The sequence below is a fragment of the Calonectris borealis genome, chromosome 8, assembly GCF_964195595.1.
Source record: "Calonectris borealis chromosome 8, bCalBor7.hap1.2, whole genome shotgun sequence".
NCBI lineage: Eukaryota > Metazoa > Chordata > Aves > Procellariiformes > Procellariidae > Calonectris > Calonectris borealis.
Window position 1 is genome coordinate 35,129,424 of NC_134319.1, and position 67,231 is coordinate 35,196,654.

The 67,231-nt window shown below is 43.3% G+C and overlaps 1 protein-coding gene across 1 annotated transcript; it reads right to left on the reverse strand.

The window, feature by feature from the left end:
- Nucleotides 1-37,675: 37,675 nt before the first annotated feature.
- Nucleotides 37,676-42,764, reverse strand: PTGS2 (prostaglandin-endoperoxide synthase 2). Its single transcript, XM_075157084.1, has 9 exons — nt 42,656-42,764; nt 42,401-42,544; nt 41,792-41,935; nt 41,196-41,377; nt 40,271-40,354; nt 39,835-40,081; nt 38,547-38,833; nt 38,236-38,383; nt 37,676-38,082 (listed from the first exon to the last, which is right to left on the reverse strand). Exons 1-9 carry the CDS (start codon nt 42,726-42,728, stop codon nt 37,676-37,678), a joined length of 1,716 nt encoding a protein of 571 aa, XP_075013185.1. The 5' UTR covers nt 42,729-42,764.
- Nucleotides 42,765-67,231: the final 24,467 nt, after the last annotated feature.

Below are 67,231 nucleotides of genomic sequence, written 5' to 3' on the forward strand. Positions count from 1 at the left end.
GGAAAGATGGAGGGAAAGGGAGAAGGAACAAAAATACTTTGAAGAGGAACGGGTGGAGGCGTGGACACGAGTGTGCTTTGGTTTCGACAGGGTTGTAATTTGAGCAAAGAAACAGCAGAGCTGGGAAAGTCGGAGTAACCCTGACATTCAGCAGCGCAGCACCTTCCTATCACTGCTTATTATTGTCAAAGCTGACCCAAGATAAGTTTTCCGCAGATGATTTCCCTCAAAACTGGTTCCAGAACCAAGTTTTTCTGGCACTAGATAGTTTCTTTTTTTGGCCATTTGTATCATACTTAATTTTCCTTTTATTCCCCCAGAGAGGGAAGCAGTGAAAGGATGCGAAATACAATGTCTCTCATAGCTATATTGATGTTCCCAACATGGATTTTAATGATTCAAGCACTAGTAATTAATTTTATACAATTAACCCATTTCCTTAATTGCTCTGAGCAAAATTAGAATAAGATTTTGCTGTCTGTTCACTGAAACGATTTGCCAGTTACCAGCCAGATTCTTCTACGTGCTCAGATGAGAAATCGCAGTCATCGCCACCAGCCAGATTTTGGCTTGTGCGTACTGAGCGCCTGAGTCAGCAGAACTTCCAAAGGCTGAAATGCTAAATAGAGGTGATAACTTACCGACATGGATTTGATCTTTGCGTGATACGGTGCATTTGCCCCGACCGCACCCAGGCACGGCTGGGAGCAGCCGTGCGCTCTCCCTTCGGTGCTCAGCGTGATCCATCGCGGATTCGGTACGCAGCTCTGGTTCTTGGGATGTGTCATGACCTGGACTTGGCTTTTAACTGGGGGGGGGGGGGGGGAAGCTGCTTCCTAGTGGCACAGGTGCCCACAAATCCCAAAATACTGCCGGATAGCTTGGGAGGGAAGGGATAGGCGTAAGCCATGTCAGGAAGGGTTTTAATTCTGGTTTTCTGCACGTGGCACTGCAGTACCTACCCCCACCGTTGAGAATAAGTTTTTAATGTACCAGTGTACCTGGTACATTATAATAAGAATAACCTATAGAATAAGTTTTTAATGTACCTCCTTTTGTACCAGTGTGCAGGGAGCCTCTGCCCCACAGCCCCCGCTCTTCTCAGCGGCATTTCTTACCGTAATCGTCAGGCTTGGCAGGGGCTCCCAAAGCAACGGAAAGAAAGAAATGCTCTGTCGCTTCTTTTCACTGAAGACTTGCTTTCATCTCCTGGGAGGCCTCCTATAAAGTAGTCAGTGGTTAAAATAAATAATAAGCTCTGGTGTTTTCTTAGTGCTATATTAAATCAATTTATAATGAAGCAAAGGTGAAACCTCACATCCCCTCAAGCAACTCGCTGCAGGAGGAGTGCCTGGTTAGACTGGAGCTCCTCATCCACTTGCATGTCAAAGCATCCACGAGATTGGGTTAAAACTCAGCCATTTTCTTCCATGGAAACCTTGAGCCCTTTGAAAAAGACATCATTATTAATCAAATACAGACTAGAAAACAATAGAACTTCCTTCCCCCCTCCAAGCTGCTCCTCTTCTTTTTCATTTTGAAGAGGGTGAGCTTCGTGCTCAGTCGTGGAGCTTCACAGCCCTGAGGCTCCCTGTGCTGGGTCTGCTTTGAGGGCAGTTCACTGAAATGAACCATTTTCATGAAAGAGTTGGGTTCAATAAAAGGATATTTTGTTTACTGAGATAGTGAGAAGAATGCTGAACCCTTATCACTGTTGAGTGGGGCCAGGAATCTAGATGAAAATATTCACCCAGCCTTGGTCTTGAAAATGGCCTGCTCCTCCAGCAGTTTTTTTTTATCAGAGGAAAGCCATGGTGGGTCCTGGGTGATCCACTCGTTATTAGTGTTTTTAACATGTGTGCTAATTGCAGAATTGAACAAATTATATGCTTCCTAAAGATCTTAATCTAGAGTCATTAAGATAGTCAATATTCCTGGAAATCAAGTTCAGTTTGGTGCATGCTGGTGTAGAAAAGGGGAATTTGGTATTTGCCTCAGAAATCTTCAGGGTGACTAATTCACTAATGGTAAACGGCATGTGGCATGAATGGAATTAAGGCTGGATCTTGAACAGATTATTCAGTGATGATGAAATGCTAACATCTGAATATGAGCAAATCTCCTGCAGTCTTAATGTAAGAAGGGCAAGACTTCACAGGTTGGGGGTGAGATAATGGTTGGATAGAATTTAGGCTAAATTTAGCCATCTGAAAGAAACTCTTGTCTAAACGAGGCTCGTACCACCCATCTTGAACATCTGTCTCTGAGTGGGATGACTCATCCGCTGAACACATCCATCTCTTATCTATTGACCGTAGATGGAGCCTGGATGACCAAACTGTTTAACTTTTGCACTGATAAAGTTAGGTGAGCTGAATCCCACCCAACGTGTTTACTAACAGTGTATTTCTTCTACGTGTTTGGGTATCTTCCAGTGCGCACTGAGCACTGCAGCTTCTTCTGCTTGCCGGAGAGCTGCTCTGAGTTCTTTGCAAAGGGACCCTCTTAAAACTGTGGTTACCGAGCTGCATTTTTCTTACAATTTAAGGCAGCCTGTAATACCTAAACTTGGCTCACTGGAACAAAAACGTCTGTTTTGGGCTTGAACTTCACATCTTTCTCCATGCAGAAATCCATCTCACTGTCTGTGGGGCTCCTTCTGGCAAGAAGCTCAGTGCTTTTAATTCAAGACTGGTGGAAAGCATGGGTTTTTTGCCTCTCTGACCAGGAGACATTTCGGAAAGCAGATGGTTTGAGATGTTTCTGTTTGAAATTGGGGGAAGAAAGGAGAGAGGGACAGTAGGAAAAGTGCATGCTGAATATCTGTCATCTAGGGAGACGCTGGCCATGCATCTGGGCAACAGAGACACAAACTTTTCTCATTTTACGTGTGGGCTGAAACACTGGAGTCCGGCGTGGTAAAGCTTAACATCTCGCTGTTGAAGCTCTTTCTCTTTTGTGGGTTGAAGGCTGACTTTGTGGTGGGTTAAATTAACTGTCTTCATTCCTTACCATTTAAATTGCTTTTTAATTAACTTTCTCTCAGAAAAAAATACTGTTCGAGGCACGGAGCAAACCAAAGTTGCTATGTGTAGAATACTTTCTAGTGCAGATAAACTATCAGAGATGTTGCTAACCTTTAAAAAGCTTGCTTTCATATCATATACATTAAATGGGATATACCATATGCACCTGAATATAATGACACAGTAAATATAGCTTACCTAAATCTTAACAGAACTAAGACAAAGGGTCCTTGACCAGCCACCTTCCTCCTCCTGCCTGGCCTCACACCAAAAACCACAGCCCTTCCCTTCATACTTGTCTATAGGGCCAAGAGGCCCGAGGCTGACGCTGGAGGCACGGACCCAGCGAGCGGTCAGACCTTCGATGTATGACGAAGCTCACGTCTAATTATTTCCTGCTGCTCTGACAGCATCTTTTCTTCCCTCTCCTGCCACACGCAGGCCGATGGCTGGCGGAGAGGAGCCCTCCATCAGTTTGGGATGATGCTCCTGTGGAGCTCTGTAGGGAGCTTGGGAAGTCCTAGACGCAGCTTGTGCCACCAACTCTGTCCCATCCGATGGCATTGCGTTCCTGGCCTGTGGTGTCACCTCCTCTGATGTCCTCACCTACCACTGATTTGCGCTGTAGGTGGAGTCTGAAGTCCTGGGCTGGGAATAAAAATGTGACGAGCCTTCCTGGGGAAAAAAATGAAGTCTCAGCTACGTTATTTTTGGTGGGGCCATGGGAGCAAGGGAAGGTCGGTCTCTAACCTCACTGGCTAACAGTGATGCATGGTGTGCCTTGTGCGAAGCTGCAAGTCACACGTTCCCTTGGTAGTTGAGAAATTAGTGATCTAGTTATCCCTCTTCGGTAAATCTGAAATTTGTAAGGTTGTTACGGCTTGTATTTATATAGTGATTGTATTTTTTATTGGGTTTGGACAGGCTCTCAAGCAATACAGACCCTGGAAGCTGATCCGTGTTCCCAGACCCCCATTGCTTCTGGACCTGTCCAAGCAAAACAGCTTGTTTCTATGGCCCCGATCTAGATCACATTGAGGCAGCTTACGAAGCTCTGCTATTTGTGCTTTTTTAAAGTAGGGTTGGGTGAGTTGTATTTCTGTGTCCTAGTAGCTACACAAAATAAAATTAAAATCTATTTCTGGATCTACCAAAATCAGTTTGATTTGTCACAAGGTGCTTTTGGTCCATAATTATATTTAAATACTTGCTTTAAATGGAACCCGAAACCACAGATAAAGCAAACTCCATAACTTAGAATCATAGAATCACAGAATAGTTTGGGTTGGAAGGGCCCTTTAAAGGTCATCTAGTCCAACCCCCCTGCCGCGGGCAGGGACATCTTCAACTAGATCAGGTTGCTCAGAGCCCCGTCCAACCTGACCTTGAATGTTCCCAGGGATGAGGCATCTACCACCTCTCTGGGCAACCTGTGCCAGGGTTTCACCACCCTCAGCGTAAAAAACTTCTTCCTGCTATTAGTCTAAATCTCCCCTCTTTGAGTTTAAAACCATTCCCCCTTGTCCTGTCGCAACAGGCCCTGCTAAAAAGTCTGTCCCCATCTTTCTTATAAGCCCCCTTGAAGTACTGAAAGGCTGCAATAAGGTCTCCCTGGAGCCTTCTCTTCTCCAGGCTGAACAACCCCAACTCTCTCAGCCTTTCCCCACAGGAGAGGCGTTCCATCACCCTGATCATTTTCGTGGCCTCCTCTGGACCCGCTCCAACAGGTCCATGTCTGTCCTGTGCTGAGGACCCCAGAGCTGGAGGCAGCACTGCAGGGGGGGTCTCACCAGAGCAGAGCAGAGGGGCAGAATCCCCTCCCTCGACCTGCTGGCCACGCTGCTGGTGACGCAGCCCAGGACACAGTTGGCCGCCTGGGCTGCGAGCGCACGTTGCCGGGTCATGTCCAGCTTTTCGTCCACCTTCTAACTTCTACCCTCAGTTTGGGGCAAGGGGGGGAATCCCCGAAACCCAGTGACTCTGAAACAGAAACTTGAAGTATATCAGTTTGAAATACTAAAGTGCAATTTCAGCTCCCAAATTTCCTCTTCTGTGTATGTTATTAAGAGTAATGCTTAATTTGACGAGCATTGAAAAATAGTTTCCTCTTTCTGGATGCTGCATATTTTGATGAATTTCCTTTTTTTTCCCCTGAACTCTTATCCGTAAAGGTTAAGGTTGTCAGTACACTGCAAAATGGCAAATGATAACTTGACCTCAGATTTTTCTAGGAGAGGAAGTTGATTTGTTTATTTGAAGTTATTATCAGACTCGCTGGACTTATTCATGGTAGAATTGCGGCAGGGGATGATTTTTTTAAAAAATACTTTTCCAAGTATGTAAAATAATTGGAAATTTCAAGTGTTCCTTGTGCCTGTTTCAGCATCTGTCTTCCTCCTTTTTCCTCCATCATTTTACCCCTTAGTTTAATTGGCAAAATCACTTCCAGGAAACAGAAAATGCCACCAATATGGTAGGAAAAGGTGATTTCACTAAAAAAACCCAACAACTTCCTTTCAAAGGCCCCTTTCCTTTTTGTAACAGGCGGATCCTAAGACCATTGAGTGTAATGGAAACTTTCTAGAAGGATTTGACCTTTTGTCCGTCTTCCTGATCATAGTCAGTCATGTTATTCGTAGATCACCTGAAAGTACAATTAGCATAATTTCTAATTCTCCTCCCTGCTGCATTTTTATTAGCACTCTGAAATTGAATGAGACACCTGAAATCATTTGTACCTCATTTTATTATTATTTGTTTCCAGTGCACTCTAAAATCCCAGGAAGAAAAGAATAAGTTCTCCTCCAAGCAGATACAGCCCTGACCAGGCTGCAAATTTTGGTTTTGATGTTGCCTTCTGGTCATGATGCATGGTTTGGCTCTATTGGGTTGAAGCTATGCTTGGAGATGTAAAACGTAAAATCATCCATCCTTACAAAATATTTTTTGACCTAGGTTAAATTAGATTATTTGTCACGTTTGCATGCATTCATACTGCATGTTAAATATGTACAGATGAGAAGCTTAACCCTGCTCTGAACTGAATAAGGAAAGGTAACAGGTAGCAAACGAGGTTATGGTTCACATTGGTTTGCTCCTTCCCCATGACAAATTTGAGATAATGCTAGTCAAAGAGCATTTTAGCATCTGCAAGGTTATTTCACTGTGGTTGTTATTAAAGTAAGTGATGAACACTGAAGCAGACTTCTCTATTTCACTATTCGGAGGGCAGGCGTATCTTAATCCTCTGAGAAAGTTACGTGCCTCTGAGTCAGGCGTAGTCAGGGACAGATATGGTGGGAGTATTGCACGCAACTTGCTAATCAAACGTCTCATTAAGAAAAAAATTAATTTGTTTGTTTGTTTCCCTGGGGTTTCCCTTAGATTTCTCGGAGATTTTGGATGTTTTCCTTAGCGTAAGAGTTCTGGGTTTTGTTTTACAAAGTTTGTATCTTCTGAGAGCAAGTGAAGAGAAACCACATCCTGCCCAGGTTTATCTTCTTCCTTATCAGTCAGAAATACAAGCTGGGCTGTTACAAGCTGCTTTTTGGACTCTGCAAAGCTATTCAACGCAGATACCCTATTGCAGGTCATGCAGCTTCCTCCTCTGATTTTGGTTCTCATTCAGCACAAGGCAGTTGCGGAAACAATCTCTTTTATATGGCATATAAATATGGAATACGGGGATATCTTCAGAAACGGCATGTCCACTTTCAAGGGAAAAAATTTTGGAGGAAAAACTAGAACAATTTTGAAGACCTCTGTCGAAGAAAGAAGGAAGTCATCCATGATGCATCTCAACCGAAGAAATCCATAATGGAGAAGGGAGGCATGATGTTAAGCTCCTGGAAATAATTCAGGAAAAGATGTCATTCCTGAGGGACTCATGGCCAAAGCAGCCAGGGTTTTGGTATAAACCTGCCCGGTTGCCTGCCCTTGGGAGAGGGAGCCACTGGGAAGCCCAATGACCGGAGCCTGTGGTTTTGGGAAAGCTGTCATGGTGATGACTGGGAGGCTGGGAACCATCCTGCTTTCCAGTCTGACCAGTTAGGGTGTCCAATTCTCGGAAGAGAGTTAGTATTGGACCAATTAGGGGTGTCCAGTTCTCAGAAGAGAGCTGGAACTGGACCAGTTAGGGTGTCCAGTTCTCCGAAGAACTGGACCAGATAAGGTGTCCAGTTCTTGGAAGAGAGCTAGTATTGGTGGTTGAAAATTACTGGGTGGTCTTGTTCCTGTCTTGGAAAGCCATGGACAGGAACAAGAAAATTAGGCTGATATTGGACATTTTCCCCTGGGACCACACGGCGTAACTTCTATTTCAGAGCTCAGTCTCAGTGAATGTTTTAAAAGACCTTTCCTATAAAGGGACATTCTTCCTGTTGGAAAACATTTGCATGAACCACGGCAGTTCCCAACAATTATCCTCCACTCGCTAATAGTGGTTTTCCCCTTTTTCTTGGCAACATGTCAGCTAAGGTGTATTCGCTTCCCCACCAATGCATTTACAGTAAACTTCCAGAAGTTTTGGGTTTAGCTCGAGGTAAAGTGTAGGATTACGACATCAATATCTTATAGGATGTTTTGTGGTGACAGTCAACGCATGAGAACTTTTCTCATATGAAAATTGGGAAAAAAAAGGTGAAACTTCTTATCCCCAGGGAGGGCTGTTCCCACGGTGCCCGTGCAAGGAGATGAGCAGATGCCGTTTGGACTCTCCCCTTCCCAGTGGGAGAGAAAGGGGCTCGGCACATCCCTTCTTGATGACTTTTCTACTGAGCCGATGCAAAAGGTTTCATGTTGATTGACTGGCAAAAACCACCACTTCAGCTGCATCAGCCTTCAGGAGACAATTCTCCAAAGCATGGAAAATTTCCGCAGAGTGTATCTGGGGTCTCAGCACAACGGGTTCCACTGACTGCTGCTGGTCCGTACGGTGACTGGCTTGGTGGCAAATTGAGTAGTGCCAGAGGTGCCCGGCTTGCTGACAAGCACCTTCCCCTCCCCCTTCAGACATGCTCTGTCTTGGTCATCTCTCAAACACAAGGCTTAAATAAAAGGCATTTACTAGAGCCTTTTGGAAATAACCTTTGTAACATGGCTTGGTGTTCACTTTTCAAGGAAATATGCGAGGATTTCAACTTTGAGGGTCCTGTGGAGTCACCATCCCTGGAGGTATTTAAAAGACGTGTAGATGAGGCCCTTAGGGACATGGTGTAGTGGGCATGGGGGTGTTGGGTTGACGGTTGGACACGATGATCTTAGAGGTCTTTTCCAGCCTGTATGATTCTATGATTCTATGATCTGAGCTTCTGCGTCAAAACCAGCCTCTCCAGTTGGGTCTCCCAAGGCACGATGTTAGCCTGTGGCTTTTTCAGCCAGGATCAGTCCAGGATGCCCTCTTAGAGGCCTCTTTGTCTCTTAGACAAGGATGCTCTTTCAGAGCATGTCTATAACATAGACCATATGATAGCCCGAGGAGGCGGTTGGTGTCAGGGCCTGCGCTGCTCCCCCTTTGCTCGCCATCCCACGACGGTGCTTTCTGCCCAGCAAAGCCTCCGCTCGCTTCCCCTGCCCTGCGATCCCACAGGCAGCAGGTTAAAGGGCGAATGAAAGCAGCTATATTTCCTCTCCTCGCCAAGGGTAAGGAAGGCTTGCAAAACCCAGACGGCCCCGGCAAATGCCCCTGTGAGCGCGTGGGCACGTAGCAGTGCTTTGCATAGCAGAGTAATGGGGCGCTGGCAGCGCGCGTGATTCAGGCATCTTGCATCAGCCCCTCGGCTGGCGGAAAAAAAAAACCTTCTACGCCCGTAGGTCAAAGAAATTTAGGGGTTCCCCTTTTTCTAGTCACTGCTCACACGCTGTCAGTGTGTCCAGGAACTGTTTATATTTCCCCGAAATGGTCAAAATGTTAGCTTTATCTCCTGCTTGGTGAAAGCAGAGATGATGAATAGAGATTCAGCTCTCCTAAAATCCAGCTGAAATCTGCGTTAGCCAGTTGATTTCAGCAAACTTTCACCTGCCTGTTGATCACTGTCCTGCGGTCCCGGATACTGAAAACAGTCAGGTATTTGCTATTATTTCCCATAACCTGCTGAGTGGAGAGAAAAAGTTTGCTCTGTATAATGTCAAACTATAATATATAACGTATAGAGAGGGTTGGGGGTCTTTAAACCCCGTTAGTTATTCAGTGATTTCCATTTAAAGTACCGGTTGGCTCTTTTATATTCAGATTCACAGTGGAGTACATTCAAAAGCTGGTTCTAAATTGTATTAAGAGACAGTGAAGATTTTCATAATAAAACCAGCCTATTGTGATTCTTTCTATATAACATATGAGGAAAATTGAAGTGACACAGCCTTGGTCAAACATTAACGTAGTTGATTGTCAAGCAACAGCAAACACCCGGGTATAAAAATTGCTGAAAAGATCCGAATCACGTGCGTTGCTCTATATTGCTCTATACTGACTGCTGTGGTTAAGAACAGAGATAGGGGAAATGGTTTATTGCACTTTTATTTATGTGCAGAACTTGCTGTGCAAGTTCGACATTTGATGATACGAATAACTCGATTGAAATACAGATATTAGGGAAGGATCGCCTTTAAGGTCTCGTGCCTTGCCTCTAGGAACAAGCTTACCCACTAACTTCACTGAATAACACGAAGGACCTACTGAAAGATTTGGGTTTTGTGAAACACTTCTACGTATCTTATCAAAAACTCCGAAAAGCAAAATAAGTGCGATCGCAGGGTTCAGAACAGCGTGTTCATCAACAAGAAGATACTTCTAGCATTTTACTAGAAAGGATCTGAGAGGAAGGGCAGAGGGAGGGCTATGATGCAAACCAGCATAACTAAATAGCTTGTTCTCTTGAGTAACTTGAGCTTGATAACAACCCCGCGCGGGCTTGATACGACCGCTCGTGAGCCTCGCTGGGGCTGGAATCAAGTTGCATCAAGTCCTGTTGATCTGGTCTGGCTGTTTTAAGCCTACGATTTCCGTCAAGGGAGCTTTTCATAGCAAAGAAAAAGGATGCAAGAATTTCTGGGCCTCGGTGATACTTTTGGGTGTAGTGCGGGCACCCCCCTTTCCGAATGTGGTTGCAGTGGGTGGTGGAGCTCAGGGAGAGCAAACACTTCTTTCAGCTCAGGCTCCTCTCAGAAGAACTGCGCGTTGTCTTGTCAAAGCTTGCTTGTTGGTCCTATTTTCCTCTTTTCCCCCAAACCACAGCGCACCTGACCAGCCCTCTCCTAGCTGCCGTGTTCCCATCCAAACTTTTAAGCGGTCGTCTTTGTCCTGGTGCGCGAGGTGCGCGGGGGAGCTAAATACAGCTCTCTGTGGCACCGCGGCAAACCTCCCCCTCTGTTCTCGCGTCCGAGCCGTGCCTTAATGGCCTTGCTCTTCCCCTGAGCAGAGATGAGGGCTGACCATCACCACCACCACACGTGGAAGGAAAAACACAGCTGAGATGAAGCAGAGAGCGCTGCCTCCTTCCCACCGCCTGTCGGAGCCAACCTGCTGTCTCGGACACCCACAAATGTCACTCTTTGGGATAGATTTCTGCAGGTTTTTGTGTGCGTTAGCCAAAAACGCCTCCGGTGTTGGCTGCTGAGGTGGATCACATGAACATGCACACGCTTTCTGCACGGACGTGGGCTGCAGGAACCCAGAGACTGCAATTCCTCCCCTCTCGGGGACCCCCATGCACGTGCCAGCGTACAGCATGGTGTGCCACAAATCTTGATTTCTCAGCTATTGAATCAAAATGGTTTTTTCTATCCACGGATTTAGCTATTACAAAGCCAATGCCTATTACCAAATCATGAGGGCTAAGGGAATAGAGCGTCCTTGAAATTATAACAGGACTCAGTGAGAACAGGAAACCTCTAAGCTGTAAAATGCAGCAGATCATAAAATCAAAACAATTAAGCGTAGCTACCCTCAGCCAAAGCAAATGGGTCTGTTGTAATAGCGGCAAATCTAATCTTTTTTGTGGTGTGTACGCACGAACTCGAGTTCAAGCGGCGCACGTGTGAGCCAGAAGCTGCTGTCACTCAGCACCTCACCCCTGTTTCGGCGATCATTCTGCATAAGACATGTCGTGATTGTCTCTCCTCCGCTCACCTCTACCAGGGAGAATGAATTTGAGATTTGCAATGAAATAGTGAGCCTCACAGTGAGAAGGAATTTAATAATTTTGCAAGAATACCCACAGACCCCAGCAATAATGTTGAATACTGAGCGTTTCTGCGTGGGTTTAGGGCTGAGTGCTAACCCTGAGGTGGGTGAAGGAGCTCGCGCAGGTTTCACCACAGGGTTGCTCACGCGTGGTGCTGTCCCTGTCAAGGTAGATGGACATTGTGCAATGGTCAACGTGGGGCTTCTCCTTCTGCTCTCAGAGACCAGAGGAATTATTTGGGTTGCAATTTCAGGATTCCTTTTTCTCCATGATCTTTAAAGGCTTCCCCAGATCACATTCCTGTAAAAAACTAGTTATAACCATGGAAACAAGTGTCACTGGATCAGAGCTGGCGCCTGCTGCAAAAGAGGATCTGACCTTTATACAGCTATTTGTTTTTCTCAATGACAAGGAAAATGGATGGACAATTAACACAACGTTAATAACTGCATGGCCAACAGTAATGCACTTAGTATTGCAGCATAGGTTAACACATTTGAACAGTGACTACGTTTTGTCATGGGAAAAATACAGTAAATCCAAGAATACTGGTATTTCATTCACGAAGATGAAAGAATTTATAGTGCGCAATTCTTTGCTAAGTCACTGGTTGTGTAAGTGTGAGGAAACTGTTCATGTGGTCAGCTTGATGATCCTAATAGATCTCATAGATCATATCTCCTGCAGTGAAATATCTTCGCATAAGTGCAGGAAGTCTTAAAAATTGTGTCAAAGATCAGTGACTTCTTACTATGTTTGCTGACTGATGTATGCAGAAAGTACCATTTCGATGACATAGGATCACAGGATAACTCAGCCTGGAGGTGACCTCAGAAGGTCCCTGTCCAACCTCTCGCTCAAAGCAGGTCAGCTCTGGGGTCAGACCGGGCTGCTCAGGGCTTGAACCAGTTGGGTCTTGAAAACCTCCAAGGATGGAGACGGCACCACCTCTCTGGGCAATGTGAGCACGTCTGGCATGTTGTACCTTCCCCCTGCCCAGAATGGGCGGTGGGGGTCGGTCACTCCTGTCCAAATCGCCGTTGTAACATCCGTTTCTAAAATCAATTCCTTTGCCGATAATCCTTGCTCAGGTTGGGGATATGACATGTTTCGGCCCCAAATCCATTGTCGTTGCTCTGCTGGTCTCTTAAGGAGATTAAGTAGATTCTCAGGAAACTAAAACTATGTGCTGAAATGTTCTGTGATGTGTTTTGTACAGTAGTATGAAGAACCCCCCCCAAGGTAATCCCAGGTCCCGGTGAGGGCACAGATGGTTGGCAGGAGGAGAGTCTTCAAGCTAAAGTCTTCAAGGAAAACCACTTGAATTAAGTCTTTTTTTCTCCCTGTCCTAGGCAGGATGTAAAAGAAAAAAGATTCCCTAAGACCATGGAGATGATCAAAGTATTTTTATTCACTCTTTTTTACGGTCAGTTTTATTATCGTCAGTAACTGTCCAAGGAATAAACTGAAATCCATTTTCAATGCCATTTGTGGAATTATTATGTATGAAAAATGTTGGTTATGCACAGTATAAACAAAATTGAGGTGATTTACACTAGCTACTGTAACAGGAAGTGTTACAGAGTGAAACAATTGCGACATACCGCTCAAGGCAACGAAATCTAAGTAAAATTCATTTTTCTGATTGCAACTTTTTTTAATGCTGACATATTGCTTAAGCAAATTGTGAAAGAGTCAGTGAAGTTTCTGGTCTGTTTGAATCCTTTTTTAAAATCAACTAAAAGTCACTTGAACTACATATTTAAAATTGCACAGCCAAGAATAAGACTGTATTTTCTTTAAATTAGTTAGTCTATTTGAATTGGAGTAACATTTAGGAAAGGACTGCTGGGCAGCTTTGCTAATGTGGGTGTTTCAGAGTCCTCAGGATGTTGCCACCGGGAACGTGTTTATCAGCATAGCTGTAAGATGGATGGATTTCTTCAAAGTTGGAAAAAGTTTCAGGTCAACCTGAAAAGCATTTTTCAGGTTTAACGTCAGCGTGACTGAGTTTGATTGAAACACTTTGGACCTGAAATCTTTAATTTCAATCGTAGGACTTCTTGTTCTTTAAAATAAAAAGAAGTAACTTTTACAATGGCACACTCCACAACAAAACCCAGCACGTGTTGAGTGCTGAATGTAGGGACAAGTGGTTAATGTTCCCGAAGTATTTTGGCTGAAGCCATTTGACACGAATTCTGGACTTAGACTGCAACAACTTAAACATCGGTCAGTTTTAATTCACCTCTGAATTGCAATCTGAGCCTATTTTGGAGTCATGAGCAGCTAGGTTATTCATGGATGGATCCTTGACCTGTGCAAATCAGTTGACCTGTTCTGCAGCAGAAGATAGCTGGGGCTCAAGGGTTCCTTGTTTTGATCTCTCTTACTGTCTCCTGCTGCCACTTGAGGACAGGTATTCCCAAGATCAACCTGGGCAGGTTCAGTCTTCAGGGCCTTGAGTGAAATGTTTCTCCCATTCAAGGGTCGGGCTGCCCGTGCTGGGGCCAGCTCTGATACGGTGCAGCTATATCGACCAGACCATGGTGACAGCAGCTGTGGGAGAAAGCTGGGAGAAGTGGGAGGTTCCTCCACCTCTGCTAGGGAGCTTGACTTCAGCTCAGGCCCCCACCCTTGGTCCTACAAGGACCGCCCTGATCACCACCATGGGCTTGTCCCAGCCTTCCCCATCTCTACAGGCTTTTCTGGTGATCTCCAGGCTGTGCATGACCCTGGCCAGTAGACCTGCTCTGCTCAACCTGCGCAGGTGTGGTGGGACAGCACCCTCGTCAGTGGGGATGCTCTGCTGCCCTTGCTGCCACCCTTGAATGGAGTTTTTTGCTTGTCCAGACTCCCCGTAGCTGCCCCTAAATCTAGCTAGATTTTATATTTCAGATTTTTTTAGATATATGAGGTAGTCAGGCTTACTCTTGGGCTGTAAACTTTTTAAAATAAACTCGAGTAAGGAAGATGTCTTAGCTGGTACCATTTATTCTCCACCCAAAAGAATGAATTTCATTCCCAGCTGTAACTCAGCTAAAATAGCACACTTTTACAAAAGTGCAATAATGAACAAATAGCTCTCAAGCTGGCGTGTCGTTAGCCAAGTTGTCAATGACATTTCAATGCCACTTAAAGCTTCTTCAACGGCCCTCCAGAAAATTGGCCTTCTGCAAAGATTTCTGTTAGAATGACGGAAATACTGGAAATGACTTAAATCTTTTGTGCCTAATTATAGCGTATGTAAGCAAACAAAAATTCTCTTGAACACAATGGGTCTTCTGCTGGTCGAAGGGCTGGAGAGGCAGATCCATGGAAGTGAAATACTCTTTGCAGTGTACTGAACTGTTCACACTGTTTCTTCACCTTTGTACTGTCAGAGCTTTGGCCAGGGCTGCTGTGCACTGCAAAATGCTTTGCATTTTTTCTTTTCCTGCTTTTATCCCTCTTCTTTTTTTGTTTCAGCTATTATTGGCAGAACGGCCAACCTTTCTGCACTATTTTGAAATCAAGATTTTCCTAATAAAACTAATTAAATTACTGATTACAGCCCAACAAAATACTTCCTTTTACTAACTTCCAAAGCCTAAGGATGCTTCTCTTCTATCTGAACGCATTCCCACTTTATTTTTTTTTTAAATAAATCAATTCCAAGTAAGAGTGAGTTTTGCTTCTGCCGTTGGAACTTTACGAAAACCCAACAATTTCCTTATGAAAAATATTTAGCTAATACTGGCTGAAACCTGAAGTAAAATTGACTTTCAAAGAGTTGAGTAGTCTCTTCATGAAAATGAAGTCTAGAACTTCTTCTTTGATATTCACAGTAGTTTTTCTACCACAGTAGAAACCTTCATAGTTCAAGCACTGGAAAATCTTGCAGGTAAAATCTTTTGCTTGTTTTGGTCATAAATAATGTTGAATGCTCAGTAATTCATAGAACCACTCCAGGTGTAAGGGACTCGGGAGGTCTGTCTTGCTCACAGCAAGGGTCAACACTAAATTCAAAGCAGGTTACACAGAGAGTTAGCCATTGGGGTCTTGAAAACCTTCGAGGATGGAGGTGGCACAGCCACTCTGGGCAACTTGCACCCATACTTGTCTGTTCGTATGGTCAAAAAATTTCTCCTTAAATCCAGTCTGAATATCTCTTGTTTCGATTTATGCTGGTTGTCCTTCTTCCTCCTGCCATGCACCACTGTGAAGGGCTTGGCTCCATCTTCTCACCCACAGACTCTGTGAGCTGAATGCTCTGTCTCCTCTTTCAGGTCACTGAAACAGATACTAAAGAGGACAGGTCCCGGGACAGACCGCTGTGGTACCCCACCACAGGAGCCTTTAAGACGGAAGAACGTTCACAGCCCTCCCTGCATTCACAGGAGGAAGCATTTCACCATAGGAGGCAACCAGGCTGGAAAGGCATAACTCACCCTTGGTCAGGCCATGCTGTTCCCAGTCACTTTGTTCTCCCCTACACGTTCAGAAATGTGCTCCAAGAGGCTCACTCCATGTCTTTCCAGGGACTGAAGAGAGGATGACTGGCCTTTCCCCATCCTCCTTTCCCTTTTCTCAGATGGGTATAACATATACTGTTGCCTTTTCAGTCATCTGGGTCCTTCCCTGATCTCCACGATCTTTCAAAGATGACAGACTGGTCTTGCAAGGACACCAGCCAGCACTCTCAGCACCAGTGGATGCCACCCATCAGGTCCCATGGACTTGTATGGGCTCAGATTTCTCAAGAGACCCTGACTTGATTCTCTTCCACCACTGGTAGCTCCTCTCCTCCTTGAACCCTGTCTCTAAGCTCAGGAGCCTGGGAGACCTTCCTGGTGAACAGCGGGACAAAGGAGACCATTGAGTACCTCATCCCCATCTGCATCAACTGTCGCTAAATCATCTACCCCGCTCAGCAGCGGGCCCGCCTGTTCCATGTTCGGCCTTTTACTGCCCGTAGGTGTAGAAACTCTTCTCACTGCCCTTGACGTCCCTTGCTAGTCCCAGCCTGTGGTGAGCTGTGGCCTTGCTGGTGCCATCCCCGCGCGCCTGGGCCGTGTTTCCAAGTCCCTCCCTCGTAGCCTCTCCCTGCTCCCAGCTCCGCACGCTGCCTTCCCGGTTTGGGGCTCCATCTAGACGAGGCTGCCCATGGATTACCGCATCCCCAAACCACGCTTCCTAGTTTTGCTTTCAGTTTTGAAGAGAGAAAAAGTGTAAAGGCAGAGATTTCCTTCTGTGCTTAGACCTAAGAGCACATTGTGACTCCTGAATTGCTGTTTTCTCGTTGTCCTGGGAAAGCACAGTGTCTTCAGCTCCTCACCTGGCTATTAACCCTGTCAAATATTCAAGATGGTATTTGGATGAGTGTTCACTTGTAAGTAGTGTTACTGAATCATGAGTTGCCAGGAGAGAGTATTTATAGCTGCCATTAATGTTTATAGAAGTGGAGAAGCATAGGAAACTTTGCTTACACATAAAAAAAAAAAGTTTTAAAAAGTGTTTATTCTAGAAGGCAGAGTTTAACTCTGATATGATTACATGATGCTGTTGATATTCTGCAGGCCTGGGCAGATCCCTGGACATTTTTTCTGGGGCCATGGTGACCTTTACATGCTGTGTTTAATGGCAAATTAGAGGAAAAGAGACATTATTTGCATACACGCTAGTATAATGGATTAATCCATGTTTACATACATAGTTTGCGAGTCACTAGATAAGTGCCAAAAATCTGAGGAGAACAGAAGAGAATAGTTCGCAGCTTCGCAAAGTTCCTTTTCAAGGTACACAGTCCTGTGCTGCTACTTGGCGTGTGATGTTTTTATTTCCATTGTATGGAAAGAAGGTATATTTAAGAAGGATTAAAGGATTTTCTGTGCTCTGTTACCTTCCATCTCTTGGGGGAGGGAGTTCCTATAAACATTTTATTTCGGTTCCTAGAGTTTTTGAGTATGTGGTGCTCGGCCAGATAATTCATATGTTTTCATACGCTCCTAGGCACTTGTTTCTGTTAGTTGCTGAGATACAGAGAATTGAGTTCACTTCCATGTGCACAGTTAACCATGTAAATACTGGAAATTGGACATTTTTGTTTAGCCATTGACATCTGTTAGGGCAGGGGGCTATTGGAAGATGGCTCGGTATCTCTGAAAACCTGAAATATATTCTAATCAGGAGACCTGTGAGATACAGGTAATGTTAAACTGTATGTAAAAATATACAGTTTCTTGATCAATGTTAGAACAGCTTCCTAAATCTCGCTTTGTCCTTGTGAGTTGTAGGTGGACACATGAATGTGAATAAGAATTTAAATTAAGTAATTTTTTTGTAGCAAGTCTTGTTATGAGAGAGTGTAGAGTTGCATCATTACTGCATGACCATGGCAACAAGATGATGAAATACATCTTTCAACACCTACTGATCCCAGCCACTATTATTTCTTATATCATTCCTGAAAACACTTTTTACAGAATTTCTACTCTATGGGAAATCCTGAAAGCCTATTTTTCTTTGAATTGCAACAAAACCGAGTTGAACGCAAGTTGAAAGTGTTGAAATTCTCTGCAAGTTGGAAACGCTGCCGAATGCGGCAGTCTTTTCTCTCGCCATACAACAAGACTGAGTCAATAGCGTGGTTCTGTGACAACGACAGAAAAACAATAGTAAGTGATGCGAAAGATCTTATTTGGCTATTGGTGTGCGTGTGTGTGGCGGGGTGTTGGTCGTTTTTTCCATCCCAGAAACCAGTAATTCATTTCAAAGGCTTTCTCCATTTCATGACCTCGATGGAGATGACTCAGATGAGAATATTTCTGAAATTTCCCTTGGCAGGTTATTGCACAGTTTTATAGCCCGTCCCCATAAACAATACTTTTGTGAACACATTAAGCCCTTAAAAATACGTATTTCTTAAGTTTTGTGTGAGCTAATGCGTGAGCTAATGCGAGTTCTGTAATAACTTGGTGGCATGCAATGGATTTTCCTTGGGGTATGGCACTGGGGGCTGTTCTCATCCAGGGAGGGGTTGTTCCCAATCAAGCAGACAAGCATCCTACAAAACGAAACCTCTGCACAGCCTCTGCAGGCACGGTGATGCTGTTAGCCCTCGCCTCTCTGCCTTGAAAACAGCTTTTAGGAGATGAGAAGAGCTGATGTTGCAGACACTGCAATTTGTTGGTTCTTTATCTATGCCAGCAATTCTTTTTAGCAGGCTTTTTCTTTTGTTCACATCCCAGGGTTGATGTTTTGCTGTCATTTGTGTGGCTGGTTTTGCTGACGCATTGAGGGATACACTAGCAGAGCGCCATAGTATAAGGGTGACCATACTGACTTGCTTCTATTTACGGTTACTAATCAATGAACGACGCTTCTTCCATTAATCTGACTAATGATTAAATCTATTTATACTTCAGGCTTTGCCAATATACCGTGGCAAAATGTTGTGTAGTTTTATAAGTTGTATGGAAAAAGCCATCCTTTTGTTTTACAATTGCATCAGATAATTTGAATAGCTCTCAAGCTGGGTGGTGAGAAACTGTGACTACTGCAGTGCTAGTCACCTTCCAAATGCCAGCCGGTCATATCTGCGTCATGGATCGAGCCCTGGGCAACCTGGTCTGACCCCAGAGCTGACCTGCTTTGAGCTGGAGGTTGGACCAGAGACCTCCTGAGGTTCCCTCCAGCTTGAGTTTTCCTGTACGCCTGTTTCTTCCACCAGCCTGCTCTCTTCCAAACTATATTCCATCACATCACATCACATCACATCGTATTATATTATATTATGTTATGTTATGTTATATTATATTATATTATACCTCTCCTTTTGTAGCAACTGTTCTGTACTTTTTGTCATCCTTGTCTTTCTGACTTTCCTTTTTTTTTTTTTTTTTTCTCCCCCGATCCTTTTTATGATGGGAGGGGAACTGGTAAAAAATCCAAGGGTCTCAGTTGCTTATATTACTTTTTCCATGGCCTGTGTCTTCCACACAGATCTTTTGTCTACTCCTGCAGATTGGCTAGCAGCCAACGTTGAGATTGGGTCTCTTCAGGCGATATCCTGAGTTTTGCTGTCTATTTGTGTCAAGAGAGCATGGCAAAACTGTGCTTATGAAAATAAATTCAGTTGCCGAAACTTTGCTCTGAAGGATTGTCCTGTGCTAATAGCACTTGTTCACGTAGGCGCTGCTCACGTAGACAACTAACCCGGAGAGCTGCACAGAGACAGACTGTGTCATGGTGCCTGGAAGTAAATTACTTTAGGTGTCCAATGGCTTCTCCTGCATTTAAACTCATGATCTACCAAAGGAATTTTTTTTTTACTCTATCATCAGTTTCAAAAGTTAGCCAGACCTTGGTATTTCTTTTAAGGATTTAAGCTTACGAAGAAGCAGTTATAGATTATTCCATTTTGGCATGTGGGATGACTGCACAGATGCTGCATAAATACCAGTGAAATAGGGTTTCCCATCAGGAATGAGAGTAGGAATATTTGAATGGGTTTCAGACTTTAGATTCAGACTTGCCCTGTTCTGCTAAACTTGCTTACGCACACCTAAGCTGTCTGTTGGACAGGCCTGATGTCTGTTTCTGGTAAAAGAACGAGATTCAGGATTAGTGATTCACAGAAGACTGATGAATCAGTTGTGAAAGTTAAAATTTCTTTTAATTCGGACTATTAATGTATGCAATGCATAGAAATGAAATGGGTCAGGAACAGTGCATTACATTTACATATGTAATTTAATTACATGACATACGTAATCCACTACGCTACAGTCTTCAAAAACATTTCAGGTGTGATCGTTAGAAGACTTTTGGTGCTTGTTTGAATTTCAGTTTAGTCTATAACGTGTACGTACTCTTTATGATCTGTGCTGTAATACGGTACTTCTCATTTAGGAAAGACAGTATTTCAAATGGGGATGATAATGGGCCAAAGTATGATAGACAAATTACATAGTATGATAGACAAATTACATGAAGCCAGAGAGCTACAATTAGTTCAGGTTACTGAAGGCTTTCTTTTTTGTGGACTTGAAGGAAAAACACTGGTTTGTCCTACGCGAGGGCTTGCAGTCCCAGCCGGGTCTGGGTGCTGCTGCGCTAGCGCTGCGTCTCAACGAGCAGAGAAGCAACTGGAAAAACAATTAGTCGGTAGAGCCGCATTTTTCTGGAAGTCATACTTTTTTACCAACGATCGCCAGGCGATGTCAGAGTCCAGGAATTAAAAAAAGAAATCGTTGCTGCTGTTCCAAAGTGCTGGAACAAGTGTGGTGTTACCCAAGAGCTAGACAAAGAAAGACGGGGTTGCGAAAAGCTTTGCAAGCATCATAACACGACTCCTTGCTGTCTAAGCCAGCATACCTTTCACAGAGTCTTCCTAGCCTCCGCTTTGCGGCCTTTTGGCTGCAAACCAGAGGGATTTCACTTTATTAGAGTTCTCACAGTTCTTCTGGCTCGCGATGATGTGCTTACGCTCTTCTTATTATAAAATGCTTTACTCTGGGTAGTTTCTTCTTGCTTAAAGAGAGCGTTAATGCCTGAGAGGACAGAAACAGTTTCTGCCTTTACAATTTGTAGCCTTTTTGGTTATTCTGTACATTCAAATCCCTCTAAAAGCCAGGAAAGTTGCTATTCTGCATTATGTAAGGAGGAATCATGAAATTTGTGTCTTATTCTGTCACTACCAAGCGACCCAGTCCGTATTTCTCCCTCCTATGCTGTAGTGTAAGTCATAGATAATTTAGGCAGCCATAGGAAGCTTTACGATTTCAGACAATTTAGGAAGATTTTCCAAAAATCAAAGGGCTTTAGACATCCGAGATGCTCTGAATCATCCTTTGTAGATGCACAGCTCTGTCCACTGACTATATTGGGGAGAAAAGGTTCTTTTTTGGGTCTTCTGAGTCACAGCTCGGTCGGATTCCCAAAGCAGCAGGAGGAGGAGGATCGGACGGGAGGGGGGCCGTGGGTTCGCCTCCTTCCTCGGGGGGGGAAACTTTCTGGGGCTTGTCAAGAGGAGCCCCACTGGCCCTGAGGTCGTGGGGGAACTCAGCGGCCAGCAGCGCAAAGCAGCCCCAGGGCGCGTAACGCAAAAGCTTACGGGTGGTCTCTAACGATCAGTAGAGGCTCTCGCAACCCATCAGTATAACTCAAGGATGGACGTGCTGTTTCAGGCCGAGGGTCCTTCCAGCCCCGATCTCCTGCAGGGGTGCCTGGGGAAGGACAGCACAAGCCATGTCCCACCAGCCCGATGTGGTTTCCCACCAGTAACCCGTAATTAATTTTTCCATGTAGTTATGCAGCTCGCCCCATGTAACACTTCCAGCTTGTTCTAGAGCCCAGAAGGTGACAAACACCTCCTACCAACCTTTCCACAAACCTCTTCCTGATCCTCAGCGTCCCCTTATGCCCTATCTTGAAGCACAGTGACTCCAAAACCGTGGGTTTTCTTACAGCTCTCCTCGAGCACGCCTCACGCGGCTGTTTGCCGGAGAGCTGCAAAGAGAAGAGCTCCTGCTGACGGAGCTGGGAGCTCCCGGCCCCCAGCGGGACGGAGGTCTGGGCTCTTCCAGATGTTCCCCACAGCTGGAAAATCTGTTGCGCTTATAGGAAAGTGACTACAACGCTCGGGGCCCCTCACGTGATTTTAATCTGAAAAATATTTGGTTAATCCATGACAGAAATGCATCTGTTAAAAAGATGATTTGGCCTTTGCCTTCGAATCCTTTGGCAAGCTGGGTCGTGAGCTTGGAGCGGAGCGAGTCCCCGACGCTCAGCACTCCAACATGAAACTGCAGACACCTCCAGGTGGAGAGGATTCAAACACCCTTTAAAACACATAATCTGGGTTTTTTTTTTCCCCCACTGTTGGGAGAGGCATTTCTAAATTGTTTCCTCATGGCCTTCACGGTCCAGCTTTCCTGGTCAGAGCTGAGCTGTCACCTCCTGGGGAGAAACCTCTTGGGCAGAGGGACCAAAATGTGCTCTTCAGTAAACGGCAAAGAGAAAGGAAACAAAAAGCAGGGGAAGGGGCTGGAAAGCAGAGGCGGCGGAGGGAGGGCGGGACGCGTGGCCCCGCGGACGTGCCGGGGGAGCGGACGGAGGTCCACGACGTACCCGCCGCCCCTCCCTGCCCCGCAGGGCCCCGGCCCAGCGCCATGTCGGGCGCCTCGCAGAGCTGGCAGCCTGGACACCGGCTGTCCGGCCATGGCCGCTCGCGCTCCCTGCCTGTTGGCCCAACCTCACGCTACTCCTCCTCTCTTCCTCCCCTTCCTGCACCTTTCCCTGCCGTCCTTCCTTTGCTTTCTCCTCTTTTGCTTTTCTCCTCTTCCTCCCATTACCCCCCTTTGCTCCATCTTCGCCTCTGCCTCCTTGTGACGTTTCTTTTTCCTGCACAAGGAAAGTGATCCTTTGCTTCTCTGCTGTGTTGTGTCTCTCCGAAAAGGAAACCCTTCACACGAGGGTCTGCGTGGTTTCTTTTGTTCCTAGACCACAAAAGCTGCTCCCCGTGGAGGCCTCTGGGCACCACGACAATATAAATAGCAATAATTAACGGAGCACTGCACGTACAGAAGACGTAGGAGAACTGACGACATGGGGCTGACATTTGGGAACGTATACGGCCATTAACGAAAGGCCGCTGAGATGTTTCTCCTGCAATTGCGGAAGCATTTACCACTTCAGACTGCTGTTAACTCCCAGGAGTTACCCATTAACACACAAGCAAGGCACAGAGCTACGGGTATTTAAATATAGAAGAAATCTATGCATAAGTGAGTTTAATGAACGATAGCCACAGATGGAAGTTACACGTTAGGCCAGGTCCTTGCAAGCTCTGCCCAACTGCCGTTGGCCAAAGTAAACACCAGCCAAGACCTTAAGGACTCTAAATTGCTTTTCCATACAGCAATATGTCTATCAACGTATATCCGTTGGCAGTACGTGACGAACAAGGTCACAATGCAATTCACTTTCCTGTATCTTTCTTCCAAAATGTCCCCACCTGAAAAGAGGCATTTCTGGGTTTCCTCCGGCATATTGCGGCGACATGCATTGATGCCACCACCAAGCGTGCTTGTGGCACTCTTCAGAAGACACTGAGCTGAGCAGTGAAAGCTGTCCATGAAGACCAGTGTCTGCTCTGCACAGCCTTTACAGGAAACATCTCGAGGTCTTCGTGCCTGCAGAGAGCTCTGCTAGAGGAGAGGGGAGCGAGGAGATGCGGGGGAATGGGAGGAGGGAGCTCTTCCACCTGCACGTGGGAGCTGCCTCCCTTCTCCAGGCTCCTGGAGTAGAACCAATACATTTAATTTAGTCAAGAACCAATGCATTTAATTTAACTCTACACACGCTGCACAGTTGGGCTGTCAGTGCACTGCCTCGCTGCAAAGACACCCAAGATCAGCCCCGCTGCTATCAGGCTATTTCTGGTCCTCCCCATCTTCCCTGGTGCCCATGTGCCACTGCCTGACCCTTGGGTGATACCCTTAACTTGGTGTCCTGTATGGATGTCCTTTGAGAGGTGTATAGAAGGTGTCAAGGATTTCTTTACACTCTGGACATGCTGGGGTGACCGTCTCACGCGTGTTGTAACACCGTGCTGCTCCCACCACCCACACCGCAGCATCGCTGGCGGTCCGTGGCGGTAGCCCTAAGGACCACGGCATCACATAGGGGTTTTTTTTTTTTGTTTATATTCCCAACTTTCTCATAACTCTGAGATCATTTCCAACCACGCAGGCAGCCTGAGTCTCCATTTTCTGTCAAACAATAGGCTGTCCGGTTTCCTGCGCGGGGGCCGCTCTGCGGATGAACTTTGCTCGGTGACTGCACGGTTTGGGTCCAGGATCGGTCTGACCCCCCGGCACTTCAGCGTTCTGTTTCCCGCCAGCCTCTGGAAACGAGGGGGAGGAGGGAGACGTGATGGCATGCCAAACATTGTGCTCCTGCGACCTGCTCCTATGCGCCCTGAAGTGCGTCAGATACGCCACATACGGCTAAAATAGGTCTGGGATGAAGAGTTGACTGGTTGATTACTGTATCTTCCACGAGCCTACGTAAGAAAGGCTAGCATAAAGTCTAGAACAAACAAATAGGGGTTTTCTTTTTCCCTACCCAATTTAAATATATTTGTTTTGCTTCCCAGAGGCACTTCTGCTGTGCTGCCAGCGTGACTTTTTGTGCTTGACAATGACTCTATTTTGAATACAGGGTGAATTTTAAAAGCTTTCTCCTTGTCCCAATTCACTTGAGGGTGGTATAAAATATCTCGAGCCTTTCCTTAGGCTTCCATCCCCTGAACAACTTGTGCATACTACTACTTTAAACATCTTTTTTCTGTGACAATTTAAGAAACATCATTCAAGCAGTGCAATCGTATTTTGGCCAGGGTGCTTCTTTTTAGAGCATAATGGGCCTGGGAGTACGCTCTCCTGTCCAGATGATGCTATCTCAGCCAACTGGCCCCAATAACTCTATTACAAGCTTTCCTTGTATGACATTCATAGCCTCTTTTTTATTTTTTTTGGCCAAAATATTTCCCTGACCTCTTGCAAAACCTCAGCTCTTGGGCACTTCTCTTCGACAGGTGGGTTTCCCCACGGGAGGTGGGTGAGCTGGGTTTGGCAACCTGCCGAATTCCCCCGCTCCCTCCCACCCTCTTGCAAATGAGGAAGGGAGGGAAAGCCAGGGTACAGCCAGTGGGTCTGGAAGACCTACAAGATGGGGTAGTTCCCTCTAGGAAGGAAAGGCTCCTTCATATTTATTAATATTAAATACTGGCATGAGAAAGACAGTGGGTCACCAGAAGAATAAAGGCAATGTTTGGCTACTTGCCTGCTATCTTCTGGACCTGGTTAGCAAGTAACGGCATTATAATTTTGGGGATGGAGAGATTGTGAGAGGTTCACCAACAACCAGTGACTCTCCGGAGCATTTCAGCAAGGGACAACCGGTCAATCATTGCATCTTTTCTATAACTGTAATGTCTTGTTAACTTTCTGATTCAAAAATTGGCTTCGTGCTGAAGGTGGTTATCCTATCTTTTGCTTTTCCAGGAAAGCTGCTTTTGCAGACAAATTCCTTTCTGTGAAGTATGAGGCCGTTTATGAAGTGAGAAAACATTTGCATGGACTAGCGGTAGGCAGAAAAAGATTTGTCATCCTACAAAAATTCTCCCATTTTATGGTGGAAAAGAAATGGAAACTTAAAGTTGTATTTTTTTTAAATGAAAAACCAAGGAAGGAATCGGTGGGGAAAGAGTGATCCTGCAACAGTGAACTTATTGGTAGTAAATGTACTTACCTGGAGGATTAAGGCGTTGCAAAAGCTTATCCCGAGCGCTTGTCCAAAGGCCTCCATGAGAGGGTAAACCTCCGCGTTATCTGTCAAATGGAGGGGAGGGGGAAGTTCTCAGCTGTGTTTTGACCAAGAAATTCCTTGCTAGACCTGAGAAATATTTCCCAAGGACGGTTGAGTTGAACTTGGCTTGTTTCCATAAAAATATTACATTCAGACAAAAGACAGATTTGTCCAAAAATTTCCACCAGGCTCAAGCGGAGATGTTTCCTTGCTTCCCAGAATACGAAAGAGGTGAAAACAACCTCATATTTTCTCGGGGTGGGGGGGGGAAGCGTCTTCCAGTTCTCAATGAATGTGGCTCCACATGTCCACTCCTTACTCATCATGAGTCCACTCAATAGTCTTAATATTATTAAGCAAAATAAACTTCCCGTTAAAGATGCTTTTGTATGAGATCAGGAAAAGTCCAGGACCCAGCCTGAAAAAGGTTACGAGCAAGTTTGTGCAGCGCTGGCCGTGGCCCACGACGTCTGAAAAGAGCTTCTTTATTATCGTGTCTGCAAACAGCGCTTGTTTGTTTAAGGGCTATGTTGTTGGGGGGGTTAAAAATTGGCTAGTGATGTAGGGATTTTATAAGTAGATTGGAAATATGTTAAAAAAAATTTGAAAAAAACTGAGAGTAAAATTCGTCGTTGCTTATCTAAATGTTAAACTTAACCAAGGGAAATTAGCTCTGCCTTTTCCTGGATTTTTCCTACTGTAGGGGCCTACAGTATCATTAATGTTATCATTAATATATTTATTTTTAAATTGGTTTAATTTCACCTGTTTTAACTTCTGATATCATTGTGAAGTAGGGCTGAAGCCGTTTATTGCTTAATATGCATTTCTTTTTCTGAATAGGTTTATATTTCTTTTAAACATTAACTTTACTTTTATTCATTGCAACATTCCTATGTTATACTTTATTCAAAATTAAAATTGTTCTTTTTCTTATAATATATTCTTGTGTAAATCTTAAACAAGAAGCTTAAAAGAAATCTTATCATATGCTGCTCTGGGCTATTTTAAACTATGAAGATTAAAACTTGGAAGATGTTTATTATAACTTTTACAACCAGATTCAGAGATGCACACCAGTTTTTACCTCACAAAGCAATAAACACAAAACAGTTAAACTGGTTTTGCAACTGATTTTTGTTTTGGCAGGGCAATAAATAGCCCTAAATATAGCATAAAAATTAGACTGTTTCCTTCTGCCGCTTGCCCTTGGTGCGTTGCTGCATTCCCCGAACACGAGCGCACACTCCTGCCTGTGGGTAACATGTCTTTAGGATGCAGGCATGTACACGCACGCGTGCGTACGTGTACGCACGTTATCTTTGACATCGGCTGAGGAACTCTGGATCAATGGGCAGCTTGTACAGGGGTCGTTTTTGTAGTTCTGGTTTGAACCTTGAGGTTTCTCATCTGTGGTTGATTTGTCTTCTCCCTTTCCATTAGCAACGGTCATCATATTCATTCTTAAAAACAGGTCTGAAGATGGGAACTACCTTTAGGGCAGGGTAGCAGTTTTATAGTAGAAATGAAGGTCCGCATAATGCTGAGAAAACCAGAGACGTGCCTTGGTCAAACCTGGACTGAAGATCTGGTGTCTGACCCCAGAGCTGCCCCTGGTTTGCGCTGGAGGTGGGACCAGAGAGCTCCAAGGTCCCTTGGCCTGAGTTATCCTCTGATTCTACCGTTGCCAGTTGTGTTCATTGCTTATTGTATCGCGAATCACACATAAAGCATTTGCCCACGTCGCTGTTAGCTGCAATACCTGCGTACCGCAAAAATATCTGATAACATTTGCTGGTATATGAAATTTAAGCCGTTATTCTGGTAAGTGAACGTCAACATGAGATTTTTTTCAGTCAGGCACATGTAAAATTCATACCTTCTAAATAACAAGAATACGCCATATGCAAAGAAGGTGCTGCTCGGCTGTTAGCACTTCCAGCAAAAGTTGAGTTGCTAGACAGCTTTCCCTTACTCAGGAAGGATGTCTTCCCACTTTGCAGTAAAGAAAAGAAAAATCTTCATTTTTTTACTTTTCTATTACTGTGGGAAACCCATCCTGGTCCCTCTGCCCAACTGATACCAAGGTCTTCTGCACTGTGCTGTGAGATTTGGAGATTGAGGTAACAAGTCCAAAGTCTGAATCCCCAGAAGACTCCAGCTGATCACCTTCACCTTCTGATAATAAATGCGACTCGGACATCGTTAGACCAATCTAGATCCGCATTTCCACATTGCTTACAATCAAGCAGTAATTGTATCAGTGGGACAATGCTGAACAAAAATCTATGTTCAACCTTGGCTTCAGTCCTTGCCTGGTTGTCAAAGTTCTATAGATTGTCTCCTCCCAGTAGAGAACAGAAACTGGAACAGATATGGACTGCCGCTAAAAGCAAAAAATGCAGGCTTTTAGCTAGATTTAGACTGGTAAAAACAGGCTGAATAAAATAAGCTAAATAGCAAAATGTTCAGAAAAAATTGACTGTTATGCAACTTGTTTTTCAAGTAAATGCACTTTACTTCTTATCAGCTTAGGGCCTGTGCTCTAAGGGTTATGAGAAACAGGGAGTGCAGTAGGGAAGTGAAGGGGGGGGTTTTGTTAAGGAACCGAAAGCGTGCCCTTAATGATATGAACATGAGCCGGCAGTGTGCCCAGGTGGCCAAGGCGGCCAACGGCATCCTGGCCTGTATCAGAACTAGTGTGGCCAGCAGGAGCAGGGAGGTGATCGTGCCCCTGTACTCGGCACTGGTGAGGCCGCACCTCGACTACTGTGTTCAGTTTTGGGCCCCTCACTACAAGAAGGACATGGAGGTGCTGGAGCGTGTCCAGAGAAGGGCAACGAAGCTGGTGAAGGGCCTGGAGCACAAGTCTGATGAGGAGCGGCTGAGGGAACTGGGGGTGTTTAGCCTGGAGAGGAGGAGGCTGAGGGGAGACCTCATCGCGCTCTACAACTACCTGACAGGAGGTTGTAGTGAGGTGGGTGTTGGTCTCTTCTCCCAAGTAACAGCGATAAGACGAGAGGACATGGCCTCAAGTTGTGCCAGGGGAGGTTTAGACTGGACATTAGGAGAAATTTCCTCACCGAAAGGGTTCTCAAGCCTTGGAACAGGCTGCCCAGGGAAGTGGTTGCATCACCATCCCTGGAGGCATTTAAAAGATGTGTAGATGTGGTGCTTAGGGACATGGTTTAGTGGTGGACTTGGTAGCGTTAGGTTAACGGTTAGATTTGATGATTTTAAGGGTCTTTTCCAACCTAAATTATTCTATGATTCTATGATTAAATTCTTTTTGATTCAACATCAATAGTGGAGTAAGGAAAGCTTGACCCGATTTGAGAGGAACCAAGCGTGACTGTGAACTGGAAGGTGGGGCTGGCTTTGTTCAAGTCACGCAAATCTAGACCAGCCCAAAATCTGATGACGGACTGCTCTTTCAAAGCTTTAATCAAGTAGGCGCATTCATGGCCATTTAAGAATAAGGAATCTTATTCATAATCTCTCATGTTTCCTACCCATTCCTGTGCTGAATCGTAAGTAATGTAACTTATTTTCTAAAGGAAGGACCTTCTCATGAAAATGGAGCTAGAGGCAAATAAATAAAAATTTTATTAGTCACTCAAGATAATTGACATCTTTTTCTGACTTCCAGTTCTCCCAGTAAATTTTATAGTTATTGAGAATGAGCAAGCAGATTTAATGTGATGGGGAGTAGTACATCCTTCTCTCTAATTTTTTCTCAGACCAACCATTATGAAAGTGCTGAAGCAAACAGTTCCTCGGTCTATCTTCTGGTTCCTGGTATGTAAGTGAAGAAGAAAAAAAAAAAAAAAAAAAAAAGGATTCTGTATTAGAGGCTGGTCTTGTAGCATCTCACTATGACTGAAAGCAGAAGCGACACAAATCTCATGGGAAGCTTTTCTAGTGAGCTTCCCTGTCCATTTTGCAAAGTCAGGAGATGCAGATAAGCTCTTCGGGTTTTCAGAATTCACTTCTAAATCTGATACGCAGTTACAGAACAGTGTTTTTCAGATTGTTTCACACTACTAAGTGTCCCAGGGGGCTGTTTTATGTTTAGTGACGCCTGCAGATTTTTCAGTTCCCCAACAAATTATGTAGGAAAATGGCTTTATACCTGTCTTTCCATTGCATCCCACTGAAGATGGAGACTGGAAAGTACCGCTAAAATAGCTGCCCCTTGTTCCTAGGAAAGGACATAAACTTTGCGAATGATGTTTGCAGCAGAACAACGTTATTCAAATTATGTGCAACTTCACCAATGTCAAATTTGATGTGATAGCTGAAGTCATTGTAGACCTGACTATCAAATAATTTATTTTTTAATCAATTTATTTATTTTTTTTTTTCTTTAAGGACAGGGAAATGCTTGTAACAAATATTTAAGACGATGGTGGTAAACATTCACTTGTTTGCATAGAAGGTTTAAAGGGAGTTTTGAGAAATATTTGCAACCAAGGGTGACTGAGGAAGTGACTTTAAAGAGGAAATCATCCTCCTAAAAAATTAGGAATCTTGGGGATTTTAATTCTCTATTCACAAAGCCCTCATCTGAGAAATGGATGGTTTGGTTGATTTTATTTTTTGCTGTTGCTTTTAAAAATTAATCTGTGAAACACTATTGGTCTTGGCTCACTGGTAAACCATTGCCTGCTCTTATTTTTTCTATATGTTATTTAAAGTGATATCTTAACTGAAAAGCCTTACACATTTGGCACCCACTTACTAAGTGATATAGAGCTCTGGGGGAGCCCTGGACTTCAACGTCAAAGAGAAGATCTCTGGAGATGCTTTCAGATGTGCCAAAGAGCTGCAGAAACCAAAACCCCGGGCTCTGCTAAGGCAGAGTCATTTTTCAAAGTGTCACCTCTCGTTAAATGTTCTGATGTTTGTTTTGTAGTTATGGGAGATATACTAACTCAGTCTTCAAGGGGGGTGTTCATATGCTCCTTAAATATTCCTCAAAATGAGGCAAGCATCCTTCTTCCTTCTCCAGACTGAGGAAGAACGAGTGGAAACTTCAGTACAGTGTTTTATCCATCTCCATCTACTGAGTAGGAGAGCTTTCATAATCGAATGAAAAACATTTCTGATATAGAGTGAGGATTATTGAGAACATCCAAGCTTATTTACTATGCAGCAGTGCCAGCTTGCTTTTGGGATGATTTTATATATTTCGCTTGATCTGTAAAAGGACCTTCCATTTCATGGTCAGGTTGGGAAATCTTTTGCTTACCATTAAGACTGGGTCAGTTATGAAACATTTCACCCAGCAAACGGTGAGAAGAAGCTGGTTTTATTATTCTGGGGCCAGAAATACATCCTGAATTTGTCTGAAACTCTATCAATTTATTGGACACTGAGAAAATTCAGTCCATTTCTAATTTAGAAATGCATTTTTTTTTCTGCTTTCACTGAAATCCTCTGCGCTATAAAAATCTCAGCCCTAATTTACATGGAATGGTCTCTACTTCCCTGCCTCATTGGACATAATACCTTTTTAACTGCTTCTGTAAGATGGGATTGGATCATCTCGTGTTACATCCCAGCTTTATGTAAGAACTAGTATTTCACAGCTGAGCAAGCTCAACGCAGTTTCGTTTTAATTATTACCTATGACTGCCTCTTAGCAACTCTGCCATTATTTGTTAGGCAGGATTAATTAATATTGTCTAGGCAACAGGCTCGAAAGCCACAACTGAAAGGATATCAAGTTGTGTCAGTTCTCAGGGTAAGGTTTTGAAGGTGCTGGAGAACGTATCTGGAGTCACGGCTTTTAGCCGTGTTTCATCGCTCTGTCACGGTTCACTGAAGCTTTTCAGGGCTTAAAACCATACCGAACAATGGATGCTTTCGCAGCCCCGCGGAGCTGGGTTTTTACCCCAAAGCTGTGTGGCTTCTCAGGGTCTCGGTCTCACCTCCCGTCTCTGAAGACCTGCCAGCATAAATTCAGAAATATCCTTATTAGCAGCCGCACGTTATGGTGTTACGCTAAAGCCAGTATGACTTGCACAATGTTTCCTTGATGAATGCTTATGAAAACATTTTCTTTGGGTAGATCTACGGTAGAGGGGAAAGCACGATGAGATGACGTGCGGCTTGGGGAACATGCCTTCTCCCACTGCCACCCCTCTGCACCACGGCGCTCGGCGGGATGGGCATTGCTTTGTGCCCATTTCGGGGGGTGTGTGTTTAAAAAGTTTCATGTGCTCTCATAGAAAAGTCTACCGCAAATGCAGTCCTTTTGCAGAAAATGAATGGGTGTTAAAATTACCTGTCAGCAGGGCAGGTTTGAACACGGATGCTTGCACACACCTACATCCACTACTGTGTAAGCCTGAAGTCATGAGCTACACCTGGTTACCCTGAAAAAATAAAGTGCAGAGCAAGAATGCATTTCCCACAGAATCCTCCTTTACTTTTTGCGAGTATTTTTGGTTTTATCCCGAGACAGAAGGATGAACTACTACTTTGCTACCGTAGTAAGTAAAGATCTGCAAGCAGGATGCTCCTGGTTATGTGACGCTTTGTATCTCCCCAGCGCCTTTCTGGTAACAGCTACTAATTACCAGAAAAAAGAATATCAGGATTACGATTGGTTAGAAGATGCAATGTATTTTCAACTTGCCGTAGCCGTGCCCTGCAATGGGCTAGATCCTCAGCGGGTAGGCAGTGGGCTGGTTTGAAAGTAGATGCTTTGAACACTATTTGCCTTCTTCCCCCAGATTTTGGGTTTCCGTGCTTTGCTTTCTACCTGACGGCTAATACCCGCTGGATAAAATGGCTCGGCTTGCCCAGAGCTGAGGACAAGCAACCAGCACGAGTCAAACCTTGAGTGCCTTGTTCACCTCTCCCGATGGCGAACTGGTGAGATCTCCCAAGCTTTAACATCCCCTCTCTGCTGATGGTGCTCAGCTCCCAACTTGCCCGGGCCACCTCTGGCTGTCTGGTTTCTCTCTCCTCGTGGCTGTGAGCGAATGCTGAGATTTTCAGTGAAGTCTCAGGATTTTCAGCCAAGAAAATCCCAGAAAGGAAAATTTGTGAAAGTCTTGTGCTACCTTTTTCCTTCTCACTGTCTTGACGTCTACTTTCTTGTTTGTCTCATCCCTGAACGGCAGAGAAGGAATGTAGTGGTTGGGTTTTTTTTTTGGTTGAGATCAGTCTCTTGCCAATATTAATGAAAATGTCTGGACTTACAGAGTAAGTAAGTACGGGAGCCACAGGAGATTTTATACTAATTTTAAAAAGTAAGTATCAGAGGAAAAAAAGTACAATTTGAAACCAATCATGTTGCCTCTCAGTATAATGTTCTTTCCAAACTGGGACTCCAGATTAAAGGAAGGGGAGCACTCAGCTCTTTCCAAGGAGAGTTTTTTCCATACGATGTTTCTTTGCGATGCTGCTGCAGTCCTGCCTTGCGTGGCTCTTTTCATGCCTTTTAGCAAAAAGGTTGGGATCTCTCCATTCACCTCTTTTTCTATATTTAGAGTATATAGCTACAGCCTGCTCCTTTCTGTCCTATATATATAAATATTCTTACAACTTGCAGGTTTTCTCCTTTCTGGTCTTCCAAAGGAAACAGGACGTCTTTGCAATGGGCTTTTCCAGAGCTGTTCACCTATTTCAGCAGCTGTGAAGAGCAAGGGACAAGTGATGTGTCCGTGCCCCTCTACCCGGGTTCCCTCTCTCCTTCCCACCCTTCCTGCAGCTTGGTCAAACTACCCGTTGACTTTTCTGGAGTGATGCCGAAAGCTGAAGGGGTATTTTCTTGCAAAGCAGAAGCCGCTTGTGGTAGAAACGTCTCCTGAAATCTGGGTAAAGCGGCTGCCTTGGGAGCTAGTGCTCCAGCGTAAAGGTCAGCGCACGTCCAGCGAGCGTATCAGAAGTAATAAACCTGGCCAGATGCCCGCGGGGCTCCGACTCAGCGCCCGTAAAGACCTCTTACGCAGTGGGCAAGCGAGCAGGTGACGTACGGCAAAAGCCCTTGGTAAAGGTGATGGTGTACGGTGACCTGGTCCCAAAGCACGGAGCTCTCGTGCTCCTTGCTGGACTTCGCTCCAAGGGTATGACTTAAACGCTGAGCCCCCCTCCTTTACCGCATTGCCTTGGGTGAAACAGTTACCTCAACCCAGGCTGGAGAGCAAGTATTTCGCAGGGCAGGTTTCCTCTGAGGAACATTCTTGCCTTTTGTATCATCAGGACGTGCCCCTGCTCAGAGGGAAGGAGGAGCTCCTCCACGATCAAGCTATATCTCATCCATCATGCGCTGAATCCATCCGGACTGGCCCTTCCCTAATTAGGGCAGCAGTCACCCGAAACACCTTCTCCGCAGATGACCTCGCTGCTGCCTTCTCGCTGCCGCGCCTCCCCATCCCGGCGGCAGCGGCCGAGCCCGTCCTCCTCCCGCTGAAGCGACCGGCCTCGTCTTCGCTCTCTCCCTCGCTCGACTTCCCCTCGAACCAGAAATGTGCCAGAAATGAATTAACTTGTAGAGCGAATGAGTTTGGTTATTAAAGGAAAGAACCCCACATTGCTCATACGTGGTCTGCACGTGCCTCTGTTCACCCACAGCCTCCGCGTGCGGCCAGGAGAGGGACTGGAGCGATGCTCTTGGAAGGGTCCTCAGGACATTGCAGTTTTGGGGCTGAAGATGGTCACTGAAGCGATGAGAATGGAGTTTGAAGTTGAGGAGGGTTGCTGGAGATGTTTAGGTGCCTGTGTACAATAGGACTATAAGGGAACTGCACACTGGTGGAGATGGAAGGGAGCTCCAGAGCAGAGGCAGGAGGACTGTTGTATTCCCAGGGCTGGTGGGTCACTGGGATGAGCCTTGGACCAAAGAGGATTTTGGGTGATTGGAAGGAAGGTGACTCTGGGTGACGGACTGTGGCTGTGGGGTTGGTCACTAGGAAGAGGTGCGAGAGGACAGGGCACCAATATTGGGAGGGGGAAGTACTGGAGACAGTCAACAGTGAGGGGCTGAGCACGGAAGGGTGCCGGAGGTGACATTTGGTCAGTGGCTGGGTGGAGGTGGTAGGGGTTGATTGAGCGGTACAAGGTGCATGGTCCCCTCGGCTGTCTCCTTCATAGCTTCCCCTCATTTCTTATCAGAGATGAAAAGGTAGGGCGGCCTCGGAGGTGCTCTTTGTGGGAGAGAACACGTTGCACCAACTCATGCAATTCCTGCCTCTGCTTTTATCCAGCACACCGCTGCTCTTGTCCTAGCCCCACTGCCCATCTTCCCAGCTTGCATCACCCTTCGCAAAGTTAGACAGTAACTGTGACAGAGATAAGGAGGCAGGACCTCGTGCAGAGGGAAGGGGGTCAGCGAAGCGGCTGTCACAGCTCCAGTTTGCTGCCTGACAACAGGAACAAGCTACCGCTGCCGACAACGCGCAGTGCAGAGACCTTGCCCGGTGGCTGCTGTGTCCCGAAGCAGTTTCCCCTAAGCTTGCAGGGAAACGCCTACGGACGGCTCTTCACACTCCAGTGGCGAAGGGAGGTTGCGTACAGCAGCTTGGTGTTGTGCAACTCCAAGACTGGACTTTCTCTCTAAAGCACCTGGGTCCTCAAGAGAGAATTGCCAGCATCTTTACTACGTCTCTAGGGATGTCACAGTGAAATTGCTTTTTTCTGGTGACCAAAGGGGAAAAAAACCCCATATTTGGATGATTTAAGTTACAGGCATCTTGGGTTTAAGGCATGAGAGAATTTAATGGTCTTAGTAATTCCCTGGAATTCTCCAGTTAATAAGATGAAAGGGTTGTTTCGTACTAAATATTACTGAAGGAAATCACAAGCAAATGAGCCCATAGAGGTAATGTTTTCAATTTATTTATATAAACAATTGCATTTTAAAAACATTCTTGACCTACAAAAATAAAGTGAAAAACAATTCACAGAATTTTAAATAAATAATCTCAAACATACACATTTATTATGAGCAACTTGAACCCAGCCAAACCCAGCAGGTTGGGTCACAGATAAGCGACTGTTGAAATGTGGCTGCAGAGTACAAAATGCAGAGTGAACATGATTCCTTTCGAAGCAGCTTACATCTTAACTCAAGAAATTCATGAGGAATTTCTCTTTACCTACACCGAAATAACTAGATCTGTCCAGACTTGTCTCCCTTTGACTCTAAGCCAAACACTTTTCCTTGTTAACGGCAGCAGGGCACTCTGAAGAAGCCTGTTCCAAAAATGGATCTGAATGACAATTACATGTTTAACAAGTGTCCAAGCAGTCTTCACTTATTAGCATATACAGTACTGACCACCTTTTAATACCACTTATTGAAGTTTTTCCCTTCTTCATGCTTCAAATAGAGAAAGGAAAACAAATGCCCTTCTTTCTCCCAAAGCATTCATACCAAAGACCACTTCCAGTCAGTCACTGGTATTGATCACTATAGGAGATCGCGATTCAGCTATTCACGCTAACAATTACAAACTTACACAGCATAAGGTAATCGGTGTCTCTAAACAAATCAACAGAAACAGAAGTCACAGTCAAACTATACTATGCCAGAGCTATTACAACGCACGAACCTCTACAAGTGCTTGAGAGATTCAGATGAAACATAAAACTCAAGTCCTTCTCCACAAGAAGCCAAGGAATTTTGGGCAGGGGTACAGAATACCAGGTTGCTGCTCTATTCCAGTCTGAAGTGACTTTTTCTTTTTACCTATAGTTCCCCAGCTGTTTTTATGGGAAGATCATCTTCTACATTTCCTCTCTAGAAATTAAAAAAAGATACCCTTATGTGCAAAGTTTGAAGTGCTGGTACAAGATCCTGTGTAACTTCTTATGTGCCCGGATGAGACTAGGTATTTTAGTGCTGGATCAGGACAAATATGTCCAGGAGATTTTGTGCTAGCTCGCCAGTTTTAAGCAAGCTTAAGCCACTTACTTAAAATGCCTCTGTTTATAAGTTATAAACAAAACATTATCCCTCCTCCCCCCAATAAATAGAACTAAGTCACAAGCATGGCTTGTGCACATGGACATAAGACACCTTCAAGTCTTGGTGCCTTGAAGTTTTGCTAGATCTACTCTGTACTCATTTCGCGGCTGCGTATGTTTACACAGCTTCTCAGTTTTCACTGTTCCCCAATAATCTCCGTGTTTTGGGTACACAAGGCTATACTATAGTCACATCCTTAACTAAAGCTATACTGTCCATTTGTCCTTAAAGTGACAGAGATTAAAATTACATTATCAAGTAGACCAGAGAACTACAGCTATGAAAAGAATACCAATACTTTGGACTAAGTTTAAGACCCCCCCAAAACTTGCACAATAAAACATCTGTATCGGAATACAAGCAGCCTTGTATTGCAGCCCGGAAGTCAGTTATTTCTAACCTCAGTACCTTATTATCATCCTCTTACACAAGTAATACTTCTGTGACATATGCTTCAAAACCAAGTAGGATCCAAGAGAAGTTCTATTTTCTTTAAATAACTAAATTTTAAAAAGTATAATGCCACATGAAAGTAGATTTACACATAAAAACAAACATATAAGTTACTATACAAAGTGCCTTATTTGCAATGAAGGAGAGGTAGTATCAACAATAGATGCAACACGTTTTCTGACTTTACGTAAATAAGTGAGTCTCAAGTATATGTATTTCTTGTTAATCTTGGAGTGCTCATACTGAATTCATAATCTTTTCTGGCAGTTTTTCATTAAGTCAAGTTTTTCTTGTACTTTTAGTTCAATAGCCTGTTTGCAAGTTTAAGAAGTTGCTGAGGGAATAACTCGGTTTTGTAGTGTTCTGTGACCTATCAAGTGAAAAGACAAAAAAACCACCAACACCCTTTGTCAAGTATTAAAATAACATTAAAAAAAAGTTGGAACCTTTGTCCACTTTGGAATACGTAGTTCTGTTACAGAAGACTTTAAACAAGGGATTCACCACTGTAGAGCTCAAACACAGAAAATCCCTTTTGTAAATGGAAGCCTTACCCGAGTAAGGAATCTAGGGCAACCCCCGCAATGAAGATGCTCAAGTTCTTTTTTTTTGTTTTTAAACACTAAGCCATAAATAGAATAAATTATATTAGTTAAATAAATAAATAGATAGATGGATTTTTACAACTCAGCAGATCGCTCTTTCAGTAGTAGTGTGGGGTTGATATCTTCCATTGCTGTTTTTGAGGTACTAACATTAATAGTTGCCTCTGTGGGTTCAGGATTTAAGATGTGGAAAGCAGTGAAAGGACAGCCTTTCACGTTGTTGCAGATGAGCTTCTGTAAGGAGGCAGTGTTGATTATTTCAAAGCCCACTTTTCCACCGAAGGTGCTAGGCTTCCAGTACTCGGGGGAGCAGATAGCATTTCCCATCAGTCCTTTCAGAGAGAAGGGTGCTCCAATCTCCACCATTGTTTCACCAAAGATGGCACCTGGTCGTGGCTTTTCTACAAGAAGGCCTGGGTACAGCTCCATAGCATCAATGTCTCCATAAAGCTCCTCCAGTTCAGCTGCCATTTCTTTTTCTCCTGTAATTATTGATGAGTAAAAACCGTAAGTGGAAAAAAATCCTATTTTCATTGCAACGCTATCCTGTTCAAGTCCAGTAATAGCACTGCAGGACCCTGTTAGCCGTTTTAAGAAAAGGGCCCTTGTTTGTTAGAAAGGATGAAAACCGTTACCTGTAAGTTCTTCGAATGATTTGAATGGTTTCAACATGAAGCGTTTCCTGTACTCATTCAAGGACTGGTATCGCATTTGTCTGCTTTGGTCAATTGAAGCCTTTGCTACTTTCTGTACTGCAGCAGGAACATTTTTCCCACCAGCAACCTATTTAATAAAGAGGAAAAGTAGTAAGATCTCCCGATAAGAGTCATGAGGAAGTTGTGCCTTTGTAGTACATGAGTAGTTTTGGATAGCTTTATTCTACCCCCTTGTCCCACCCCCAGTTTATATCTCTATTGGTTCACTAGCAACTTGAGAAAGTACCTACCCTGCCAGCTCTTTGCTTGGAGAAAGATTTCACCATATGGGAAAGGCCATGTTCCAGCATTATGGAGTTGTTGTAGAGGAACTGCTGGAAAGTGTACTCCTGGTCGTGTATCTGGAAAGTGTCAGGCAGAAGTGGGTGCCAGTGGTAGAGGGTATTGAATTCAGCTGCAATTCGGTTCTGGTATTGAAATCGCTGGTTGAACAGCAGCTCAGGATCAAACTTGAGTTTGAAGTGGTAGCCACTCAAGTGTTGCACATAGTCCTCAATAACGATCTTGATTGTCTCTCCTGTTGGTCAATGAAACAGAAGAGAATATTGCTACTTGTTCCCTGAGAAGCTTTAGGTGGTTACCCTGCTCTGAGAGAAAATACCATTTCTGAACCGTTCTAAAAAAAAAAATACTACAGTGATCAGGATAACACCATGTTGAAGTGTTTGTTATCTCTTACAGAAAATGATTCACACATTTCATGTGACTAGGAGTAAGGGATGGAACTAAAGATCCCAAGAGTTTTCGGCTGCGGAAGAGAAGTGTTTTCTATAGCTTGCTCCCCTCTCCCCTGCCAAGATACACTTCCTTGAATGCTCCACCGAACAGCACACATCAGTATCTACATTGTGTTCAGCTATACAATACTCTCTAGGATAGAGGTAGGGGATAATGAAGAAAGTTGGTATCTGAAAGCAACTCTCAGCTTCTGAGCTGCTTAATAAAATTGTCCTAGTTTACTGTTTCAGTCACAGTTTGGGCAAGGTCTCTTCGAGCTTAGTGTACGCCACCATTTACATAAAACGAAATACCACTGAACAGATAATTAGACAGGCGAAGTATGTAGAATTACATTTTACATAACTTCCTGAACTTTAGAGTTAATCACAGCCTTTCTTTTAAAGCATACCTGAACTGACCCAACCCTAGGGGAAAAAACCACGAAGAACCCACAAGATCTGAGAGTCTGAGGTCATCTAGCTTCACACGCTTTCTCCCTGAGAAATGAACCTTAGCTTCCTGCCTTTTCACTGCTTCCAGTTCTGTTTCCCTTAGATAAGGGAATTAAGTATCACTTAGCTCAGTTGTCTTCAGTTCTGTCTTTAACATAGCTGGGAGGAAGCTGTATCTTAATACAGTCCCAGTGACGGGTCATGAAGGCTCAGATTATGCCCTCACACACCAATTTAAGTAATAGCTTTTCCCCTTACTGCACCTACTGCAGCTGCAGTAGATAATGGGTAGAAGTGTCACGCTCGAGAGAAGGTGAGAGTTGCATGTAGTAGAAGCGACACTCACCTATCAATATCAGTCTAGTAGTTTGGAACAGCTGCTCATCATCCCACTCCGGATGCTCCTGTTTCAGGATGTCACAGACCCGGTTGTGTTCCCTCAGCCATATCGTAGCGTACATCATCAAGCCTGGGACCAAACCAAACACCTCCTGCCCGACGGAAAACTGCAAGTGTTCAGGTATGTGAGGAGGGTAGATCATCTCTGCCTGACTGTCCTTCACCGTTGGTGGATACATTTCGCCGTCAATCATCTGCCGGGAGGAGGGAGAAAGAACAAAACAAGAGAGTCGTAAGCTATAATGCGTATGAGTTAAGCTGTGTTGATTTTGGTAGTACTGACTTTAGGCTTACACTTTAGATCCATTACACCATGCAGAGTGCTAGTTTTAGGAAATATATGTCATCCAATAAGAGAGCAGGAGTTCTGAGGTAAGCCATACCTGGTATTTTAGCTTTCCATCCTTTAGAAGTCTCAGTTTAAGTTGTCTCTCCAGAGTCTCTCCATAAATATGGTTCAAGTCAACCTATAAAATAAAAGCATTTGGAACATGAAGCCAAGCCACATTTTTTGCTATTTTAGGATAGGTCCCACTTCTATGGATGCCAATAGGAGCTCATCCCTTAGATGTTTACCTTTAATTATATTATTGTTACCTTATAAGTATCATGCACTGATATTTAAGATGAAGCCAAATTATTTCCTGGCAACTGGAGCCATCTCTGCATAAGAGCAAGTTTTTAAATTGACTGACAGTTGAAGAGGACTCTGTTTAAAGTGTCAGCAGCTTTCTATAATGCAGACAGCTCTTTGTATATACACACATATTTTATAGCTCTCCATTTTAGACATACACACTACACTTACGCTGAAGAACTCTTTATCCAAAGGCTGCCTGTTTTGTAGATATAGATCCTAAATCCAAGTCTGCTTTTGAAGTTCTTTTTAAACTAAGTCTCTTCAATTAGCAGCACACAAGATACTTTACAGTACTAGATACAGCTCTTCGCGACCGACAGAAAGAGTCCAGAGCCACCGAGTATCCAGAACTTATCTAGCATGCTTTAGGTGAAAGCAGATTCTTGAGAAGAATAAAAAAAGTCATACAGATCACTGTGCAGGTATTTTAAACAGAACCATGTGCTTTGCACAAGCGGTTCTGACCCAGGAAGAGACGCTATCGAGTGCTGGAGTTTTGCCTAAGAAGAAGTTACAGAAGGCGTAAGCCATCGGTTTGTGGCAAACAGTGTTGCACGGTACATGCACCAGTGTTTGTGTACCCCGACAACCCGTACTATCCCGCTCTAGCTGCTCAGTAGCTCCTAAGAACTAAGTGCTGTGTTCAAGTTACAGAGCTATGATCGTACCCCATGGCCGAGAGCTTTAGTGAAGGCAGGTCCTTTCTTGTGGTCCGTCTTAAAGAACTGATGAGTGAAGTGTTGGGCAAAGAATGTGAACATCATATTTGTGCCTTGTGGGTCAGGAATAAATTTCTTCCTTAGCAAAAACTTCTCCACAATCAGCTTTGAATCTGGGAGCTCTTTCTTACCTGCGAGAGAAAGAAACAGTGAGATATTCAAGACAACTATGTTTATGCAATACTTAATTTTGTTCCTAACAACAATAACTCTTAAGACTTTCAATGTATTACTGAAGGATAGCAGCATACAAATATGGGAATTATGTGCTTTTCTATGCTCACTTTCCTGATTTTATTAGAAACTTCTACATTCCCTGTTGTTAGCATGTAACTCAATAACGAGAGCCAGAATAGTTATCTTTTAGGTCTTTACACAGTGCATCCAAAACATGGCTATTCTTAAAGCCAATTACACTGAAAAAAAGTTATAGACAAGCCAATTACACTGAAAAAAAGTTATAGACAAGACATGGTGTTTTCTAAGAGGATAAGCAAAGCAGAAATTCCTAGAGGTGAACATTACGCATCTGGTTTATTCCTTACCTTTAACACCCATTGGTGTTGGGCAGTCAAGTCCTACTGGTGGAAGGCTTCTTGTGTAATAGGAAAGATTGGAATAGACTTCCCAGCTTTTGTAACTATAATCACCATTGTAAGTTGGTGGGCTGTCAATCAAGTGTGATCTTGCTGGAAAAGAAAAAAGTATTTGATTTCTTTAAACTGTACATTTTAGTCCCAAAAAGTAAATCGCAAGGCCAGATCTTTTCCATATATATTTTGGCAGCAGTTGCATTGACAAATTCCACACATATCAGTTACTGATGTTAAATGGGATTACAGTTACTGAATAACAGAACTGGGTCCTGGATTATCAGCTGCATCCAACTATTAACATGGGCAATTTAGTGCAAAGTTTATGCTAGCAAAATCCTGGATTCTACCAGAGATTAAAGCAAAATTCATTTCCATTTCAAAGCACATTTCATACAAGTCTGCAATCATGCAGAAATGTTAAATTTTGGTTAGAGTGTTTTTACCTTAGTGCATTTTAGCTTGCTAACTTTATATATGGACCAACCAAGTACAATATTCTGGAGTCCTATGAGGAACTTCTGCCAGTTAGAAGGGCTAGAAGGGAGAATTCATACTTACACGTTAATACATATCTCATAATAGCATCTCGTAAGAAGGGAATGTTGTTCACGATATTCCAGGCTCCTTTGAAGTGGGTGAGGATGTAGTGGACAGTATTCGGCGAAGGTTTCAATGTTAGCCTCAGCCACGTGAAGAATTCCGCTGTGAGCATTGATGGAAAGATTATTCTAAGTTAGCTATTGAGAATAACCTGCAATCCTCAAACTGAATTCTCAGATTTCATTTCCATGAAAAGAGATTTAAGATACTTACGTGTCGTACAGTTTTCCCCATAATATCCTGTCCTTGTGCAGTCACATTCATACTGATCAAATCCCGTCGTCATGCATACTCCTCTGTTCTGACATGGGTTTGAGCAGCAAGGGTTGGCTGGAATGAAAGCAAATGCTCCGATTAGGGTCTCGTAGGGCTACACTGGGGTTGTCCTCTCACTAAGCTAGTTTTTCAGGAGCAGGCAGACAATGCCCTGAAGTTTAATGCTTATTAAAGGGAGGCAGGAAGACAAGAGAATGAGCATCCATTCTCTTTAGGCTACTGCAGGTAATTGTTATTAACAAAAGCACAGGAATTTGCCTGTGTTTCCTGACGGCAATAAGCCCCCTCAGAAGGGTTGGGTTGTCTCCCCAGGCCAATGGGGGCCTGACATCCTTTCTACCATATATCAAGTATGCGAGAAATCACAAAAGAACAGAGAACATTAAAAAACCAAATTATTAAATCCACCTGCATGGAAAGAAGAAAAGAAAACCCCATCCGTGGTTTGAATCACGATTCACCCGCGGCCGGACCCGGACCCGGACCCGGACCCGCTCCCGTGAGGTGACTCACCTGCGTGGCCGGCAGCCAGGAGGGCGGCCAGCAGGGCGCAGGGCACGATCATGTCCCGGCGGGGCTCTCGCTGCGGCTCGGCTCTGCGGGTGCTCGGCTCTGCGGGTGCTCGGCGCCGAGAACCCAGTGCCGTTCCCAGGTAGGCGCCCGCCTATTTATCCCCGGCGCCGCCAAGTGAGTCATCCCCTCTGCGCCCGCCCGCCGGAAACTATCAGGAAACAGGGGATTTCGCTCCGCCGGCCCGGCCCGCCCCGCCGCCGCCCGCTCCCACCTGCGCGGGCCCGGGCCGCCTGCCCCCGGCCGCCGTCACGCCGCGGCGGGGGCGCTGAGGTGGCGGAGGACGTGCGGCGGCCGAGCCGAGCCGGGCCGCGGCGCGCGGGCTGCTCGCGGCTCTTCCCGCCGGCAGCCGCGGGGGGCGGGCGCTGAGGGGAGCACCCGGCCCTTGGAGCCCCCGGCGGCCTCCGGCGCCCGGGCTCGTCCTGTCCCCCTGGGGGCCGCCGGCCTCTCCTCGGGGCAGGGCGGCGGGCGGCCCCCCTCACCCGGCCGCCCCGGGCCTCGGCGCTTCGCGGCGGCTCGCCTTGTGCCCAACGACAGGGCCCAAAGAGGTGCCGAAATCCCCCCCCCCCCCGAGTTTTCTGACCCCCCAAACTGCCCCTTTTCCAAGCGATGCTTCCAAAACGCAGCTCGTCGCCGCAGCTGCCCGCCGTGGGGCTCTGCCCGCGGGGGAAAAGGCGCTTTCCTGACTGAAAAAGTGCAATGAAAACTCTCACCCGGCAGGAAAAACGAAGCGGGCAGCAGGCAGGATACCATTCGTATCCTACCGACGTTTGGGTTCCCCCCTCTGCCTGACACAGCAATGAGGGCTCTTGCTCCGGGTTTAGGTTGTTAATGAGGTAATCTTAATACGTTCGTTAACGAAGTGGTCGGAGGACTTTTTTCTCCATTCGCGCGAAAGGGGGCTCACTGCAGGGCTCTTGTGTTGCAAGTGAACGCGCACGGGGGGGAGAAGGGAATGCTGAGCGTATTTCATTGTATTTCTCTATGTTTATGTTTCTGATGAGACCAAATCCCGTTATTAGGCATCTTACTTTGAAACGACCGGTGACTTTTCCCCAGTGCTTCTGCTTTAAAATACCCCCCACCGCTCTGTGTAGTCGCTTTGTAAACAAATCTTTGCTCACTTCCTTCAGTGCTGCATGGATTTTGCCGTTCGAGGATGCTTTACTTTTTTGTCATAGATTGTTTTTTTTTAATCAGTACGCTCTACTACTATTTTTAATCCTCGTTGCGCGTGGAAGATGTATTATGAAACAAGTAGGATGTAACGCGGTTGTGTAATTCTCGACAGCGTGGTGCTGGGGGCGTGCGGCAGTCGTCCCGTCGCTCGCACTTTTGCCCTTGATGTCAGCATTAAACACCAAAGGGAAAAAAATCCATTGCTGTTTCAATAAAAATATCTTCTGAGGTCTGATGCTGATTGTGTTTAAATTGCAAATCGGTGACTTACAGAAAGTGGATTGGGTTCAGTTTAAACAAAATCTTATTTTTGGCCCAGAAGAATTGTATTGTGGTTAGTGAATAATTTGTATACATCAGCAGTAGGTCATCCTAGATGTTTTAGGGAATGGTGCACGAAGGTCTGTAATCGCATGATTCTTCTGGCATAGGAAAAGGCACTTATATATTTATGTATTTACATGCATATGTGTAAAATACTACGGGCCTTGGCCACGTGCTGGAAGCAGAGGATGTCCGTGGGGAGCCTGTTCCTGCGTGAACCGCGGGTCGCTGCAGGCTGGGGCTACGTGCAAGTCTTGTAACTGTTGCTCAGTCTTATCGAGTGTGAAAGGGGGATGTTTCGTTCCTGCATTACGAGGTGTATGAGCCAAATTGACTAATTATGAAACACTGGTAATGTCCAGCAGAACAGGGTGTAGAAAGGGATGCATGGTATGCACAATGCCGTAGATCAAGGGTCTGGCTTCGTAGATTTTATATGTGCGTTTTACACTGATTTTATTCCATTTTAAAAAGCTTTTACTGATGCTGTTAGATAATAAGACTTTACTGAAAACACTAGGCAAGTGAGACGTTATGTTTTAATAAGGTGCATAGGAAAATGTAAATGCAGAAAATGTTTCTAGGGTGTAGAACCAGCAAGGGGAAAACTGAACTAATTGTGTGGAGCTAGAGAATGACCCCTAAAATGATAATACAAAGCTAACTATGCTATGATTAGGAGGGCCCTGGGGATAGAGGTAGCTGATACTGCTTAAAGTTTTCGGTTATTATAAATAACCAATGTGCAAACCAAGCAACAGGGCAGAACTTCAGCCTTGGCAGAGGACGCTTCTCCTTGGGAAGCGGCGCTTTTTGCAGCTAAAAAAACAGTCAGCAGACTTCACCTTCCACCCTACCCTACATACGGTGCAACGTGAGCTCTCTGTAAGTCTGTTTTCGGCTGGGGAAGGCCACTCGTTCGCCTGATAGCTGCAGTATAACTGCAAGGATTCTTCAGCTTTCCAAGATGATGGAAAATCAGGGAGATATGATAGTGCTGTTTTTCTGAAGGCTGCCTTTCCCCACTTGTTTTGGGATTGTCTATAATAAAGAACTGGTTATATGTTGGAACGGGAGTTTTTCTTAAAAATAAAATAGTTTGCTGTGGCAGGATTCACCACCAGGTGGAGATTTTATGCATCAACTAACAAGTGCTCTTTTTTTTTTTTTTTAGCATATAAACCATCTTTGCAAAAAATCAGTATTATTTTTACTTCTGCGAGAGTTATTTTAAGTACCCTCTGGTCCAGATGAAAGCAGTCTGTGGAACAGAGGAGCTTCCTCAACCTCAACGTTTTTACATTGGCTGAAATTTCTGGAGGAGGTGTGTTGTGGTTTAACCCCAGCCGGCAACTGAGCACCACGCAGCCGCTCGCTCACTCCCCCCCGGTGGGATGGGGGAGAGAATCAGAAGGGTAAAAGTGAGAAAACTCCTGGGTTGAGATAAAAACAGTTTAACAGGTAAAGCAAAAGCTACGTGCACAAGCAAAGCAAAACAAGGAATTCATTCACTCCTTCCCATCGGCAGGCAGGGGTTCAGCCATCCCCAGGAAAGCAGGGCTCCATCACGCGTAACGGTTATTCGGGAAGACAAACGCCATCACTCCGAATGTCCCCTCCTTCTTCTTCTTTGCCCAGCCTTATATGCTGAGCATGACGTCATATGGTACTGTTAAAGGGTGAGCGAGTCTTGCTGATCACTCCTTGGCTCTCCAGTCGAGGAATCAGCTCATAGATGGGAATCAGGGAATCTCGGTTGGTGCGGTATTGTCGCCGGTGCACCGTTGTGGGAAGAAATGTTCTAGGGAAGGAAATAATTCCCCCCTGCTGGGATGGGGGAGAGAATCAGAAGGAGGGGGACCCCGCGACAAGGTGATTCCCTGAGAGCTGGTGCTACTGCATTTTTGCACTGACTCCTGAAAATCACGGCAAATGCTATTGTTCTAATAATAATTATTTTTCTGAGGTGGCATTTCTGTAGAAGGGAGATTGAGGCTTTGCAAAGCCCATCGCATGTCTGCCTTGCAGGGTGCGTACAGCCTTTACGCATAGTTTTCAAAGCAACAAAATCTTTCCAGCAAATGCCTCTTCCCCCCCGATGATTTTCATTTGTTTTATCTGTAGCTATGGTTCAGTAGGAAAAATTAGTAAATCCCTCATTTCTCATCGGGAATATTTGCACCCCTGAAGTGAAATTCGTCTCTGCCATTCTGGGACGTTTCTTAACAGCTGCACATGGAAATTAAGTCACAATTCTCTACATAGTGGAATATGAGCTGATACAGATTTTTTTGCCCCAATAGTAGGTAGAACCCCACATGACCTGTTTTCGACAACTGTTAAGGAAGCAGGAGGATTCACTGAGTATTACTGCCCTCTTTTGCTGGACGTTTGTTTCTTACTGTATGACATGAGAAGTGATGATATGCAGCTCATTTTTGCTCTTCTTACTGTTTAGATGATACCTTATTTGAGAATAAGCTCTATTAATTTAATCATTTGCAATCCAAGCTGCATAAAGCTCTGTTTTGTAACCAAACTTCGCAAGGTTAAGCTGTCATTAGAAATTGTTAAATAAAAGACAGGAAAAAAATTGAGTAATTTTAAGTAACTTGGATGTAAAAAGACAAATGGATCGTTTGGAATACTTTTTGTTTTTCCAAAATTTCAAATTGTAGCTATCAAAAATGCATTTGAACAAATACTTGAACTACCAGATTATATTGCGCTGTTAAAAAATAATTTTTAAAATGGCTTTGTCATCAGATGCATGGGAATGACTCCCAGGGGCTTTCACTGTGAGCTGGATGCTGCCTATGTCAGAGGAATGTGCTAAACAAAGGGAAGATGAATTAGGATTTATAACTTGCTGGGAAAAAAAAAAGTTGTTTATAATATTGCCACTTTATAGTCATAAATTACCTCCCCAAACTGGTTTAAAAATCAAATATTAAGACTTTTTAACGCATTTTTGCTTGTCTGTTGTTTTCTAGCTGTCCTCTCTTTCTATATGCTCTAAGAACTTAAGGTTCTTAGAGGGCATGTGAGTTTGTTCTTGTTTTGCATCATATCTGGTGAAAATAACAAAATAATCTACCTTTAATTTGCAGACCTGTTAAAATTGTGCCCATAGAGAGTGAAAGGATTTTGTTGTGTATCTTAGAGTTAAAGAATCCCTGGGAAGATTGCTTTTCCAGGGAAAAAGCTGCATCTTCTCACTGGTTTTTCTGTTCCCTGACGAGTTGATTGCACAGCACGCTTTGGAGTTGAGATGAAGCAGAGCACCAGTAGCTGTCTGGGTGCCAGGACGATTTTGATTTCTGCTGCGTTTCACCTGCATAGTGGGTCTGGCCACGTCCAAGATCCGGAGGACTCACAGAAAGGCTCTGACAGAGCTGTGCCATCCTGAATAGTCTGGGGAGAGAGCATGAGACTGCAAAGACTGCTTGTGGTCCCTAGCGAGGTGCTGATAAAGCGAGCTGCTCATCTCCACTTTAGTGAGCACCCAGTATTTTTCTAAAACAGAGAGTAGATGATGCACATATTAAATAAAGGCATATTTATATTCGTAGTTACGAAGATCCACATAAGAGCCTTGTCAGGTTTGTCTTCACCACAAGCTCAGAGGTGTAACGTGCAGTTATGTGAAACGTGGTATTTGTGACACATGCACAGACATGAGTGAAATATTTATAGGTACTCTGTAAAACGGAATGAAAGAAAACACTTTTATTCCTTATCCATTGTTTGCATTTACAGGTTTCTATTAAAACGGAAAAATCGTCCAGCCAATAGATTGTATGGGATCCGTGCGTTACGTGGAAAGAACATTGGTAAAGCAAAGACTCCTCATATGAGCTGGTTCAAAGGAGTAAATGGAATTCAAATCAGTGGGGCTCTTTGCACTTAAACTAGCAGTGAATTTATCCTCAAGCCTTTTTAATATATTTCAAATGTTTTCCCTTCCTTTGTCATTGTGGGAATCTCATCATCATGTTTAATAGTGCAGTAATTTCCTGGCAGGCGAACCAGCTTTATTTCTTCAGTTTGTACTTTTCTGCTCTTTTATTGCAAAATATGCTCAATCTGAAGTTTGCTATCACAGAAAATTTTAATACGTTGCATCCGAAGCAAAAACGCACTCCGAGGCTGATGGGTACAAAGATACGATAACAATTCTGGATGTTCTGAAAACGTTCTTGAAAATCTAAGGACCTTAGGAGGAAGTCGATGTCTTTAAGCTTCTTTTGCTGCCTTCTGCTAATCAGAAATGTGTTAACAGAAGTGTTTGGTTATGTAGTTGCTCTAAACTTTCATGTAATCACCCCCTGGTTTGTCTGGCCAGGCAACTGGGCTGCCAGTTCTCTGCCTCTTTATTCTGTGTCCTCATGGAGCGCTCTGGTCATTTGGGTCCCGGTTTCATTGGCACCCCTAGGTTCTGCTGGAAAACAAAAATACTCTGTTATCTGGATTTAAAACAAGGGAGGTTTATTTATTTTTCCAGAAAAATCCCAGTAAAAAGGTACCTCATTTGTGAAGTTTCTAGACTACTGCAATTTTGTTATTGTTGTCTGGAACACAAAAGACATTTGTTCCAGTCAAAAATGCGTATGAATATAAAGTATGTGAGATCTGGGAACTGGACTGCCTTGCACCCAACAAAAATACCATGGACAGTGATTGGCAAGAAATGCCTGTGGACGGGCTCTGGCTGCCTCCACAGACCTGTTTCGGGGAGACAAGGAGCATGAGGTTGAGGAGGGAGGTCAGTTAAATGGGGTAACTATGGGCATTGATCATTGCTTAGGAAAATGGGAGTATACCTTATTATCCAAATTAGTTTGGGTTGGGTTTTTTTTTTTCCTCCTGCAATTATCCAAAAAAAAGTGTACAAAAAATAGGCAGATGGCACGAAAAGCTACGGCTGATTTAGGCAAGACCTGAGCATGTTTGGGCCCCCCCTTTTTTTTTCCCCCCTTTTCAAAGTAGCGTACCTTTGCACTCCAGCTACTGAAGAAGACACATAAATCCACTGCTTGTGTTTTATTTGGGAGCCAACAGGAGTTTTGGGGGATGCTTTCCAATATAGAAGATTGTCATTTCTATCATTAACATCTGCTTGGAGTAAACCCCCTTCAGGTAATGCTTTCCGTGCTTCTCGTTTTATTAATGTCTCCGAGTTCTTGTTTTAATCCTCTGACATTCTTGACAGATTCAGTTAAGAGTCAAAGGCTGGAGTGAAACTAAGGTGAAAAGAGTGACTTTACATCAAATTTAACTTGTGAGACGAGATGTGAAATGAGACACCTTACACTTCATCTTCATCGTTCTGGATCGTGGCCAGGTTTCTCCCAGGTAGGCCTGTTTGCTTTGCAAGTTCTTTGCCAGTTACCTGTATTATAACATGGCTATAGGGCATCTGCACACTTCTTGGTACGTGGTAAACATCAATTTGTCACAAAACTAGAGAGAAAAAGAACACAAGAATTGCTCATTAATAACAGCTAAAATTTGAATCTCCGCCTTATCCAAAGCAAGGTTGAGCTCTTTGCTTTGGGAGGTGACTAGACATTGAATTCACGTTATTTTAAATGACAGTTAATGAATGAAGCTTCAGCAGAATGGCTTCCAGAACCGTGTTTTGTTTTTCAGGTGAAATATATTAGACAATATTATTCTTTTCCTCATTTGCAAACTTGGTAGTCACAAATTCAGTTCTGCCTGACTAGTTCCTGAAAAACAAGCCCTAATTGACTTAAACTCAGCTCGAAGCACTCTAGGACGAACTTTTTCCAAGGAGCATAGACGAATGGAGTATGAAGCACAACATTTTTATCCCGTATGTCTGAGGCAGAGGCTGACTCTGAAAATTTCATCCTAGCTACTATCTGTCCCATTTTTTTTAGGTGGCAAGACTTTTAATTCCTTTTTAGGCTGAATTTAAAGGAAAAGGCTATAAACATAGGTTATTACTTTTTGGCAGCCATGCTCTGGGTCAGATCTATGGATTTTTTTTAAATTTCAAATAATTTTTCAGAGACCTTGTTTGGATACACTCATCTATGGGATTTTCTTCCTGTTTGAACTGTACCTATTAGAATGGAAAATATTTTTCGTTGTTACTTGGATGAAGAAAAACAGGTTTTCTTTGTTGGCAATTGGCTACGAAACTTAAACTGTGAACTTCTCGCTATTGTGATTTGGTTCTCTGGGGTTTTTTTAGCAGAGCCCCTGGTTTTTTTCTCCATGCAGCCTCAATATGCTTTGTATTTCCTATGTAGACATTTGATCACAGTTAGCTCTGAAAAATACGCCATGAGATTTTGTAACTCCCTGACATAAAGAAGCGTCAGCTGACATTTTATCTGCTTTTTGTCATCTCACAAAACGGCTGTAACTCATATTAGCGTAATTGCTTCTGTTATGCCATTAATAGTAAGCATTGTATGTCAAAACAATCAAAAGGCTTATCTTTCTGTGGAAAAACTCCACAGAAAATCCATCTGTAGAGAGATTTGCAAATACTACGTTCCTCATTGCAGATGCTGGAATTTTAACTTCTTCCTGCTTAACTTTTAGCGAATTCTTTCATCCAGTCTCACGCTCTTTTGTTGTGCAGCTGAAAGCTGGTCTGTTGTTATGAAGCGAATACCATACTTTGTAATTTTCCATCGCTTTCCACCACGCTGACATTAAACTGGATGAAGGAAACTGTAGTAGCTTTTACTGAGTAGAAAATTGTTTCAGCATAATGCTTTTTTACATAAAACACCTCTTTGGGTACTAAAGTTTATTTAGTTTTATTCATTAATCTCTTTTCTCATTCAGTTTACAGAAAGTAACCATTATTTCTGCAAAGAAGAGATTTTTTTTTCCTACAAGAGCATTTACCAGATCAGTTTACAACAGTGCAAAAACTGCTGATCCATCTAGTAACCTCTACTCTGCAGGGTTTTGTAACGTTTTCCGAGAATTCATAGTTTCCTAAGGTGAGCTGCCTTTAGTCGCTAAAAGAAGTCCAAAGATCCTGTAGATACAATATTCCTTGGTGTATTCATCAAATGCTTAAATATAAGAGCTGAACCCAGGATGTGATTCAAATGCTCCTTTGTCATGTAGCTGAAAGCCAGTCTTTTGTTACGGAGGTGTATATTGTATCTCAGATATAATCACTTGCCAAAGGAAAAAAAAGGAAAGCAAGCAGCAGCACTGTAGCATAAACTGCAAGAAACAAACCATGAGAGGGTTTACTGAATAGAAGATTGAATCTAACTCCACTTAAAACATTTATCCACATATGTTACTATATATGGTATATGTAGAGTCCACATATATAACTATATATATAACAATATATAACTATAAATCATCTGTATTCACAGAATATTATGATCAAGGACTCAAAAAAAAATTAGCACTGCCTAAGTGCAGCTCATGTACTTCTTCTAATGTAGACATTTGTCTGATGGGATGCTGAGTTTTTTCCGGAAGGCTTTGATGTGCGAGGTTAGGCGGAGTGATACAGTTCTGTGGGCAGTTACAGTCTATAAAGGTACGTGACTGCCAGTGACTGTGCAGAGACGGATTTATTAACTCGGGCAGTTCATTGTCAACTTCTGTCCTTAAAGCAATGCTTAATAGAAGTATCGGGATGTTTTTACAATCTTAAGTACACGAGTGTAATGTCATCATGATTTTACACTCTCTTAGCTACAAATGAGTTTTCATCAAAGTCTAATATATCGCAATCAATTTTCTAGATGTGAAGCTCACATGTGAATAATAACTGTGAAAGCTTATGTGTACAGTGCAGTAAGACTTTTTGTTAGGGCTTTTACATTTTCAATACATGATGGGACTTTGGTGATCAACAGCAGAATCTCATGATGTGGATACACTCGCAGTGCGTATAATAACATTCAGTGGAGGTTTATTTCGGTGCAAGTCTGTGGAAGCGTGAACTGTCCTCAGCTTGTCCTCCGGTTTTCAAACGCTGCTTTGCACGTATTGCAAAGCTTGCTGTGTTGGTTGCTGTGACTCTGCTGTACTTACTGTGACCAGCAAATTAATTTTAAAGTAACTCCACTGGGGGTTGTAGTATGATCAAACAAAGCTTGTTAAGTAATGACGTTGAGTGCTTTGAGAAGGAAGCAGTTCCACTCTGCAACTTCTTCTTGTGAGCTTTCACTCAGTGCCCACAGAAGAAGATGCCACCAAGGTACATTTTTCATTGAGGACTAGATGTGGATTAAAATGCTGATATTAAGACGCTGAGTTCATTAAAACTGACTCCAGCTCTTCACAGCTGGGAGGCTGGAGGAGTCATCTGGTGTCAGACAAACAAAAATGTTCCATGACACAAATCTCATGGTAGCTCTTTGGGATGGACAGTGGACCGTGCCCGCACAAATTATAGTAACAGCTTGCACCAGGGTGGGGAGGTTCCTGGAGCAGGTGGTGCTCCGTGCGGGCTATCCAAACTCCCAAGTCTCCTCTCTAGTCATCTCCCTTTCCAGAATTGAATCAGGAGTGTTTTCCAATATTCTTGTAATGGCTTGTCACTTTGCCTCACTTCCAACATACTCTTACGATTAAAAATAATAGGAAGACATTAAGAAATAAAAGGACTGAAATGATATTAAATGAGCTGGTTACTGGTGAGGGAAAAGGACTCGGAGACCAGATAAAAACTGTTCCTCATGATCCTTTTCCTTAAAAGGCCTTCAGAAACTCAAGCAAGTGGGTAACTTGCTGTAATTATTCGTAGTTACCGGTGGGAATTGAAGGCACTTTAAGAAATACTGCGAGTTAAATTACTCAGGTCGGAACAAGAGTTTTAATCCAGGAAGATTCTGCCAAGAAAATGTATGGCTCGGGAGAGAAAATCTGGAGAAACTCCTGCTTTTTTCAAAGTGAAATTAGATGATTGTGAAGGAGACATCACATCATGTTATGTCTTGCCAAGACATATGACTCTAAGCAAGGGCAAATCATTTAGAAATTGTTCAAATGCTTTTATGCTTTTTGAGACGGCCAATTATGTAATGGCAAAAAAAACCTGGCTGGCTCGCTGGGCTCAAAAGCAAGCCTCCGAGGGAAATAATGCCATTGCGATACTCATCAGGAAATAAAGTCTCGCTGTTTTTAATTTCATTTCCCTAGAATTTGCAATTAGGGAAAATGTATAATGATCAAAAATATAAAAATAGAAAATAATTAAGGAGATATACAAACACTGCAGTGGCTGTAAGAGATCAGACCCACAGCCCACCTAGTTTAGTATCTGCCAGGGAAAACATCTGACGTTTCCTTTTGGTGCTTGAGCTTCGTTATAGGTTTCAGCCCTTGTGCTGCAAATGGAATGTCATCGGCTTATCGTTTCTATTTGTGTATGTTAGGGAAGCAGAACCCAGCAAACCGCACTGCTGCAGAGCCCCCTTTGCCTGTAGGAATGCCCCTTTACAAAAAGCAAAATGAGGGAATACCTCCTGAAGGGATGTTTTCTTAGAAAAGGGTATGTGTTTATTTGTTCCAGGTACTGAATTGTCAGCATACAGGTTAAAGGACTAACTCATTTCTAGCTGAATATCTCATTACTGTTTGTAAGAGTAATGCATATGATCTTGTGAACAGTTTTTATTATTGTACTCCACACGATTCATCCTATATCATGAATTTTGATGGTGTTTCTTTGTGGAGCTATTGTAAATTTGGTTTAATATTGACGTGACTCTCTTCCACTGTTTTTCTGTTTACACAGAGGTAGTCTCTAAAATATTTTTGGATTTATTTCTCATCCTAACCCTCAGTGAAGAGAAGATAAATCATACAAACCCAACTGAAAACATTTCAGCTTGTCTTGTTCAGTTGTTTCCACCCGCTGTGGAAATTCTGTGCTGGTGCCACTCTGTGCCTTGCTGTGTGCTCCTTATAGGTAGTTCGTTAAGTAAATGAGGGCTTTGCAACATGTTCTGGCAATGCATGTTATTTTGGGTTTTCATTTTGTATGGCAGTTTTCCTGGGATTGTTTTGGAGAGAGTTGCCAGAAACCTCGGGCCAGTCAGCCCTCAGCTTTGGCTTGGGGCCAGGTTTGGATGGAAATAGGGTGTATTTCAGCATTACAGAGTTCTGTCTGGGGAGCTAATTTTGTGCTGGTGCCCCCAAGGAGTCGTTGCTTCTTTGAGCCACCGCCAGTTCCTCTGAAGTGACTGGTTCCAGACCATTGCAAAGGCTATCACAATCTTGTGATAAGCCTTCAGTGGTGTCTAGGTCAGCAGATGGTGGCAGGGCCGACGGGGATTACCGTTCCCCGCTGGCTCCTGGTGAGCTTTTCTTCTTTGCCTGCAGCTCCTGAGGAGTTTCGGCTCTTGCTGAGAAGAAAAATGCCTGACTCCCTGCAGTGTGCGTCCTTCCTCTTGACTTGATTTTTGTAGGGAAGGGCCATCGCTCCTATGCAAATAGGACCCCCATGGCTCGCTTTAGCCACAAGCACAACTCCCGAAAGCCTCCTCCACCCTCTCTCCTGGACTCGGTGAACTCGGATGATTCTGGGTCAGGCCCATGGGCACCTCGGGGTGGCTGTTAATGGAAGTGTGGATGTGGCAAGCAAGACCTTGTGAACTTCCTCTCGGTGAACTCATTCGAAATAGCTGGCGCTCCTGCCCATATCAATTAAATATGGAGTGTTTCATGCAAAGTAGTTCTTAGGTGTTCTAACTTAGCTCTTGGGGATTTTGAAATGTTTATAGACTTTCCAGAGGCTAGGAAAAAGGAGAAATATTTATGTGTAGAACATTTTGCCGTTTCACTTGGCTGGTAAGAATGATTAGCCCCCTTGCCCAAGGCTCCTTATCCCCTGCTCTTTAACACTAATGAATGTAAATGACATAAAGGCAGTACTGTGAGAAGTCATATATTATTGTCACACTGAGCAATACCGAATGGGGAAGAAAAAACCCCAGCAAATGCAAAGCACTTTGCATGGCAGGAATTACTAGGTAATCCGGGTAACATCCTTTTTATATTTGCTGCACTTCACTGCATATACAGTATTACGGTATCAGTTGATTAGTTACCCGCTCCCAAACAAGTCTCTGCAGCTCCATGGAGATTTACATTGCAATGTTTTGGATACTCTACGAGTCTTATCCTGGGGATGGAATATTTCAGTGTTTGCCAATTACCTGGAAGTCCTCCTCAGCACAAGGCAGTGTAAGATTAATGTGAAGTAAAGAACTTATGCACAACATCAAAGTTAAAATGTTGTGGCAAACAGGAGTGAAACAAGCCTGTATGCAGAACTCTATATTTAGATCAAATCCAAAAGGTCTCTTACCCTGCTACCAGCCCATCAGCTGGATAACACTTACCTAACTCTGTAACTTAGGAACTGGTTCCTATTCAAAAACTACGACTTCAGGCTTCAGTCATCAAAAATAGTGTTGATTGGGATACTGTGTTTCATTTTATACCCTAAGTCTGTTTGGATTTCATCCGGGTGAAAATCTCAAAACCTCCCCTTCCCAGGGTGTTCTGATCCCAACTTAATTAGGAGGGTACTTTTAATTTTCCTGTTGCTAAACTGTTCCTTCTTGTGCAGATACTGAACTAAAATATTAATGAATTGTTAACCTCTTGTGGATTAAAAACGGGCTTTTCCACCTGGCATAGTTATGTCCTTGTCTTAAGGTAAATCTTTTTCTCTCACTTTGAACTTCACATTTCATATAGCCATTTTTAACCATCTTTTTGAACTACCAGTGTCTGGGCTCTACAGGAGGATCAGTCCTGATTTTGGGATGGAGTGCTCAGCCCTGAGCTCTAACCCCAGTTGTGCCCAAGGTCAGGCATTCATGAACAGGAGCACTGCTAGGAAAGCGACAGAACTTGTCTTTAAATGTAGTGATCCCTGCCATATCCATATTCTTATCCAGGTCTGAAAGGGTGTATTTGAAGCTTGCGGCAAACAATGCATTCCACATTTGCATAATTTTTGTTTAAAATACAGCACGATGCTTTTTACACAAAGTGCTTTGTTTTGACAAGAGCTGAAAGTATTTTAGTCCAGCCTGGCATACAGGCTCGCCCCTCTGCTGATTCCATGCATCTGTCGTAGATTAGAAGCGTGGCTCCCTAGAGAGGTTTTTTATAAGTATGGCTTATGGTTTTTCAGTTGTTTGAGTCGATGCTGGAAGACAACGGGCAGTTAGCAAAACATGAAAAACAGAGCTGGACAGACAGATTTGGAAGAAAACTTGCTGTTATTTTATGTCCAAGAGCACATCTAGAGTAGGAGAACTATCACGGTATGGTAGTGCTGCATGGTTTTTCAGATAGACGCCGAAGAGCTTCCAAACTGACTTTCATGGATTTGTGTAAGGACCCACATAAAGCATTTCATTATGTCTTGCACTGGACAGAAGTTTTGAAGGATTCCTCTTGTGCTCACAGAAGTTACAGAACAAGAAGCTGCCAGTATATTTGATGTTAATTTGTGCCTGATTCATTTGATGGATTTCACTGGCCAAGAGCTAATTTATTTGCTGAATTAAGTATCACTTCAAAAGTAACTCTCTATTCCTGCTAATTTGAGAACGAGTCATCATTTTGTTCATCTCTGTACAAAAAGGGGTAGAAAACCAAAATCTTTTCTCCCTCCTTCTAGCTTGTACCCTCATCCAGTGAGAAAAAAACTGAAAATGCCTATTTTGAGACCTAGTATACCTGCTGGGTACTGCAGCTAAGAGGGAAGATACATACAAAAACCTCTGGGGAAAAAAAAAAAAGGAAGCAAACTTTATTTTTCTAACTTCAAAAATAAAATATAATAATTAACATGTTTTGTTTAGTTACTGAATAAAGTACCGTTAGGCAAATTAGACTACAAATTTGAATTGACGTGCAAATTGTACAGGGAATTAATCCTAAAATAATCCATACAAATTTTGCGGTAGTGATAGCCACCGTTCTTGTTCTTTGAATTCACACCACCTCCTTTTGTCCATATGACGTGACATGGTATGGGAGTTGTGTGAGAGAGGATTGTTTGCCTTCTCTAGTTATAAGAACTGTTCAGCTCACAGAGGTTGTCAAAACCCCCACCTCTTGAAAAGCTCGGTGAGCTGCACGCTCTGCAACACCAGGTCATTCCTGTGTAGCTGGGATAGTGTCTTCAGTTCAGAGACCGGACTTAATAAATAATGGGCATGGCTAGTTGATAATTTTTGGCTTGCTGTTGTTCTTTTGTCTGTTTGACAGCCCAGAGAATAGGGGTGAAAACTTAGCAGACTGAAAATGATTATCTGTTTGTAGGTTCTCCTCCTGTTGTCTTCCCGCTTCCTTTTCGAAAAGGAAAAATGTTGTTTTTTCAAAATATTTGCCAACTGATAATGCACAGCAAGTTGCTCTCGGTTGGATGTGTACACTATATAATTCAGGTTGCTTTTTGCTGAAGTTCGTGAGAGTGTACAAGTCATGAATTGCAATGTACATACGTGCCCTCTTCTATCTCCTCTCTCGGGTTCTGACCCCAGCATTTTCCTTACCAGGTTTCCAGTTTTTTATGTTTTATGAACTCAACTAGATAAATATGTGTAAGGATAATAAAGTATATCTAAACATAGGAAACTAAAAGTAATTGTAAAAAAAAGTAACAAAAAGAAATAATATCAAACAAATTAACATTTTTGGGAGAGGACACAAAGTTTATCCACACAGCTGATAGCTCCCAAAGAGGTTACTGATCTGCTTGCCAGGGAATATAGTTGGAGAGGGCTAATTTGAGTAGGATCAAACTACATGCAGGTCGTCGCAGGCCACCCACATATCCCTGTACGAACTAGTGCAGTGCAATTTAAACTGAGATAGCCTTTTACATTTTTCATAGTCGTTTTAGAGGTAAGTAAAAAATATGAAGGTTTTCCTTTGGCATACTTGCTCTTTTAGACAATCATGACGTTTGATAAAGGACCAAGTGTGGATAGTTGGGGATCCACTGTACAGGTATGATTTGTACACACGCTCTGTTGGGTCTAGCTAGGCATATTTCTCCATAATCTTCTATAAATGTGTGCTTGAGTTTAAAAATATGAACACCTAGACTAACGAATCATGAAGAGCCCAACACATCTCTGTATAGCTTTTCAGGGCAACCACATTGAGAGGAAAATGTCTGAGCAAATCATAAAGACTCACAGATATTTGACAGGATAGAAATTAATTACCATCGGCTCCTGAAGATACAGAAGACAGCCAAAACCAGCACACTGTTGTCAACATCAGCTGAACAGAGGAGCTACGATTAAGACTTGATAGCCATTGTCTCTTGTCCTTTGTGTCATCGAAGGAAACCTGACCATGCAACCTTGAAACACATTCTTGGTGCGTGAACGCTGATCAGACTGCTTGGACATGCACATCCTAGTGCTTGCAATCCTGTGGGTATGAGAGTGTGAATATGACTAAATGAAATCAGCTTTCCTTTAAAACAAAGTCACCTTCCCCTTCTATAAGCTCTTACACTGAGCTTTGATCCATTGTTACTGTAATGTTATTTCCTCCACACTTTGTTTTTCAAAGGCAGCAGTAGTTTTTCATACATATTATTTGGGTGACTTGAGCTTTATTAGGCTTTAACTTTCCAGAAAAAAATGTTTACTAATTTTTCAGTGACAAATTTATTATTCATTTTACTTATCCAAGCCTTTAAATGCCTTTCAAAAAGCTTCTGTGAAGTAGTGGTTCTCTTTGTGCTGTCTCATTACAACTTAGAAATGGGAAAAGTGGAGGCAAAATAAGGTTGGTCTTGTAAAGGACTTCGGTTTCAAAACATCCTGAGAATATTTACATCGCGAGTGGTACAACCGTGTCCCCAGGCTTTAATACACAGAATTATGATGAGGGAAAGTGCTCAATCATGAATTTGCCACTGTGACGGTGTGTACAGTATGTAAAGACCAGTCCATGAATTTAACGCTCCCTTGCTGAATCTGATAAATGCTGACTTGAACTCACATACTTAGCTCTAAAAAGCCATGTGTCTCTATAAGGGTAACAAAAATAGGAGTTAGTACAAGTGGGATCATACTGGAAAAGCTTTAGAAATAGCTAAACCTGGAGAAAACTGAATGGGAGGTTGTTGGGTTTTTAAGCTACTGACACAAAACCCAGAACAAAGATCATGTAGGTGTACGTATTATGTTACAGATTTGTGTGTGATGCTTCTGCTGCTGTTCCAACTGTGACCCATTCAGTTTAGAGGAAGGTGAAGATCCATCTATGTATTTCCATACATCAATCATAGATATTTATGTTCTGTGTTTAGGATTAGAGATAGTTACTTAAAGATATGGGTATTCTTAAGAGCAAAACCATTGCTCTCTTCTATATTAATAACATAGGAACATATGGATCATATGGATGTTCTCAAATTTAGACCTAATCACAGTCTCAGAGCTTCTGTCATTTGTGACCAAGCATCTCACTTATTCTAACAGAACATGGGAAAAAAAATTAGGGTTTTATTTCAAAGAAAGCATAATAATGGGAAGGGAATAATTATTTTTCGTGTTTCTAGTTTGTCACAAATTTCCATGCTTGCCTTTTTATGTGAGGCACTGTGTTATCATGTTAAGCTTTATCAAAGATATCCCTGAAGAAATGTAACAACCTGGATAAATGAACCAGTTCTTCCAGAACCGGAAGAAGGGTGACTTTGAGATTAAAATGAGGTTTTTGCCGTTAGCTTCATGTGTAACCTGGTGAGAATCATTCAGGCTCCTGTGCCAAATTCTGAAGTGTAACAGCAGAAGAACAGGACTTGTCAAGTTTGCCTTGTCTTCTGGGCAGGGGCACTCTTCTGAGTTCCTACAGAATTTAACATACCTGGATTGCAGTGTCAGTGGGAGCCTCTGGTGTTATAAATTGCAAATGATCTCCCTAACAAGATGGACTGAAGGTTTATGATTGTAAACTCTGGACATTAGGTGTGATTTATGCTCATTGGATTGGTCTTTTTTATGCCTTTTCAATTAAGGTAAATTTTCAGGTCCCTCTCAACGCATGCTGAGAAGGGATCTGCAAATATAATTTTTTTGGGAAGTGCTTGAATAGTCTTTATTTAAAATGTAGATGAATACTGGGCCCAGTATATGGTTGTTGTATCTCTACCTTTGACGGGTGTAGGTGTGATTTAATGACTCAGCTTTCTGCCTACTACGGGGTATTTGCTTTCTAACAGCAGCACTAGGTGGCACACAAGGCCAGGTCAGAGCACCTCACTTCAGGAGCCGGGGTACCTGCTGCCTTGGATCACCAGTTGGAGTGACTGCACTGAGCCTGTGGCTCACACTCCAAGGCCTCTTGCCATCTATTTCAGCTTACTGCAAAATCCAAGAGGTGCTGAAGCTGATCCTGGCAATAGCTGCGTTTACGTGCACTAGCCGTTTGCCACATCTGGATGTATTGTGCCACCTTCCTGCAAGCGCAGTTAATTCTACTCAGACTTTAAAATGAAAAATCACCTGAGAGTAAAGTGCACATAACCGACAAAAAGCAGTCCCAATGTGGAAGTTCATCCATTCTTACTTCTCATAACTTACAAGGAAGATGGAGGCTTGGTGGTCTGTGGGGTTGCTTGGGTGCTGGATGGTTCTTGCTAAGAGAGAGCTCTGCGCAGTCTGTGCAGTGAATTCCTGCTGTAGCCTGTCTGTGCAATCAAGGTGAGATCCTGGTGGGGAAGAGCATCAGTGGGGGACCACAGGTTAACACCACCACTCTGATAGAAGCTGTTTTCTGGTTCTGTTGCATGTCATTTGTGTTGTCTTCTTGTACCAATTTTGTAGCGTACTTGAAAATAAATGGACTTTTGCATTTCTATCAAGTAGCTGGTTTAGCTATAAAGACTTTTTTTGGCCTCACTAGCTTTGTGAAGATGTGTGTATCTTCGTTGTATACTGGTTGGTGCTGAGAAACTCGCTAAGAAACTCCCTAAAAATCCCACCCTCACCCTACCTGGTCAGCGTGCATCCAACTGCCAGCCAAATTTACTGAGAGCTCCACATGCTTCAATACTCATGAACAACAGGATGGACCTAAAGGGGTGAAGAGCCAAAGTTTGCAGTTGTCTTGGTTACTCGGGTCAGTTGCATCTAAAGCTGAATGTAAAGTTGCAAATGGGTTTCTGATTACTGACAACCTTGGCAAAATCTGGTGTATGAAATTCAAAGTAATGCGTCTAAGGAGAAACTGTCTTAACTGTACTTACTCAGTGGTAGATACTAAAGCAGCTCCCTCTGAGGAAGACACCGTGGAGCTCCCATACTCTGAATGTTTGAAGCCACAGTAAAAATATGAGAATGTTTTTAAAAGTAATGTAAGTGCCCTACATATGAAAGTATTATACTAACACACTTTGTTTAGGTACATCTGTGCTCAGCCCCAGCTTGATGGTTTTTCAGACAGGAATCCACATCACATCCCTCCTTCCAGGATGACTCTGTTTGCTTACCCATGTGCCCTCTGCTGCTTGACATGTTGTTGACTGAGTATGACCTCTGTTTTTTCAGTTCTGGCTCATAGCCAGCATATTTCCACCTGAAGTTTTATGATCCTGATATTGATACCTATCAACTTATGTATGTCTCACTTCCAGCAAATCTTTTAGCTGTATCTTGTACCTCTTTTAACGAAAAACACAGTGCAGTGGCATTTATGTCTTAGGTACGTGCCTGTCACTATCCAAAAGATCAGATTTCCCCAGCGCTTCAGGCAAACAAAGACAAAGGAGTGGCTGAGCAGGGTCACAGCTAGGAAGCTATGAGGCGTCAAGACAAGTCAGCAGATACGTCATCTGAGAGAAGAGCGAAGAATGAAAGCTGGTAACCTAGTCAAGCCATCTTTCCACGTGGTGAAGAGCTGGACGGGACTGTGTCCTGGGGAAATGCCTGAGAATTGCAGTCTTTGGTGAGCATTAGCAAGGTGAAAATTAAATCCAGAATCAACAAGGACTCAGAGAACGATGAGTCAGCTGACGCAGGGGCATCTTTATTATACAGAAGAGCGTCTGGCTGCCAGAGAGTGATGAGTGTCCCGATGGAAAGTGTCATTCTTAATCTTCCAGCTTCATTATCAACCATTTGTTAAACCTTAGCAGGTCCAGTTGTATAGAGAAGACCTCAGCTGGTAAGTATTTCTCTTCTGGTTTCTTTTATCTTTCTTGGTTGTGAGTAATTTATGTTATACACTATGATGCAGATTGTGTTTGCCTTGTTTTTTGTGCGTTACTGGCTCATACCATACTGGACAGATGTACTTAAATAGATACAGAGAGTGTGTGCGTACATATGTGGCGCATCCAGCCACATAAACATGTACTTAAAAGATTTTCTGAGAGTCCAGTGTGAAAAAATAATTTGGTGTGTCTGAAACTCTAGACCTAATTTCAATCCGGATAAGAAATCTATAGTATGTAATTTCTGAAAGGTCTGGCTGTAGATAAAATTTTAGATAAAATGTAGAGAAAATCTTTAAATTAACCAGTTTTGGAGCTTGTGGTCATTTCAATTTAGACATAGATTATTTCAAGCTAATAAACCAAGTGATTCACATGGATGCAGAGGCTTTGTCTGGTGCTCATGGTTTCAGAGTGTCACCATGCTCTGTGGATCCCATTTGCACCACGGGCTTGTTGCACTCAAGGTAAAATTAATGAAGGCAGATGTATTTCCTGGCCTTCCTTCTCATCCTTTCCTCCTGCATTTGCATCCAATCACTTCAGATGAGAAAATGGCACAGATACTTCTCTAATTTGGGAAAGAAGTTCAAGACTATATGCATGTGCACTGGGCAGCATACTCTGAGGCATTGCATTGCGCCAAAAAAACCCCATACAGAGCTGGCCTGGCATTGTCAAAGTTGGTATCGAAGAGAAACAGTGTGCTTTGCTAGAACAAACAGTTCCCTATTAAGACACAGTGCAAACATAGGGATGTCCTCCTTGATATTCTTTTAATTCTGTAGAGCTTTTACCACGGTGCTAAGTTTAAATTGGAAATATCATTTTCGTTTAATTATCAGGAAAGGAGTAGTTAGGTTTTTCTATCTAATCTTTCCTCGCTAGGGACCCTCTGTGTCTGCTGGACTACTCGGTATTTTCTCTCTGAGTCATTACACTTGTCTGGCAGATGAATAAAATGTACTGTACAGGTAAAAAACTTAAAGATCTGCTGATAATGGGTATTCCTAGCATGAAATAAGGGTGCTGTGTGGGGAGTAGGAGTTAGTTATTTCTATGCAAGATTCTCCTAAGCTTCAGTAAGCACATCAGGAAGAATGGGTTCACTTTGGCAACCAGTGTTTTCTGACGCAAGGACTATTAACCTGGATTTATAAACTGTGCTGAGCTTTAACTGTGACAATTGCAAACTTCAAATTCTTGCTCAGTTCTTAGAAACAGTTAAACATCTTGATGTTTTTACACTGAAGAATAAAAATTTCAAAAGAAAAATGTGTAGGGCAGAAGGGTCTGGATCCGAGCTATATTTTTAGGACTTAAAAAATGAATCAAACTTTCAAACTTCAGGTGTTGTTTGTTTCAAGCTTGGGTTAAAAATGCCACCTTAGACCCAGGAATAGTAATCCGCCCCTCCAAAGTTCTAACATTCCTTCTTAAGGGAGTTTTATAAAACGAGTGGCCAAAGAGACGACAGCATATTACAAAACAAAGTTTAAGTAAAACATTGTCAAAAGAAATAAAAATGAAATCCTGCCATCTCAAGTGCAAAACTACTTGAAGTTTCCAATAGTCTGGAACCCAGATAATGGGTTCATGAACAGTAAATCAAAGATAATCGACGATAATGGTTTACTTACAGAAGTAAATACCGAGTCAGTTGTTATTAATAAGTTAGTTGATTATCTCCAAGTGAATACTAATTAAATTTTGGACATTTGGAAAAAAATTGTAATGATTAAACTGCTTTGATGAGGATGATGATTATTTTTAAACTGAGAAACTGATGGTGGCTTCATAAGATGCTATTGTATTCTTTTGAATTTATGGTAATGCAAAAAAAGGGCATAAACTTGAAAGATACAGTAATACTACATTTTGTTTTTCTTCTACTGCTAGTTTTAAGCTTCAAATGGATGAAGTGTTACAGAGGTCTGTATATGGACAAGCTGAAATGACGCTAAATGGCAGGAAGTTGTGAGGACAGGAAGGCATAGAAGTAAACATGCAATAATGAATAGCTGAAGAAATCAGGACAAAAATACACAAAATGAAATTCAGGATGGGAACTGCAAAAATTTGCGACCAAAAGAAAATAATCTGAAAAGTATAGAGAGTAAAGGAGAGGAACAGGGAAAGAAATATGCCATTGAAATTCTAATACAACAATTTACAGCAAGTTTGTCACAAATTCCCAAAACAACCCAGTATGATTTTGAGGCTGGTCCCATCACATACCAGAGTGGGACGTAGTAATTTTTAGTGCACTTACACCTAGATCATGGCATTCCCTTCTGAGCAGAAGACAGCTGGAAGTTCAGAGCAGACCCAGGAATAAAGAAGGTAATTGGCTGGACGGTTTGGGCTATGAGCGGGTATTAAAGTAGGTAAATACACCGCATAACTTGGCTAAATGACAACTCACTGGACAGCTAACTATCTATGGACATTGGGAGGGTATATACGGGAGGACGAAAGAAGGGTTTCGGGTGTCTTTGAAAATAGCAGGCAAAGTAATGGAGGAAACATTCATCTGGATAAAAGGGAGGGGATCCTTTAACAATGATGTCTCGCAGGCCATCGCATTCTCTCGCTGGGAAGTGGTGGAAACAAATGAAGGTGCTGAACAGCGCACGAGGAAGGGGGAGGAGGTGGCCTGGTAGCGAGAAGCAAAGCAGGCACAAACAAGAGGCAGGAGAGGGGGAAGAAAAGAAATGTCCTGTTCTCTCCTCTTCCCAACCATGCTTGGCCGGTCCTCCAGTTGCTGCGCTGGAACGGACTGCTGGAGGAAAACCGTTCTGCTGAGCAGCGGTGGTTTCATCTACTAGAGCCTGTCCAGGTCCAGCTTATTTGAACATTTTACCTCAGCAACTGAGAATTCATTCGGTCCTGCTAAGAACATACATTCCATATGAATGACAGCGGATTTTTAGTTAGCAGCACAAGGATTAATGGCCTGTTTTCAAGTGATTGGTAGCAAGGAGCTCTGCTGTTAAGAGTGCCTGAATTCTCGGTTGGCCTGGGACCAGAGGGGATGCATGCCCATCCAGAGCAGTCAGAGCAAGAAATGCCCATTGCCTACAGTGACACCAACTGATCGGGTAGTCACTTCAGAAATGATAATATTCTGTGTCTGTTCTTTAGCGATGTGTTATATTCCCAATGGGCCAACAGAAAAGAAATCAGAAGGCTTGAGAACATAACTGGAAAGATGGAGTATGAGTGGAAAAGGCTTATGGCAGAACAATTTGTTTGGTGACCTTTACCCATTGGTAGTGTTATAATAAATTCTAAGGAAATACACCTAATTGGAAATTGGTTGTTTGAAACAAATAATGGCCTGAAAGAGCAGTTTGCAGCCTTAGGCAAAGCTTAGAACCAAAGACGTAGCAAATTAATCATTAACCACAGTGATGATTTGTTTTCAACAGTTTATTATAAGAAAAGCAGTGTTTTAATGTCATGTCTGAGAATTATTACTCAAGCTTTAGAAATTTCTCCTGGTTAGGCTTAAGATGGTTTACACATACAGAATGGAGAAAGGATTTTGCCTTGAAAAAATGAATGTGTGAACACGAGAATTAACTCCCCTGAGGGAAATGCAAGATCCCATAGGACTTCGAACGAGTGTAGAAGGTGACCATCTATGACCCATTTCAGACCAGCCTTTAAGCGTACAATGAAATAAAGCATATGCTTAAATTTCTTTGACGTCAATGGGACTTCAACAGGGCTTAAGTGATGTCCTGATTAGAGAAGCTTCCATCACCTCATACTTCTGCTGATTTAAAACTGGACTAAAACAGAAGACCTTAAAGCCTATGTGCCCTTTTATGTGGTATTAAAGTTCCACTGGCAAATATGTGCACAACAGAATAAAAATGCAGTGACAAGTCATACTCGGAACCAGAGCTAGCTGGATTATTTATTGCAAATTTTGTATAACTTTTGCACAATTTTCTACACAGGAAGCTTCATCTGGGGATGTACAGAAAGATGTTTCATTACGGGAGAGGCAGCAGGGAAGATTTTTACATTTGTTGAGTTAGATGTTGTCCTGCCACATAAGAAGGGAGGGAAGAGTTAGCCAGCAAGGAAACACGAGTTTTATTCTGATAAGCATAATGCTGGAATAAGCTCTGTGTTCTTGGCATCAAATTAGAGGGAATACTGATGTAAACTGTGCTGAACTTGCTGTCAAGTCCGGCTTA

Coding starts and splice junctions, on each gene's coding strand:
- PTGS2 (XM_075157084.1), bottom strand. CDS start 42,728: ATGACGACGGGATTTGATCAGTATGAATGTGACTGCACAAGGACAGGA. Junction 41,378..41,791: donor AACACCAATGGGTGTTAAAG/GTAAGGAATAAA, acceptor TTTCTCTCGCAG/GTAAGAAAGAGCTCCCAGAT. Junction 38,083..38,235: donor ATCATTCGAAGAACTTACAG/GTAACGGTTTTC, acceptor CAATAATTACAG/GAGAAAAAGAAATGGCAGCT.